Genomic DNA, 72,089 nt, shown 5'->3' on the forward strand with positions numbered 1-72,089 from the left:
TCCGAATCTGACCAGTGATGACATGTTTAGCCGCATGTCATCGCTCCGTCGCTGGCTGTCATGGTGGTGTCCGGAAAACAGTGTGGCCTTTATAGATAACTGGGAGACTTTCTGGGGAAAACCTGCCCTTATTAGCATCCCACCTGGGGTGGTGCGGCTCATATTTCTACCAATATAGCCAATTTATTCAACAACCAACCCCCTGACAACCCAGGGTCGAGGCCAGGAAGCAGGGTTGTTGTCTTACACACTTCTCTGCTGCTTCTGTAGGACTGCCGCCCTACCTTAAAAGTACAATAAATAAAAATATAAATGCACACAGTAATACTAAGTTTAACAATCCCATAGAAATAGTGTCAGTGCCTCGTCCTCCCATAGTCCAACGAGCACAAAATTTAAGAACTGTTAATCAACAAGAATACATTGATGGAAGTTTTGGACTTACCCAGTATAACACACAGAGCTGCCATATTCTACAAGACATTTAATGGTCTACAAGAAAATATGTGTAAAAACCTGAGGATCATCTGGCAGAAAGACCTAGGATGTGATTTGAGTGAGGAGGACTGGTTAAATGTTTTATCAAATACAGGGAAAAACATGTGAGAGGCAAAGGGGAAATTTATTCAGTACAAGATAATTCATAGATTTTATTTTACCCCTTCAAAATTACATAGAATGGGCTTAATAAGAAGTAATTTATGTTGGAAATGTCAGAGTGAAACAGGGACATTTTTGCATGTGATTTGGGAATGTAAGCTAGTGTACCCGTTCTGGGAGAAAGTACTGGAACATGTGAGTATATGGTTGGGTGTGGCGGTACCTGTATCACCGAGACTATGTTTGTTAGGGGACCAAACAGAAATGCCAGACATATTTAAATATGAATGTGGGGTTTTAAAAGTGGGGATGGTCACAGCTGCCCGAACAATTCTTAGAGTATGGAAGAGTATAATTGCCCCAGATGTTAAAAAATCGATGGAAATGATGTCAGAAGCTGCATCATATGAATGCATGTTGGCTAGAATTAATAATGAAGAGGAACATTTTAAGAGGGCCTGGGAACATATTTTTTTTGTAGGCAGGGCATAGGGAAAAACTGTAGACATGGTGCTGATGAATATATATCCTGGTGGTCTTGGAAAGAAAGGGAAATGTCGATGTATAGGAGGCCTTTGTATATGTGGTTGTATGCTGGATATACTGTCTGTTATTGGTGTCAATGTTAGTTTTCGAGTTTGATTGTTTATGTGCGGATGAATAAATAAAAACTTTAATAACTAGAACTGTTAATCAAAATAACCTCATAAAAATACAAACTAGGAATTATTTAGAACCACTACATTACATTACACACAGTTTTAGATATGGTTGCCCCACTGAGAAAGAAGGTTAAAAATCATAGGAGGCTAGCTCCTTAGTATAATTCAAATATACGAACAATGAAGCAAACATCAAGACGAATGGAGAGGAAGTGGTAGTCCTCCAAATCAGTTGAATCCCAAAGGGCCTTGAAAGATAGTCTATTGACATATAAAAAAGATCCTTGGTAAAGCCAGAAGAGCTTATTATTCATCATTAATAGAGCAAAACAAGAACAACTCATGTTTTCTCTTTAACACTGTAGCCAGGCTGACAAAGAGTTACAGCTCTGTTGAGCCTTGTATTCCTGCAGCTCTTAGTAGTGAAGACTTCATGAGTTTCTTCACCAATAAAATCACTAACATTAGAGAAAAAAATCAATAAAGATCTCCCCACAATAGCCAACATACCACCAGAAACCTCTTTTAATCCCAATCCATCCTACTGTCCCCTGGACAGCTTCCTGCCCATAGACCTTCCTGAGCTGACCTCCAGCATTAATAAATCTAACCCAACTACATGTCTCTTAGACCCCATCCCAACTCAGCTCCTCAAGGACGTCTTTCCCTTGATTGGCGTTTCCTTATTGGATCAGATCAACTTGTCTTTAACAACAGGTTATGCACCACAGGCATTTAAGACTGCTGTTTCAGACCTTTGCTTAAAAAACCTTCACTTGACCCAGACATCTTAGCAAACTATAAGCCGATATCCAGCCTCCCATTTTTGTCTAAAATACTTGAAAGAGTGGTTGTGTTATGGTTGTAATTTTGGGGACCGATCATCCGTTTTGTGTTTGGCTGCTTTTGCCTTGCGGGTGTGGGAGCGACGGCAGAGAAAGTGATAGATAAAACCGTAAAGTTAAATATACGAATGTTCTATTTTATGTGACTTGTTGTTGGCAACCTTTTGCTTACCTGTTGTGGAAATGCACTAAGTTATGTTCAAGATCTAAATTGTATTTTTTTTTAATTCATCTTTGTCAGTCTGTCGCAAATGTGTTGCACAGCAATTGATTGTTGATGCCTGGGTTCGGAAAAAAAAGATGTATGTTGAAAAAAAGTGAGAAGAGAGTGTGGAATACATGGAGCGAAAGCTAACGTGTCGTGCTCGTGTCTTTCTTTCTTTCTTCCCTTTCTTTCTTATTATTGTCCCCGGTACCGGGGCGTAACAGTTGTAAGTCAGTTAACTGATCACTTACACAGAAACAGTTTGTTTGAAGTGTTTCAGTCTGGTTTCAGAGCCCATCACAGCACAGAAACAGCACTGGTTAAAGTTACAAATGACCTTCTCATAGCATCTGACCGTGGGCTTGTCTCCATACTCGTTTTACTGGATCTCAGTGCTGCATTTGACACAGTAGATCACAGCATTTTATTACACAGATTACAACATGAGACTAGGATCACAGGGACAACACTAGGCTGGTTTAAATCATATTTATCAGATAGATTTCACTTTGTTCACGTTGATGATGTTTCCTCTTCACATTTAAGGGTTAACCTTGGTGTTCCACAGAGTTCAGTGCTTGGGCCGATCCTGTTCACCTTATACATGCTCCCTCTAGGAAATATTATTCAGAAACATGGCATAAACTTTCGCTGTTATGCTGATGACACTCAGCTGTATTTATCCTTAAAGCCTGAAGAAACAGAGCCGTTAGCCAGGCTCCAGGCATGTCTTAAGGACATAAAGGACTGGATAACCTTCAATTTCTTATTATTAAACTCAGACAAAACTGTCATTGTTCTAGGCCCTAAACATCTTAGAACTAGAATATCTGATAATATTCTCTCTCTGGACGGCATTACTTTGGCCCCCAGTACGACTGCGTGGAACCTCGGCATTATCTTCGATCAGGACGTGTCATTTATCCATCACATTAAACAGACCTCTAAGACCGCCTTCTTTCACCATCTTTTGTTGAGGTTTGATGAAAAGAGTCCATCTTTTCATCAAACCTCCATGAACCACCCAAAAATTGCTGCTCGAGTCAATGCATAAGTATTGTTTTATGATATTATCAAAATATCATAAATAAAATGGTATTGAGCCTAAAAATTAATTCTCACATAGGTTCAGTTGTGCTGGGGAATAAATAATATGGAAGCAGCTTAAAATGAAATGAAAACATAATTCAATCAGGTAAAGCTAAAGCGTAACAGGCTTATAGTTGTACCTGAGCCAAAAAAATGAAGGCCAGTGGCTGAGGGAATCTCTGGAGGAACTCACCTGAGCCAATCACCCCCATGACACAAGTGCCTTCCTAAAATGTATAAAAAGAGTGAGAGCGCTTGAGAACAAGGCACACTTTACACAGACAATAGCCTTGCTAATGTCCTCTGCATCCAAGATGTTACAGATGATTTTTTTTGCAACATTTTTTTCTTTGCCAACGGCGACACAGTCTGCTCAGATGTGAGGGCAGTGTTAGTGATGTAAGGATGGATGATATTATGGATACATGTGATTGACTGTAAAGAAAAACGGTGTCGCTCAACTAAGAAGTCATCTAGGAGACAAACAATCCAGTCTAGGACTCAAAATTCTCTCCCGACGTGCATGCAACTTCCTGCGAACTAAAGCGGCCTCCTCAATAAAATGACATGCCACTTTAAAAGGAATTACGCGTTCAATGTGCGTGACTGAATGAATGAATGAAAGCGGAAATTAAGCAGTTCGGCTCTGAAAAGGGGAGAAGACAGACAGAAACTCGACTAGGTTAGGTTGACAGACTTAAGTTATCATGGTAACTTACTCCGAGTTGAAGTTACCTCTTCTTCTGAAGTGGGCTTTAGTTGACCTTCTGTATAGTTTCCTAATTTCAGGCATTACTTATTCAAAGTTTTCACTAAACCTCCTTTCCGAAACGGGTCCCAGGAGTTGCAATGCCGTGACTTTATACACTCCAACGTAGTGGGTGGCGATATGCTTTTTTTAAAATCGGTTTTCGAACCGCCATTGGAAGCTGAAGAAGAAGAAGAAGAAGAGGAAGAGGAAGAGGAGGAAGAGGAAGAGGAAAAAGAAGAAGTAGAAGCAGAAGTAGAAGTAGAAGTAGCAGCAGCAGCACAGCCCCAGCACAGCCCCTCTATCTATCTATCTATCTATCTATCTATCTATCTATCTAAATATTAGGGTTTCTTTGGTAGTAGTAGTAGCAGTAGTAGAAGAAGGAGAAGGCGAAGAAGAAAAAGAAGAGGCGGCGGCAGCAGCAGTAGTAGCGGTAGCTGCTTTGTATACAGACTGCGAAACAGATCAAATATTGCGTATTTTCAAAGAATATTTGTCATTGAATCTGCGAGATGAAACACAACTCCAGCGTCCCGGCTTTCCTCACCAAGTTGTGGACGCTGGTCGAGGATGCAGACACCAATGAATTTATTTGCTGGAGTCAGGTAAATTAAAGCTAAAACTGTGTGGCATGCAGTTAGAAAGCAACCGCAAGTCAGTGCGTGAACGTGTATCGCCACATCACGCAACAGTTAACAGTTTGGGTTCAGCAGTGTGCATTTCATTCTACCTGTTCGTTTCCGCACAGAGATCGATCGGAAAACATTAGCTAAAGCTAAGCTTCAACTGTTAGCTTGTAATTTCCAATCATTCAGTACCTGTTAGGTAGCTAAGCCAGACCATGTTTGTTCGTCATCGATTCATTTTTATTTAGTTTATTGCACACAATTACTAGAATGATGTGTAAGCACAACTTCGTGACATGGTGATGGTTGCACACTAAAATAGAACCGGTAGCCTCCTGAGGAACTGTTTTGACTTTCGTGATTGTGTTTCCAGGAGGGTAACAGCTTCCTAGTGTTGGACGAGCAGCGATTTGCCAAGGAGATCCTCCCGAAGTTCTTCAAGCACAACAACATGGCCAGTTTCATCAGGCAGCTCAATATGTGTAAGACAGCATTCATCACCTCACCTTCATTTGTACCTATCATAGCACACGCCTTGTCCCATTAATCAGAGCTTTACAGTTGTTTTGAACTAGATGACTGTTAAGTCGTGATACATAACCCAATAAAAATATGCTGTCAGAGCTGGTTAAAATACCAGGGTGACAACCACATAGCTACAATTGCAGGTGATGGACTTGCAGCTGACCCACCTCTCTACCAATCCAGTAAGGTGGGTCAAAGCAAGATAGGACTACAACTAAAGATTATTTTTAGAAACCACAACAGTCCCTCAGCTAAACTGCTCATTATTTCTCAGTGAAGTGATTATTTGCTTTGTTTAGAAAATATCAGAAGATAAAGAAGAATGGCTGTTTTAATTTCTCACAGCTCAAGCTGATGTGGATAGATAGCTTATTTTATTCAAACAGCAGTCCAAAACAAAAGGATAGTCAGTATACTAATATATAGGACAGAAAGCAATGTCATACGTTGTCATTTTGGAAGCCAAAATGAGTAAATGTTTGTTATTTGTATTAGAAAAGCACTGCAACAATTAATTGACTATCCACTGTTTATTCTGTGTTAAACAGAACTGGACAGATGCAATGACAAATACTGTGGTAACTGTGGCACTGGCCAAAGTTACATTGTATTCAGCAGCAGGAGATGCACTCAGATGAGAGACAAATCTCTGGTTTGATCTTAGATCTTGGACTAATTATGATCATCTTTTGGTTTGATCCTCTGCTCCAGCTTCATGTCAAGGTGTCTTTGGGCACAATACTGAACGCAGAATTGCTCCTGATTGCTCTTCTGTCAGTTTTGGGTTGTTTATACGAATAGTTATTGCTCCTGATGAGTTCCAGGTATGAGCCATTTCTAAGCTCATTTTCTGAGCTAAGTGTATGTGACAACAAATTGTCCTAATAGATGTCAACTCTGTACTTTGAGTTATTAACAATATGGATAGGAACTTTGGCACAAATAGTTTTCTGACTACTACACCAGGGGAACAATGTTGTTTTTTTGGTGAAATTACTGTATGGAGATTTATGCAAAATAGTGATAGATTCTTGCAAGTAACATGTTGAAGAATGTAAATGTTAAGCATAAAATATGCCATTAGTCAATCAGGTATTTCACCAGACACTACTAAATTGTTCTGTATTGTGCACTTCAGTTAATATTGTCAATAATTCTGTGTTTGGGCAAGTTGCCTGATTGGTCAAGTGAAAAATAAATGCAATGTCTATGTCAAAATTGTGTTGATGTAGGTTGTCAGTCATCCGTGTCATGGTAGTCCGAGTGCTAGAAGCAAAGGCAACTGGATATCTTTTAGGTTGTTTACAACATTTCACCTCTCATCCAAAAGGCTTCTTCAGTTCTAAGACTGATGGAGAGACCCAGGTGTTTAAGCTCTAGTGGGATTTTCACCTTGGGGGTGGTCCTGAAGGTCACTGACACGTCCTGCCATCACGTGAGTTGTTATGGTCACATTGATCAAGGTATAACTCATTGGTTAGTCGTTGTCCCACTCCATCATGTGAGTCGTTACGGTCACATGAAGGATGGTGTGAATGGAGGTTAAACTGTCTGGCGAGGGAAGCTACCACCTCTGTTCAAAGATGGTTGTTCTGTTGGAAATAGATGGCCTCTTTCACGCCTCTCTCAATCCGTTGGTCTTCTTTGTCCAGAACGTGAACATTTGAGTCCTCAAAGGTATGTTCCTTATCCTTAAGATGCTATCTCCTATGCTGTGCCATGCGTCTATGGAGTGGTTGCTTGGTTTCCCTTATATAGAGGTCTTAGCACTCCTCACTGCACTTCACAGCGCATACGAAGATGCTAAGTTTGTGAGTAGGTGTTTGGTCTTTGGGATGGACTTGTCTTTGTCTGAGGGTGTTACTGGGTTTGAAGTTTGTTGGGATGTTGTCCTTTGAGAAACATTAACTTCATGTCAGTACTGGATCCAAGTTGAGTGATTTGCTTCTTTGGCAAAAATACCTTAATTCAGTCAGATTTACTGAAGTAACCAACAACGTGTCAATATCAGTAACAACAGTATATGGTCTCTTGGTATGTATCATCAGTTATATTGAAGTATTGCTTTGTCATAATCAGTAGTGCGCTAGTACCAAACATTTATGAATACTTGAACCAATCTAAAACACTGCAGGTCAAAACCAGATGGAGCATTGAACAGATTATACTCTGTAAAGCAGTGCAAAAAAAATCAGAAATTATTGTTGACACTGTGATAGAGAGGTTATTGTTGATCATTTTGGAGACTGTCCTTTGTTATTACAATATACTGAGATTTGCTTTGTATCCTTTTTTTGGAAAAAAATGTCAAAAAATTATACAAAGCAACTTCATCACCATCTCTTGTGAATTGTGTGCCTTGAAGGGAGCTGCATATTTCTAAGTCTTTGTTACATTACATAAATTTGGGGGGGGGATAGTGTTTGTTGCTGGTTTTTTAATGAGTTTACCTGTGTGTGTGCACCTCCGTGTGTGTGCATGTGTTCAGATGGATTCCGTAAAGTGATGCACATTGACGCAGCCATTGTGAAACAGGAGAGGGATGGTCCAGTGGAGTTTCAGCACCCCTACTTCAAACATGGACAGGATGACCTGCTGGAGAACATCAAGAGGAAGGTGGAGTAATCTCCTTTATTATCTAGCTCCCTTTTCAGTTGCTGGAATTAGTGATATGCTGCCAAAGTCAATGCAGCCAAAGAAAGAAAGCCAAAATGCCAAACCTTGAATATGTGACTCAAAACCTTTCAAAACATCCCCCTGTTACATTATCATAACATTGCGCCTTGAACTTATAACTTTTTGTTCATACATATGTTGCAGTGTGTGTTAAGTAATGTGTTAAGTAACAAAATATGTAATATTTATTTGACATACTCAATATGTCAATGAACTGCTCTCTCAGCCACTCATGCAGTGTGTATCTTCCACTGTGCAGAGCAGTGTGGGTCAGAATAGCTAGAAAGGTATGGTGGTCTGCATAATAATGCAGTAAGATTGACTGAAGCATTCTTTTTCTTGATTTTTTTTCCCCAGCTGATATGGGCAATCAATAATTACCCATTTCTCATTGCTGATAATTGATATTTCCACATATTTGTATTTTAAAAAGAAGAAAGGCTAAGATGTAGTTAGCAAAGACAGGTGACTAAAAATTCCATAGCTCTAACAAGATTTGTTGTGTTAAACTGTGTACACTTTTTTCTTCCATTCTGAGCCCCTGTGAAACATAAAACTTGGACACTCTTCCAGCGGTCTGATACAGTCATTTTATGAATCAGGTGTTGGGTGTTTCAACGATCAGTTGCTTTGACATGTAACACCCACCTAAACATTGCTGTAGATCAAGTACATTGTTGCAGTGCTGCCACCAGGACAGTTTACCCTGCTATACTACAAAAAAATTGGCATGACTTGAGGAACATAAGAAAGTGCTCAAGATGACAACCAGACTACCAAACTTTCCACAAGATGCTTTGGAACTAGTCTGATCCATGGAGACCCCACCTCATAACCCACACAACCCACAGGATCCACAATAACAATTCAATTCAGTTTATATAGCACCAGTTCACAACAAAAGTTATCTCATGACACTTTCCAATTAGAGAATGTCTAGACCAAACTATTCAATTAAACTGTAGTATAGAGAACCCAACATTCCCAATTGAACAAGTGCACAGTGACGAGGAATAACCTTGGAGCAGACCCTGGCTCAAGATAGGTGACCATCTGCCTTGACCGGTTGGGTTTAGAGAGAGACAGAGAGACAGAGAGGGAGAGGGGGTGGGGCGTGAGAGAAGGAGCACACAAGCAGAGTTGCATAGCTGCAGTAATAATACCAGAAGTATTGGAACTGTAGATAATAATAACAATGACATATACAGAAGGTACTATGTAAAGTAAAAAGTAAAGTAAAGTGACATATTTTGTCATTGGAGGGAACTCACTCCAACGAAATTTGTTCTCTGCATTTAACCCACCCAAGTGACGTGCACACACACACAGCAAACCCGGGGCAGTGGGCGACCGCGTGCAGCGCCCGGGGAGCAGTGGGGGTTAGGTACCTTGCTCAAGGGTACCTCAGCCATGGACACCGGGACCAGCGATCCACCGGTTACGGGTCCGACACCCTAACCGCTGATCCACGACTGCCCCTATGGTGATTATGATAGCAATATTAGTAACAATAATAATGGTAGCAGCTGCAGTAGAGTAGTAAGAGAATTAAAATGGATTATGAGTAAAGAAAGAATTATATTAAAGAATTTCCCCTCAGGGATAAATAAAGGAACTCTGATTCTGATTCTGATGACTAAACATTAGTAATCGCAGTATGTTTCAAGCAAGACTGCAGCAGGAGGTCCAACCACGATCCATGGGAACTTACGAGACGGGAAAGCACAAGGACTCCAGGGAAGAAGTTGAGTTAGTGATATGCATTAATGAGACATAAATGTGTGCAGAAGGAGAGGTACCTGTACCTCAGCATATCAGAGCCATGAAGAGGTACGCAGTGCTTAGGTAGATGGTATGTGTCAAAGTAACATCCACTCGAATGTTGTGAACTAACTCTATTACTTTTGGACTACATGTTTTCCTACCCACCACACACCTGGAAAGTTGTGGGTCTTTTCGTTGTTTTTGTTTATCGCTGAACTACTGCTTTCAGTGTGGCGATGCAACTCCGAGCTGCCCGCATTCTTTACACTGCAGATCAGCTGATGGACCTGAAGCCCGCCACTGCTCCAGGGAAAACACAGAGAGTAATCCCTGCTGAATGCTGGATCAAGACACAGGGGACAAAAAAACTGACAGGACTGTCCCAGAGTCAGAGGGAATACCAGGAGAGCAATTTGATTTGCTTTACGGAGACATGGTGGCACCATACCTGATGACAGTGCGGCAGTGACGTGCTTCCATATAGTCTGTGCGGACAGGGACTGCGCTGGTAGTGGTAAGCACAAAGCGGGAGGGCTTGCCATGCTCATTAACAACCGGTGGTGTAATCCAGTGCACATCACAGTGAAGGAGCGAATCTGCAGCCCAGATGTAAAACTGTGTGCCATTGGACTATATCCATATTACTTGCCCAGGGAATTTTCACATGTTGTCATGGTAACTGTTGGAGAGCTATACAGAGAATTCTAAGGCTAAGAATAAGGGAGGCTAAGGAGAAGTACCAGAGGAAGCTGGAGTGGAAACTTCAGCAAAACAACATGAGAAAGGTGTGGAGTGGAATGAAGACTATCACGGGTTAAAAGCCAAACAGCGGAGGAGGAGTTGATGGCAGTGTGGAACAGGGGTGAATGAGCTAAATCGGTTCTTTAACAGAGTCGACGCAGTGACCCCAGCTGATGCTTCAAACGACTCCTCAGCAGTATGGCAGCAGGTACCCACTCCACTCTCTCTCCCTCCCCCACATTCCATCTGGATGGCCTCACTCACACCTTGTCCCCAGATGCCCTGGTGCACCCCAGTCACTTCAATGATGACCTTCACGGCTGAGCAGGTGAGAAGACAGCTGCAGAGACTCCACGCAGGCAAAGCTGCAGCCCTAGATGGTGTGAACCCCAGCTAAGTGGAGTACTTCCTCATTGTCTTCAACCTGAGTCTGAGTCTTCAAAGAGTCCTTGTGTTGTGGAGGACATCATGCCTCGTTCGTGTCTCAAAGATACCATGTAACAGCGACTCGAAGGAATACAGGCCTGTGGCTCTGACGTCACATCATGAAGACCCTGGAAAGACTTACAGCTCCAGCCCATGGTCCAACCACTTCAGAATTCCATTCAGTTTACCTACCAGCCCCACCTTGGAGTGGATGATGCCATTATGTACCTTATGTAACAGCGTCTACACCCACCTGGACAAGCCGGCAAGTATCGTGAGAATCATGTTCTTTGACTTCTCAAGTGCGCTTGACACCATCAGGATGTGGATGCCCCACTGGTGTCCTGAATTGCAGACTATCTGACTGGCAGACCACATTACGTACGCCTAAAGTGCTGCATGTCAGACAGAGTGATCCCCAACACCGGGGCTTCATATGGGTCTGTCCACTCTCCCTTCCTCTTCACTAACACCGCAGACTTCAAGCATTGCACAGAGACTCGCCATCTTCAGACATTTTCTGATGACTCAGCAGTGGTTGGGTGTATTACTGGAGGGAATGAGAGAGAGTACAGGACTGTAGTGGACAACTTTGTCACTTGGAGTGGGAGAAACCACCTACAGCTCAATGTGACCAAGGAACTGGTAGTGAACCTGAGGAGGACTAACGCTCCAGTGACCCCTTCCCCACTGATGTAGTGGGGCCACTGTGGAGGTGGTGGAAGAGTACAAGTACTTAGGGGTGTACTTGGACCACAAACTGGATTGGTGCAAGAACGTGGAAACTGCATATAGAAGGGGACAGTGCCGCCTTTATTTTCTGAGGCGACAGATCTTTCAACATCTGCAGGACGATACTCCGGATGTAGTATGAGTTTGTTTACAGTGCCATATGCTGTTGCCTGCTGGGGCAGTTGCTTGAGGGTGAGGGACACTAATAGACTCAGCAGAATCATTAAGACAGCCAGCCATGTTGTAGGAGAGGAACTGGACTCTCTGACCATGGTGTCTGAGAGGAGGATGTTGTCAAAAATAAGTACTATACTGGACATTCCCTGTCACCCTCTCCACAATGTGCTGATCAGCTACAGGAGCTCGTTCAGTAAGAGACTCTTACTCCCATGGTGCACCGCCGAGCGTCACAGGAAAGCATTCCTGCCTGTCGCCATCAAACTATTAAACTCTGCACTGTAACGGACACATATACTTTTTCCCCGGAAATGTATGAATATACAGACACATATAAATCAATATCTGATATTTTACATTTTGTACTGTAGTTAAGTTTTTATCTTATTTTATATTTTTCATTTTCTTGGTCAAAATAAAAAGACTTTCCCTCTGGAATAAATAAAGGAATTCTGATTCTGAATTCTGATGTGATGAAATAAATTCATATTGAGATATTTATTTTAAGTCAACTTGGACAAAGGTAGTTCCTAATAGGCACTATGCATAAAAAACTTTTGACTCCACTATCTATTCCTTTTCTTATTTGCTGGCTAATGTCTTGTGAACTGGTCAATATTTTTTAGATTACAGTTTTGCTGTTCCTATTCTTAGTGTAAGATATTGTGAACATAAGATTCGGTTGTCTTTTCTGTCTTTCAGGTTTCTAACACTCGGCCAGAGGACAGTAAGATTCGACAGGAAGACCTGACCAAGATCTTGGCAAATGTTCAGAGTGTTCACAGCAAACAGGAGAACATTGATGCCAGACTAGCAACACTCAAGAGGTGATTATAAGGAATCCTGGGGTAATTGGCTGTTTTAGATCTTTTAACATCAGACATCCTTGCCCAGGCACCCAGCCGGAGGTAATCAGACTTCAGCACTAATCAGCCATCTCCTCATACATGGCCCTTTTACTTTCAAATGTCTCTTCCATCCGTTCGTCCCAGGGGACAGGCGCCCCAACAGAACGACTTGCCTTGCTTTTTCTGAAACCAAAACTGTATCTGGCCGAAGAAAGGTCACTGATAGATTTTCTGGGAGTTTGAGCTGTCTCCCTTGACCTTGAGCTTCCAGTCCCAAGCAGCTGCTTGGCTGCGGTGTTGTGTCTTGTCGCTGGCCCTGACAAAGGTGATAGTGTCTTGCTGGTTGATGTTATCTGCTGAGTAAGATCTTTGTGCTGATGACCTCTGGTGTCACCCTCAGAACCTGGCCATGAAGCTGCAGATAGTACCCTTCTCCCAGGGCTTTTGGGCAACAGCTTAAGATGTGCTCCAGTAACCCTCTGCTCTGGCACAGTGGGCAAGATGAAATTTCTTCCAGGCCACAGCAGAAGAGGTTGAATCATAGAACAACTGAATGAGGAATTTAATCCTCTGTGGCTGAGCCTTCCAGAACTCTGATCATGAGATCTTTTGGTCTACTGCCTGCTAGCACTGTGTAAATGCCCTCTGCTGCTGCAGCATCTGCCTGATGCCCCAACATCTTCCTGATAAATCCAAAGGGATTTACAATGAAGGTTGCCCTCTTCCTGGCTCTCTCCCTACCTCTTCTTCTATGCCACTCTGCTCAACAGAGGGTGGTGAGATTTCTCCTTTTAGATATGATGGAGCTTAGCAAAACCGGCCTTATCCTCCTCCCTTGCCTGCTTGTACTTTCGACCAAGCAATCTCAGCTCAGGCTGTAGCTGGCTTATTTTCACCTCCTGTCAATTTGGGCAACCTGCACCACTGGTTGTCCGTTGGTCCTTTTCGCCAAACCTCTCTGGCAGTGCTGAAGATCACATTGTTCACTGCTTCTGGTTAGTGAGACTAATGTGCAGTGTATAGTGGCCGTTCACATCTGTTGCTTTATTACTGGAGCACAAATTAATTATGACAGAAATATGTTCATCAGTGTTGAAATAAGAAGTGCATTGATTAAGTGTACAGTCCTTGAGATGGTAAATAGCTACTACATGCACCCAAACTTATTTCTTTTCTGTGGTTTTGAATGCAATATGTGGCCTTTCAGTTACTATTGTGCTTGTCTAGCTGGCTACAGCCGCCTACAGTAACTTAACTGTCTGTTAATGACATGCACTTTTTTGTGTCTTTCTCACACACCAGGTGGGACTCATTTCCAGCAACAAGCCAAACTAGACTATGCACATACATGTATGTCTACCCACAACCCCACCGCTTTAAAGGGGGATGTTTGGCAGTTAAAAAAAGTATTCATTTCACACTGTAAAATTATTCTATAAACAAAGCATTGCTCTACTCTCTTATTCGCACAATATGGCAATACTGCTGTAAATATTGTTGTTATCTCTGTCACTGTTTATATTTTTTTTATTCTGGTTGTTTTTATATTTATATAGTGTTGTTTTATATTTATATTTACATATTTTGTAGGTTATTGGGCTTATACCGGGACCGGGAAACTAATTTCGTTCCATCTCATGTTTCTACATGTGTGAATCCTTGAAAGGTCCTGCATTGAAGAGATTCAATGCAGGACCTTTTCAAGGATTTCAAGGATTCAAGGAGCTCTATTGTCATTACTTAGGAAGCCAGAACCCCCTCACCCAGATCAGCATGAAGAGTGGTAACAGATTTCAGTTCTGAAGTGGATCAACGGTCAGTCACCTCCTCCTTTATCAGGGGTTGGGCTAGGCCCCTTACTTCCAGTGAAGGGAAATCTTAATGCTTCGGTATACCAAGGCATTTTGTTCAATGTTATGCTTCCAACTTTGTGGCAACAGTTTGGGGAATGCCCTTTTCTATTCCAGCATGACTGTGCCTCAGTACATAAAGCAAGGTCCATAAAGACATGTTTGAATTTGGTGTGGACTGCTAAGCGAATACCTACAGCAGCAGAAATCTGATGATGAAGGGGAGGAGGACAAACCGTCATGGAGGGGCCATTCAGCTGTGTTTTGTCTTTGATTTGACCTCTAGAGTTGTCTTCCACGGCCCCATCAAGTTCTTTATCCTTGTCCGATCCAGGCGGTGCACAGATTGATAAGATGATATAAGATAAGAACTTTATTGATCCCGCAGGAAATTGTTGTGCCAGGGTTGCAATACAAAGAAGCATGCAAAACTGGCAAGTAATTTTTCACACAAAATATAAAAATAAGAAAATAATATATATTAAAAAAAATAACAGCGTATATATACATGAGGTATAGATAGACAACGGCAGATAAGGTGCAGAATGGCAACGGATAAGGTGCGGATACAATCTTAAAGTGTTAATTGTAGTGCAGGATAAATTGTTTTTGTCCTATGTAGAGAAAGGGGATGAGTTGAGATAGCCTCAGGGAGGAAGAACTTCCTGTGGCGTTCTGTGGATTTCAGTGTGGCATGCAGGGGGTGTGACTTGTTGTTGAGGATGTTGAGCAGTTTCCTCAGCATCCTCTGCCCAGACACCTCTGCCCAGACACCTCTGCCAGAGACTGCAGTTCCACTCCCAGGATGGAAAAATCTTCCTTGTCTTGCAGTCCTCAATGACTGCCCTATTGGCTAGTAGCTTGTGCTTGGCTTCTGTGGTAGCGCCACCAATTCCTTCTGGCCCCCTTCTGGTGAAGCCTGACAGGAGCTTGTGTGTTGTGCAGAGGGAGGTTATTGTCTGGTAGTTGGATGGAATTGCTCCCCTCTGAGGTTCTTCCTGCGTGATGAGGACTGTCCTCCCTTGACCTAGGCACTCTGGCTGAGTCCCATCAATCAGCAGCTGGATCATTTGTGCTGCAAGGTGCTAGGTTAATTTCTTTAGCCAGTAGGAGTGGATCATATCGGGGCCTGGCTTTGTTCAGCTCTTCATGCCTGACACTCTTTGATGGATGTCTGCCATTGTGATGGTTACTGGGTCTTGTTCTGAGAGATTTCTGTGGTCTGCTCTTAGATCCACTGGCCACTGAGTGTTGATGTCTCCTTATGTTTTTCCAGTACTGTTCAGTCTCAGCTCAGAGTGGATCTATTCTCATGTTAATGCCATGCCACTGGGAGTACATTTGGATGGTTAGGTAGAGAACATCCTGTTTATGCTCCTGACTTCTGCTTCTTGTGTGTATCTTTTCAGGAAGGAAGCCATAGCTGTGAATCTTTGTTTGGCAGTCTCAAGTGTCTTCAACACGCCTCTCTGTGGTTCTGAGAGCCATGTGACTTCTCTCCGTTTTGCCATGAACTTGGCCTTCACCCTGCTCTCTAATGGGGGATAGTGTTCCTTGCTCCTTGTTACCATGCTAACCTTGTAGCCAAGAATCTCGAGGATTACTGTTGCTGTGATGCACATCAACTCATTGGTTTTGGTTATCGTCTTGGTATGGGTACTCTGTAGTGCTGCAGTTACATCTTCTAGTAGACTTTCAGAAGATACTTTGTCACTTGGCCATGGTAATCGCCCAAAGGGTTGCCAGGTTTCAAGCTTTGTCATTATATGTTTTATTTTCAGAACAAAGTGGCTTCTTTAGGCAAAAGTCAATATTTAGTTTGACCTTCCTTGGCACAGAGCACATCTTGAACTCTTTGGGGAACTCCAAAGGGATCTTCTGGTATATTATACCAGGCTTCTTTCAGCACTCTGTCCAGGTGATCCCATACCACTTCTATAATATTCAGGTCTGGACACCGTGGCGGCCACTCCATGACTGTCAGTGTTTTATCAGCTGTGTTTCTCTCCAAATGTGATTTCACTGCATTGGATTGTTGCTGCTGCTCTTGCTGAAATAAGAAAAAAAAAAAAAAACATTACCAGACGGACGCTTTTTTGAAGGAAGGGCATGATGAATAAAAATCTGTCTGTACTTTTCAGCATTTATGATCCCATCAGTTCGGACAATATCACTAGAAATGGGAGACCCTCCACCTTGTTTCACTGAAGGCAGCAAGCGCTCATTCGTCCATATCTCTCCAACTTTTTCTCTCCCATATTATTATTATCCCTTATTATTATAATATTTGTGAGCTTTAGCCTTTACACTCTCTTCCCCTTCCTAACAAATGGTTTATTGGCTGCTACCCTTCCACAATAACAATTCCTGATCATGATACTTTGGACTGTAGAAGGGTCAACTCATATGTACATGCACACACACAAATGTTATTTACTTCACTTATCAGTGGTTTTAATGTTGTGGTTGATTGGTGTAAATTGCAGTGAAAAAGGAGTCCACAGTGAGTAATAAAGGGATAACAAATAAATGTCACTTGTTTTATTGTTTAGGGAGAATGAAGCTCTGTGGAGGGAGATCTCAGATCTGAGACAGAAACATGCTCACCAACAACAACTTATCAAAAAGGTGAGTACTTTACTGTTACTGTACTATTTACTGTACATATTGTCTTACAAATGCTACTCATCAAGCAAAAATATGCTTTCATTTGGACACAAAAGCTGTGCCACCACTTGCTCCTTTTGTTAAACCATCAGACATGTTTTGTTTTTCTGTTCGGATCCAGAGAGTGGGACTCAAAATTTGGAAATCCTTATCTCGTCATATCTGGGTCTCCTCTGCTCATGTTTTGAAATATGTAGATGTTAGAGAGATCAATTTCATCCATGACCCAACAAAAGGGATATTTTCATTATCCAGATCATTCTAATCCAGATTAGTTTTGAAATCCCAGGCCCAGAAGCTCCAACCCTGCCCCCAGTTCTTCTGTCAGTTGCTCAACCTTATGAACTACTTTTTTAAAATACAAAAATGTGAAATTTATTGGTTATCTTGTTGGACTCAGCATTTAGAAGCAGGTAATAACTGTTTTTTCAGAAAGAACTGTATGAGTGGAATAAAATGTGCTTTTAATGAATGAATGAATTAAATACTCATAAACAGCCACACAGGGATCTAAATAGCTTATTTACTGAAAAAGTAGAGGGCAACCTAGAGGTTTACAACCCAAAAATACTGCAACTATTGGTCATAGGGTAAGCTGGTCACTAGCATTAAGACTTAAAAAACAGCATTCATCTAACATAGTACAGAAATTTAAAAACCAACACTCACAAAACCAGGGGACATATCAGTCTTTCAAATTTTACAAATCCCTATACAAAAATACAGATGCTTGCATAAATGATGAGGAATTGGCACAATGGCACAAAAAAGACATCAAATTAAAGGAACTACCTGAACCTAAGGCAAGAGAATTGGATGAGCCAATCACAAAATATGTCAGATAATTTCCACACTGAAAAATAATGAAAGCCCTAGCCCAAACGGGTATATTAACAAATTTTATAAAGCTTTTACAGAAATGATAACACCCTTATTGCTACACGCTTACCATCATGCGTTGCATTTGGGAACCATGGCCCCCTTTTGGAGAGAGGCTACCACAGTGGTAATACATACGGAGGGTAAAGATCAAGGTACAAGATACAAGAGATACAAGATAGGTTTATTTGTCGCACGCACAATCATACAAGGTACAATGTGCAGTGAAATTCTTTTTGTTCCTGCTACCAAAAAATAGGTAAGTAAAATAGAATGAGTAAAATTAAATATTATAAAATAGAAATAGAAATAGATCCCACCAAATGTCAGTCATACAGGCCAGTCTTGTTATTAAATACAGTTTTGCGGATTTTAACAGCTATTCTGACAAGAATAAAATAACCGTGTCAATAAGATCATTACAGAAATTATCCATGCAGTTTAGATAGGGTTCTTTCAGGGACAATATTATGGACACTGTATCAGAGGATTGTTAGATTTAATGACACACCCTAAAGTTAAGGAAGATGAGTCAATGTTACTATCCCTAGATGCCATGAAAGCATTCGATTGAGTATCCTGGCAATACCTATTCAAACTCGAAAACTTTTCCAGTTTGGTCCAAACTTCATTAAATGGATACAAACATTATATTCACATCCACAATCTACTGTTAAGGTGAACAGGTTTCTGTCAGATTGCTTCTCCCTGGATCAAGACAAGGCTGCTCACTCTCTCCCGTATTATTTGATATTTTACTTTATTTTATTTTATTTTTTCTATTATTATAGTTTCTGTTCCTCTTGTTGTGTTCCAACTGTTATCATGCCCTTATTAGTACTACTTTGTATAGAAAGTTTGAGAAAACAGCAGATAACATGATGAATGTGATTCTGTATGGTTATGTTTGAAAATAAAATATAAATTAAGTAAAGAAAAACAAACAAACAAAACTTCACCCAGTTAGCCCCTGGTTTCCGGGTTTTGGCTTGAAGCAACATCTCTTCAGGAAAGACTTTGTCCGTCCTCAACAATATTATTTTCCTTCCCTCCTTGTGCAGTTTACTGGCAGCATGATGTTTGAGGCCTGATTAACAATACTATTAACCAGGTTTGACTGGGTTATGTGATTGTCCACTGCAGCATGATGTCAGGTTGTGGTTCTCCAAAATTTGAGCCTGTTGACTTTATTGGCACAGAGACCATTTTTCTCCCCTCAAAACCCATGCTGCCTGCACTACCACAGGCAAAATGGCAAAAAGTACACACAGAAAGAATGGAAATATTGGTGATTTCGCTACAATGCCTGATTTGATAAGGCCTCATCTTCATTATTGACATGATTTGCAAATCCAGTTGCCTGTTCTGTTCTGATCTTAGAAACTGTTCTTTTTTCAGCTGATACATTTCATCGTCACATTGGTACAGAACAACCGCATCTTGAATTTAAAGCGCAAAAGGTGAGTTCACGCTGTTACATCATTCAGATGGGATGATATTGAAATTCAGGAAGTGGTCTTGTAATTTGCATAGCCTATACAGTGTCTATAGAAAGTATTCAGCCCCTTGGATGTTTCCCCTTTTATTGCATTTATAAATGGAATCCTAGGCAATGTAATCGTATATTGAAATAATGTCATAGCTGAACACTAATATATCTTGGGTGCTAACATGCATGGATATACCTCACCTTAAGTGAAGAAGACACAAAATTTATAATTTGAAATACATGCAAGGCCAGTGTAAATCATGGGGGACTACCACAAAAACATTCTGAGCAACAAATCTAATCAGACACTTAAAAAAATCACCCAGCTGAATATGCCCAGTTTGAAGAAGCTAGCTAAGGAAAAGCAGCTAAAACTAATGTTGGCCAGAGCTCAATGCCAGACAACAGCTAGCAGCCTCTCCAGTCTTTCCTTCGTATGAGCAGTGAAAAGACCAAAGCACGGAAAATTATGGATTTCATGTCCTTGCATGATCAGCTGTTCTCCATAGTTGAGAAGAATGGCTTTGGAAAGCTGAGAAATTACCTCAGCCCTGGTAAATTTGTAAGCATACTATGAAATGATATCAGTAACTGACATTTGTTTTATGTAAATTTGCTGCGCCTGCTTTTGGTAAAGTAAGATTTTCAGTTAATTGTTACTCTTTCCAAGTGCAGAGCACTTGAGAGGAAATTGTTTAATAATTTATTTTTTTATGAAAGTAAAGATTTTGCATTGAAGAAAAGTTGATTATAGGTCTTAGAAAGAAAACTGGAATCTGCAAAAAATATCAGTATCGGCACACTTAGAAAATCTGAAATCAGAACCAGCCAACAAAATTGCAATTGGTGCATCTCTACATCAGACCAAAGAACCTTCTTCTAATTGATCTTGGAGTCTCCCATATGCGTTTGGGTCAAATCTAGTTTGAGATTGAGTCATTTTTTGTCAGCCGTGGCTTTCTTCCGTAAAGCTTTGACTGGTGAAGAACCTGGGCAAGAGTTGTATGCAGAGTCAGCTCATCTGCTGAAGCTCTGAACACCTTCAGTGTAGACATACTGTAGGTGTCTTTGTGGCCATCCTCACAAGTCTCCCTCTTGCACGGTAACTCAGTATGTGAGGGTGGCCTGCACCAGGCAGATTTACACACGTACCATATGTATATAGTATCATATAAGGTAATACACTACCATTCACAGGTTTGGACACCTTTGTATTCAGTGGTTTTTTGTTTGTTTGTTTTCAACATTGTATGTTAATAGGTAGCCCTCTGACATTTGGCTACCAAGAGCCCTTGTGTGTGTGTGTAGTCGGGGGGGATGCTCCCAGAGGGCCCTCGGGCTACCAGGGCCCCCAGCACTGCTATAAGAACTCAACTGAAAATGGGTGAGGGGTGGCAGTCCTCTGACTTCTGACTACCAGGGGGGCCCTGACTTCTGGCTATGAGAACCCATACTGATTATGCTTATATCTCCGCGAACGCTTTGCCCAGGGGCCCACACAACCCTTAATCCGTCTATGCATCTGGTGCAGCGCTTTCATAGCATTTGATGGCTTTGGCGGCTGAACCTCAGGTTACATTCAAGATTCTTGAGATTTTTCAGGTTGACTGACCTTTGTTTCTTAAAGTAATGATGAACTGTCTTTTCTCTTCACCGAATTGAGTGTTTCCTCCATAATATGGATTTGTACAGCATTTGTAGTAGCACTAATATGGCTATTTACTCTGAACCCATGTTTAATCTGCACAAGACAACTGTTGGTCTAAGAATGAAAGAAATGGCACAAATTAATTCTTGATAAGGCACACCAGTGAATTGAAAACCATGAGTGTGCAATTTCTGGGTTGTTGAACACTTCTTTGTTTACTGCACAGTTCCATACATGTTTTTTCATAGTTTGGATGTCTTCAGTAATAATATACAGTGTTCAGTTTAGACAGAACCAGACAGAGTGTCGGGACTTTCTCTTGACTCAGGCTCAGGTTGTACAGATGTCCCAGTACAGGAGACAGCTGGCTGGCACAGGTCTTCAGGATCCTAGGTGTGATGCCATCAGGACCTGCAGCCTTCCGCTGATGTAGTTTTTCCAGCTGCCTCCTAACCTGGCCTGTAGTCACTGTTGGGCTGATGATGATGTCTTCCGTGGAGGAAGAGGAGGTGGGGGAGAGAGAGAGAGAGGAGGGGCAGATAGAGGGGAGGGGTGCTGTACAGGAGAATGCTGGGGGTTGGGTCGAACCATTTGGGACAGTGTGGGTGTGTGGGAGGCTGGGGGTGTCGACGGGGTGGCAGGAGGTGAGCTAAACCTGTTAAAAAAAACTGGTTAAACTGGTTTGCTCTGTCCAGGCTCCCTGATGTCTGGCTGTTTTTCCCCGTCATCCCCGTGATGTGCTTCATACCCGTCCACACATCCCTCACACTGTTCCGCTGTTTAGCTTCCAATTTCCTCCTGTAGTTGTTTTGATTAGTTAGTTGATTTCCTGTGTCACTCTGTGGTGCATCGTGGGAGTAACATTCTCTGTCTGAACAAGCTCCTGTAGCTGATCAGCACATTGTGTGAGAGAGTGAGAGGGAATGTCCAGTATAGTACTAATTTTGGACAACATCAGTGTATGTGATGACACTGGACACCACAGACTCTACAACATACATACAACATCCTCAGCATTGTCCTGCAGATGTTGAAGGACCTCAGAAAATAGAAGTGGCTCTGGCCCTTTCTGTAAACAGTGTCCACGTTCTTGCACCAGTCCAGTTTGTATGCATTAAAGGGACATAAATGTGTGCAGAAGGAGAAGGAGGGGAACAGAGAGCTCAGTGCATCATGGGAGGTTCCCTGGCAGTCCGTGCATCTAGCAGCATACCTAGGGGCTAGCCTAGGCCAGCCCTAACTATAAGCTTTATCAAAAGGAAAATTTTAAGTCTACTCTTACATGCATAGAGGGTGTTCGCCTCCCGGACTGAAAATGGAAAATGGTTCCGTAGTAGAGGAGCTTGATAACTAAAGGCTCTGGTTCCTGATCTACTGTTTAAACTCTATTAACCACAACTCTGCATCTTGGGAACATAAAGCTCTGGTGGAATAATAGGACACTATCAACTCTTTAAGATATGAAGGTGTCTGGCCGTTCAGGGCTTTATATATGAGGAGAGGAATTTTCAACGTTATCTGGATTTTACAGGCAGCATAGAAAAGCCAGTATGGAAGAAATATGACCTCTAATGCTGGTTCTTGAGTAATGGTGCAGCAGCGTTCTGGATTAGCTGGCGAATCTTTACAGACTTATTGGAGCAACCTGATAAAAGGGAGTTACAGTAATCCAGCCTGGAAGTAATGCATGGATTTCATGGGCATGGACTAATTTAATTGTTCTGCATCTTTCTGAGAATGTGCCAAATAATAAATATATATATATACCATGTCCACCATTAGATTTGTTGTTTTAGGAAAGTTTTAATAATCATCTGTATTTATTTTTTGGTCTCTTTATTAAGACACAAAATGAAAATACTGGAAATATGTACACAAAATTTAAAAAACACAATTGTCAGCACAATATGGCTTCTACAGGCATTATTTCATGTCAGTCCCTGCACTGAGCACTTCGTGAACTGTTTTGGGGACACTGTTGTAAAATTTTGTAAAAGTTTTTTTTTTTCTCAGTATAAAGTAATCTTCTGGTATACCAGTTTTCTTTCAGCACTTTTCCTTCTGATTTAAGTTTTTTAGGCAATTGAACTCACAATTTTCAAACTTGGAGTTGTCACTTCATAATACTCATTTCCATTGATCTTCATTCCAGTCTTTGTGAGCTTCAGCATATCTTAACCTTTTCACTCTGTTACCCTTCCAAAAAAGTGGTTTCTTGGCCGCTACCCTCAAGTCAAGTCAAGTCAAGTCAAGTCAACTTTATTTGTATAGCCCATTTTTACAAGCAGTTTGTCTCAAAGGGCTTAACATAACATCAGCAACATCCTCTGCCCTTCGACCCTCACATCGACTAAGGAAAAACTCCCAGAAAAACCTTTAACAGGAAAAAATGGAAGAAACCTCAGGGTGAGCAACAGAGGAGGGATCCCTCACCCAGGACGGGCAGACGTGCAATGGATGTTGTACAGGCAGGAAAGCAATTTGCAACAACCTCACAAAGACCATTCCTGATTAAGCTTCTCTGGACTGTAGAAGGGTCAACTTGGCATTGGGATGAGACTGCCAAATGCTGAGCCAGGTCCTTCCTGGACTACTTCTGGTCTCTCAAAGAAGAAACTCTAAGAGACTTCATCAGATTTTGCAGGTTTTCTTGGCCTTACAGTCCTTTTATGTCCTTGACCTCTGCTGATTCTTCAGATTTCTTTCGAACTGCTTGAATACCACATCTTAAGGATCTAGGTTGTTTGCTGATTTCACTTTGAGAGTGACCATGCGGATGCCAAATTATGATTTTATGTCTGTCAAATTCTGTGATCTTTGGCATTTTGAATGGAATGATGTGACTGAAAGTTGGTTGGTTGGTTGGTATTAGCAAATTTGTCATGTTGCAATCTTAGGGAATATGTTAGTTTTTTCATTTTATATATTTGGTAGATTAAATCTACCCAATCTTCACTCGAGTGTGCTTGGGGCTTCAGCCACCTTTGAGTTATGGCTTTTTTAGCTCCAGGATAAAGAACTTGTAATTTTGGTCTGTGTTTAACATATCATGAGCCACTCCTCATTGGAAAGGGTATTGCCACTCTCCCTATCCCATCTCTCTTTCATATATATTGTCCCTTCTGCTTTTCTGTTCATGAGGTAATTATATATCCAGAAGATAATTTTAGTGTTGTCCCCAGATTTATAAGCTGTCACAGAGATTTTCATTATCCCCTCTTCTAAATTTGCCAAATTGATATCTTTAATTATAGTCCTGACATAATGCTGAATTTGCAGAAAACTGTAGAAATCTAGTTGTTAAGTTAAATTCTTCTTTCACAGTGACAGAAGTCTTCAGCACCCCTTTGTGTAACAATATAGTAAAATATGCTGTAATACCTTGCTCAGCCCATCTACTGAACCTTTTATTATTTTAATTAGGGAGAAATTGCTATCAAAAGCACACCACCTCAGTATTCCTGTATGTGACATAGCTTTTGAATCTCTCTCCAAATTTTCAAGGATAGAGTAATAAAGGGACTTGTCCAAACAAACTTAAGTTCAAAAATGGAATAAGATGCCATCTTTTTATATCTGCTTTTAATTTAAAATTTAGGTGGCCATAATTGATGTCAAATAAACTTGTAAATTTTTTTGTTAGATGTACACCCTAATATTTAATTTAAATGTATATTTTATTCTGATTTCCTTAGTGGGTTCATAATTGAGACATAGAACTTGTGTTTTGGAGACATTAAGCTCATAGCCAGATATATAGCCATATTCCTCCAAAAGAGACATTAGTTTAGGGAAAGATTGATTGCGTTGTTCCAAAAACTCCAAAATATTGTCCGTGAACAATGACAATTTTTCTTACCCCCCAGCAGTTAAAATTCCTTTTATATTTTCATCTTGATGAATCCACTGACTCAGAGGCTCGATAAATAAAGCAAGCAGGACAGGAGACATGGCGCATCTCTGTCTGCAGCCCCGTTGTATAGTAATAGGGCCAGTCAGGTCACCATTAACTTTAATTCTGGCAGTTGGTTTGGAATATAAAACTTGAATCACATTTATGAAATCTTCATGAAATCAAAATCTGTGTAGGGTTCTATTCAAGAAATTCCAGCTAACCGCATCAAAGGCTTTTTGAGCATCTAGACCAGGGGTGTCAAACTCATTTTCACCAAGAGCCACATTTGTCATCAAAGGGCCGGTTGTAAAGTTAAGACTGTAACAACTACTCAGTATATGTAATATCGGTATGTTGCAAATTAGAGAGCCGATATTTGATTTTTCATAATATTTAAGTAAGTTTCAAATATTATATAATATTGAATTTATGGATTGATCTATTGATAAAGTTAAGGCATTCACATTTCTCCTTCAGAGCAACAGAACAAACTTTTAGTAAACTTAACAGATTGCAAATAACAAATTAACAAATACTATCAAATATGAAATATGAGAATATGAAATAATATGAAAAAAATTAATGTATTAAATTAAATTAATGTAATTTACTTCCCATCTGTAGTCAGCCCCACCAGTCTTTCTTTAAAGCTAGTTACAGACTTCTTCACCGCCTCAAAAATGTCCTTCCCTGTTGTTGTCCAATACAGACAGATCGGCCTTTACGTCTCTCACAAAAATGGGCAGCTGCGCTGTATCTGTGTTGTCTGTGCTTTCGTCGATGGCTAATGAATAAGCCAGAAAACGGCCTATTTCATTAGTAATCTGTGATGTAAGATTGCCTGCTAGCTCTTTCACCCGATCTGAAATGGTGTTTCTTGACAGACTGACATTTTTAAACGTCTGTACCTGGTTCAGGCACATTTTCTCACACACCTCCGCATGGACTGTTTTATAAACGCACCCTCAGAGAAGCTCTTGGGAGCGTGATCGATTTCCTTTGCTACTATGAAGCTAGCTTTCACTGAGAAATACCTGCAGAAAGAGCACTCCTTCATCACTGACATTGTCTCGTGACATAGAAGGCATACCGGTTGACCTCCTTGAAGTACAAACATGTATTTATTTTCCCATCTTTCATGAAATGGCCGTCCTTCATTTTTTTGATTTGTTGAGTTTTCTCGTCCGAGCGTGTTGGGGAATTACAGGTGGGGAAACACCCCACTCTAGTGGCGGGATGCAGTCACTTTGCAAGAAACAACTGTGGTGCGTTGTGGGAGATGTATTAGTGGCACAGAGTCATAACATAATAAATAAAACCTTTTAACCTATATGCGATGATCTCCTTGTTTTATCTTGCGTTTGTCTCTGCTTGGTGAAACTCGTTTGGTCTAAAGTAATAAGATCAGGCAGGCATTTTTCAAGCCCTCTTGCTATGATAGATGTAAAGAGTCTGTAGTCTACATTCAGAACACTTATAGGTCTGAGATTATCACACTCTTGACAATCTTTACCTTCTTTGGGAATGAGGGATACTATTGCTTCCCTCCATGAAGTAGGCATTTCAAAATTTCTAAGTACACCATTGAAAACCCTCACCAATACAGGTGCCAACTTGTCTCTCAAAGTCTCGTATTTTGTGTGTCTTTTAAATTCTTTTAAATTTTGCTGCTATTTATATGTTTGCATTTGAGCCGAGAACCTTTACAAAATTTCGTTATGCTTGCATAGTGACAATAAAGACTCTTGATTTTTGATTCAGGGGGAAGCCGTCTGCTCCAGGAGAGCTGCCCTTCTTTAACCTTGTAATGGCTTGATTAATTTGTAGCAGCGTCACTTCTGATCTAAGAATATTGTTTTGGGCATTTGTAATTGTTGGCAGGTGAAGTGAGTGTAAAAAATCATCTATCTAAGAGTCCCTTGCTTCTTGTTTTTGAGAATATAATTTCTGGAAGAATGACATTAAACCCTGTTGGATTGTTTCCAGGGTTTCTAATTTATAACTTTATTTATAACTGTTATAACAGTTCATTCCATTTAGGTTTAAGCAAGCCAGCTTCCTTCTATTGCTCAAGTGTAAGAGGTCACACTAAGTACTTGCCTCCTTAGGCTACAGAAGCTGTTTTTTTTTTGTTTTGTTTTGTTTTTTGTTCTCTTTTTGAATAATGCATACATATTTCCTGTATTTTCCTGTTGTATTCTAACACATAGAACAAGAAATAATTGTATGTGGTCATTATAGCATTGCAACAAATCTAATGGTGGCCTTAGACTCACACACAATACTGTATGTATATAACTAAGCTGTTATAGGATCATTCTGTTGTTATTATTATTATTATTATTATAATCAGAATCAGAATCAGAATGGCTTTCTTGTCAAAAAGGATTACGCCATCGGTAACACAGAGGACTGAACTCCGATGCAGAGTCAAAAATGGGCAGCAGGCTGAGATCCAAAAAAACAATAATCTTTATTTTAACTAAGAAACTCAAAAACAGGCACACACTTACTGTGGCGAGGATCAACAAAAAGTACAAAAAGCTGTGGCTAAACTTGGCACAACGAGACAAGAGTTTCCTGGCATGAAAAGCATGAAGACAGTACAACGCCAGGGAAAACAGGGACTAAATAGACGAGATAACAAGACACGAGTGAAACACATCAAGAGAGGAGAATGCAATCAGGTTAAACAAAAGCAAAGCTACATGAAACAGAGACACACAGGGGAAGTGACACTTTCAAAATAAAACAGGACATGACAAAAACCTGGAACATAACACATGGAAAGACAAGACACACATGAAACATGACACATGGACTCAACAACCAAACGACAGAAACCCAGGACGTGACAATTGTCATTGCATGTTAAACATACAACAAAATTTGTTGTTTGTCATTAAAATGGAAAAAAAACTGTATGTCATTCACTGTAACAATCCATTCCCACATACATACACATAAAAGACTTTAAATAAATAAGCAGAATATAAGAACAGATGAAAGTGCTAAAACAGATTAAAGTGATTATGCTGTTATTGTGCAGATATGTAATTGCACTTGAGTTGTGATGGCAGCAGGAGAGTGTTTGTTTCGAAAATTGCTGACATTGAATTTCATTATAGTTGCCATTGTTCTGTAAATAATGAAACTGCTACTAATGACTTTTTTCATTTAATCTGTTATTGATTTGAATATTATGTCTTGATTATATAATTGATCACCAATTTACAGAAAGCTGAAGAACAGAAAAAAATACTCATTGTTAAAACCAGCAAGCATTTAAATAACTTATATGATTACCATAATTTCCAGACTATTGAACGCACCTGAATATAAGCCGCACCCACTAAATTTAAAAAGAAAAAAAAAAACAAACTTGTACATATATAGGCCGCGTGTGTCCACGTTGTCAGTCTCTCTTTCGTTGTCGCTCTCAATGGCTCTTTCGTCTTGAGGCAAAATCCATAAATTAGCCGCTTCATTGTTTAAGCTGCAGGGTTCAAAGCATGTGAAAAAAGTAGCGGCCTATAGTCTGGAAATTACAGTAAACTATTAAATTATCATATGTTTGTCTTGCACAACTACTTGGTAATTCAATTGTTTCACCACTCCTGTCATACAAACTATGAACTAAGGAATGTTGATGTGTCACTGTAATTTTGACAGGCCAGTTCTCATGAACAGCAGTGGAAAGAAGCCCAAATACATTCATCAGATCTATGATGAGAAAGTGTGTGTGGAACAGGTCAGTAAGTAGCAGTACTTAGTGACATAAACATGCGAAGTGTTACCTCTTGTGAGCGTTTCTAAATCAACAAATTTCTGATATACTTGGTTACTTTTCATATTGTATTAAAGCCTGCATTTTTTGTTTTTTTTTGTAAATACATTATGTTGAGTATATGATATGCTATATGGTAATTGTTCTCATTCTGACTGCGTATTCTGTTTAGTCATCAGTCAACACTGTCAGTGGTGTGAAGGGCTCAGAGATTTCAGATGAGGTTATCATCTGTGATTTGACTGAAAATGATGTTGAAGTGACAGCTGAGATCGCAGATGGGTCACCCAAAGCCTACGAGCAAAGGTAAGAAATTCACACTGTGCTCACACTGTGCTTTCTTTGATTGTGTGTTTGTTTTCATTGGATACCGACCGTTCTTGAACTCCAGATCTCACCAGCCGTCTTCTCCAAGCCAAATAAAGCATGTCCTCAAACACATACAGTGTTCATGATGAAGAGGAACTATTCACAGGTTAATCATTTGGCAGTCTCTTTGTGTGCGCGCTTACCTGCGAGAGAGGGACATGGACAGCATGCATGGCAAGGCAGTGCCGCTATGAAAGAATAAATACATTGCATAAAACAAAGACACTCAATACGTGGCAGTCGATGTTGATATTGTGGCGGACCGCCACAAATTCAAAGATTCAAAGATTTTTATTGTCATTTCACTGTATATGCTGGACATACAGGAGAATTGAAATACTGTTTCTCTCTCACATTATTACTAATGCGATGTAATTCAATTCAATTCAGTTCAGTTCAATTCAGTTTATTTATTATTAGCGCCAATTCACAAAAGTTATCTCGTGACACTTTCCAATTGGAGCAGGTCTAGACCAAACTCTTTAATAAACAGTGACGAGGAAAAACTGCCTTTTAGAAGGCAGAAACCTTGGAGCAGACCCCGGCTCAATATGGGCGTCCATCTTCCTTGACCGGTTGGGTTGAGGGAGAGAGAGAGAGCAGGAGACAGAGAGAGAGAAATCGAAATAAGTTTCAGAAGAAAGAGCTCAGTGCGCCATGGGAGGTCCCCCGGCAGTCTAAGTCTATAGCAGCATAACTAGGGGCCAGGCTAGGCCAGCCCTTACTATAAGCTTTATCAAACAGGAAAGTTTGTAGTCTACTCTTAAATGTAGAGAGGGTGTCCGCCTCCCAGACCGAAACTGGAAGATGGTTCCATAGTAGAGGAGCTTGATAACTAAAGGCTCTGGTTCCCAATGTGCTTTGGGGATTATAGGAATCACAAGTAGCCCTGCATTTGGGGATCGCAAAGCTCTGGTGGGATAATAGGGAACTATCAACTCTTTAAGATAGAATGGTGCCTGACTGTTCAGGGCTTAGTATGTGATGAGGAGAATTTTAAACTATCCTGAATTTTACAGGTAGCCGATGGAGAGAAGCCAGTACAGGAGAAATATGATCTGTAATGCTGGTTCTTGTGTGTAATCTTGCTGCAGTGTTCTGGATTAGCTAGAGAATCTTTATGGATTTATTGGGGCAGCCTGATAGAAGGGAGTTACAATAATCCAGTCTGGAGGTAATGAATGCATGGACTAATTTTTCTGTGTCTTTCTGACTCAGAATGTGCCTAATTGTTGCAATACTATATATCTTTGAAATATCCGAAATGTGTGAGTTAAAGGACATGTCCTGGTCAAAGATAACTCCTAAATTCCCTACAGTGGAACCTGAGGCCATGGCTAAGCCATCTAACCTTGCAATATCACTGGATAATTTGTTTCTAAGGTGTTCAGGGCCCAGAACAATAACTTCAGTTTTGTCTGAATTTAGAAGTAGGAAATTGCAAGTCCTCCAGCTTTTTATGTCTTTAAGACATGCCTGAAAGTTGACTAGTTGGTGTGTTTTTTCTGGTTTGATTGGCAAGTGGATGGTTGACATATAAGCCGGGAAAATTAAAAAAAAACAAAAAAAAAACATTCAAATATTATCCCTGAAAATAATTTTTTGACTCCTATCTTTCCAAATATATATGTGTTCTTTTAGATTTTTTTCATCAAATTGCTCTGTCAGTCCCTTAAATTGTCATATGGTGTGACATGAAAGCTATTTCATATTAAGTGAAAATGAGGTATTTACATTTTTTTCTAACTTACTTGATCAAATATTTTAATCATGACTGATTTGATATTTAACATTTCCTTGTGAAAATTTCGTATATTTCGGTTTATTTTTCGAAATCATCATGCAACGGAGGACATTGCTCCTCAGTCTTTTTAAGCTATTTTAGATAAATTCTCTTAAACCTTGCAACAACAGTAAGAAACAGAAACAGTAAGACTCTTGCTGATACTAATTTCCTTGTGTTCTACTGATTTTTTTTTTTTTTAATTACCACTAACAAAGACTTTTTTTTGTCACAGTTGTGAACGTCGCACCAAATGACATGAGTGTCACGCCATATAATAAACTGCACCATACCACAATATGTCAATAAATATGTGCAAAAAGTGTCTTATATGTATTTAACACATAAACAAAACAGTTGAGGAAACGAGTCACACATGAATTTCAAATATAGCATAATAACAGCATTCACATAACCTTAATGGTTCAATATAAACTCCTCTTAACATTGTATATTCAGTAATAGTTATTAAGGCATTCAAGGCATATCATTGTTAAGGTCACTGAAGGGCTTAATTTTTCCTTTTTGTTTCTTCTCTTCGTACCTGTTAAAGGAAAATATATAATGACTAATATATATACTAATATAATATATATAATGACTTTTTAAATATTTCATTTTAGATTCACTATCATAGTCATAGTAATAGTTTTCAAAATATTACTTTGCTGGTTGTGGTCTAGACTTTCATCCTCCTATAGCTGTATCTGTCCTATGTGAACAGGCATGATCTATTTACTTTTCCCTCCTTTCCCTGAGAACTTCCTCTCTCCTTACAGGGTCTGCATTCAGACTTTCCCTGTACTTGTGTGTCCTCTCCTTGCTGGACATATCTGCCTCACTCTGACAATAAGTGCAGGAAAATCTTTTAATATTATGGGAACCTGTAAAATATGGTTGCATGAAATATAAAATTGGAGTGGATTATTTATCATATAGAGTGAAAGTCATATGGTGTGACATATGACACAGTGTCACAGTGTATGACATTCTGATCAGTTAAGCTAATTTATTAGCAAACAAACAGCTAGCCAATAGTTACCATGTAATTAGCCACATGGCAGCAATGCTTTTTAATAATTAATAAATAAAATCTGTGAGAAATATTCATTTTTATGCAAATAATGTCACACCATAAAACACAAAACATTGACCACTACTGATCAGTGGTCAGTTTCAAAGCTTTTTTATTAAAAATCAGAAAAGCACAGCTCAAGGAGGTGTTATTGTAACTTCCTGGTTGGGTGTGGTCCTCTTCATCATTAAGATGTCCAAATTATTGCCCGTTCAAAATATAGATTATAGTGTCACACCATATGACAACCATTTTGTGGACAAAATGTATTTGGACAGAATTTGTTTTGACACTATGCATAGACATAAACACTTTATGTGGTTATTGATAACACATTATTATTTTAAATGCACTGTAGAACTATCAAATATTTATAATTTATATTGAAATATGCTCTTATTTATGAGGGCACTCATATGCCGGACAGTCACACCATATGACATTTTTGATGTTTGGATCAAAACTCTAAGTAGAAATTTTAGTATACTCACAATACCTTTGGTAGTATTGTACTATATCTTGTTAGCGGAACAGCATTTAAATATGTATTCTTAAAAAATATACATTTTTACCAGTATGTGACACACAGACAGTCAGAATTGGGTTATTCGTCAACCACCCAAGTACAATTGTGTGTCATCTGCATAACAATGAAAATGTATGGTGTGTTTCCTAATAATATCACCGATGGGGAGCATATAAAGGGTGAACAGTATTGGCCCAAGGACAGAACCTTGGGGAACTCCGTGACTAACTTTGGTGAGTGTTGACGATGTATCATTAACATGAACAAATTGAAATCGATCTGATAAATAAGACTGAGACCAGCTTAATGCAGTTCTTTTAATGCCAATTAGGTGTTCCAATCTGTGCAATAAGATGGAATGGTCAATGGTGGTGTCATTTTCAAATTACTGCAATATTGATTTTATTACTCTTGTTCTCCCTTCTTCCTGCTCGCTGGTTAATCAAATGAGGATGGCTCTTTTCAGTTAACACATAAACAGGTTGGGGTGGGTGAGGGAAAGCTGAAATTGTTTTGGGAAAACAGAAAATATGAAACATTATGTTCACCTAACATTGCGAAATTGGCAAGCTAGCTTTCCTGTTCAGCAGGCATTTAAATTGGGAGAAGGGGAATTCATTTAAATTGTTTGTACTGCATTATGACATTTAGCCTTTCGATAACATGTTCACTGTTGTCAAAGTTACACTTCATCTACAAGACTATTGGAACAGACCTCGTCATTATTGAATTCTGGTGTAGTATGGGGCTGTTTGTGACTTTACCCCCATGCCCAAAGCAAGGTCCATAAGGACATGATTGGAAGAATTTGGTGTAGAAGGACTTGACTGGCCCACACAGGGGCCTGACTTCATAACCCATAGAACACCTTTGGGATGAAGTGGAGCAGAGATTATTAGCCAGGCCTTTTTGTCAAGTATCAGTGCCTGACTTCACAAATACTGTAATGCTTGAATGGGCAAAAATTTTCACAGAAACAATCCCAAATGTTGTGGAAAGCCTTCCCAGAGGAGTGGAAGTTGGTCCACACAAAAAGCTGGTCAGGTGTCAAAAGTTATCTCATGACACACCTAATAGAGCAGATCTAGATCTAGTGATCAGCAGGAGATCAAACCATGATCCATGCAACCTGTGGGACAAGAAAGCGCAAAGACTCTAGGAAATAATCCAAGTTAGTAATATGCATGCATGCAAGTGATCAGGCTGATAATGTTCTCCTGGTATCTGCCAAACCCAGACTTGCCCATCAGACTACCAAACAGAGAAGCATGATTTGTCACTGAATTTCACAAACTGACTCTTTTCAAAGGTGGTATCCTATCACCATACCATGCTTTAATTTACTGAGTTCTTCAGAACAACATGTTTTCGCAAATGTTTGAAAATGCAAACTGCATGGCTAGGTGCTTGATTTTATACACCTGTGGCAATGTGTCTGACTGAAACACCTGAATTCAATAATAAAGACAATATTTTCTCCAGTACTTTTATCCATGTAGTGTAAATGCTGTACAAATGCTGTTATCATTTTCCACATAAATGTTAAAATCACCCACAAGAATTACTTTATTTGTTTTAAGGACAAGACTTGATGAGAAGTCTGAGCATTCAGATAAAAATTAGTACGGACCAGGAGTACATTGTAAAATTGGCTGTGCTCTTTTAAACATTTGGTATGAGAAACTTTTTAAAAATAAAGTACCGTGTCACCTTTTTCACTACTCAGAGTTTTCAGGCCTGTTCTCTGATCTTGATGAAGTGTCGAGTGTGTGCCCACATACTTATGTTACTGTATTGTTTTGCAGATGTACATCGAGAAATTAGTTTCAAATGCCTGTGTGCGTGTGTGTATGATTTTATTTATTTATTTATTTTTTGATTAAGAACAATATCAGGAAAAGTCCCTGACTAGTCATTGAAATTTTGTCTGTGAAAATGTGTGAGAATCCTGCATGTAGGGAAAGATTTGTTTGGTCTGCAGATTAATTATGTGTCTAAAATATAAGAACAATGTAAGAGAGTTTCTTTTACAACAAAAGTTTGAATACACTGATCAGCCATGACATTATTAGCACTGACATGTGAAGTGAATAACTTTGATTATCTTGTTACAGTGGCACCTGGCAATGGGTGGGATATATTAGGCAGCTAATCAGAATCAGAATTCCTTTATTTATCCCTGAAGGGAAATTCTTAAACATTTTGTCCTTGACGTTGATGACTTTGACATGGGACAATTGTGAGCTCTGCTAGGGTGTTCAAGACCTACTGAAAGTGCTCCAATGAAAGAAAACCAATGTCCACCACCAAAAGTGCCTACAATGGGCACATGAACATCAAAACTCAACCATGGAGCAATTGAAGAAGGTGGCCTGGTCTGATGAATCACACTTTCCATTGTGTGGATGGCCAGGTGTGTCACTTACCTGGGTAGACATGGCACCAGAATTCACTATGGGAGAAGACAAATCGGTGGAGGCAGTGTGATGCTTTGGGCTGTTTTGCTTGGAAACAATGGGTTCTGCCATTCATGTGGATGTTACTTTGACAGGTATTACCTACCTAAACATCACCCTTTCATGGAAATTGTATTCCCTGATGACAGTGGCCTCTTTCAGCAGAATAATGCACCCTGTCACACAGCACAGGTTTGAGGAGCACAACAAAAAGTTCAAGGTTTTGACTTTTCCGGAAGGTGTTGAAATCTTCCAGATCTCAATCAGACCAGATCTCAGATGCTCAGTGCGATGAGCTGGAAAAACTAGTCAGATCCACGGAGCCCCCACCTCATAATTTAAAGAATTTACAGTATTTGCTACTGACTGTTTGGTGCCAGATACCAGAGGATACCTTGAGGGGTCTAGTGGAGTCCATGCCTTGACAGGTCAGGACTGTTTGGTGGCAAAAGGGGGACCTACTCAATGTTAGGCGGGTGGTCATAATACTATGGCTGATCGGTGAAAGCTGTCATTAGGAACTGCCAGTAATAGATTGCAGCAGTATCTTTTTTAACATGCTGTTTGAAAATGTCCTTCCTCAGTGATGTAGAAATCGTGGAAGTAGAATTGGAAAGCTGTACAGTGCTGCCAGCTGAGACAGAGGTGAGCGCCACCTTCACAGGTGACATCAAACAGTCAGGAACTGGTGTAGCAGCAGATGACAGCCAGCGGAGCAGACCTTCAGACAGCAGTGGAATAACCAGCAGTGCCCTGCAGCTCAACAAACCCTCAGGCCTGGCTTTGGAGGACCCTGTCAAGATGATGGACTCTATACTCAATGAGACTGGAACAATATCACAGAATATTAACTTGCTGGGCAAGTAAGTTCAAACTGTAATGATGACTATTTTAATTAAACTTTCTTTTGATCACATTTAGGTTAAGTATTTGGTAAGAAAGAAAACAAAACCTTCAGTCAAACTACCTTTATTCTGCCTTCTTTCTTCTACCTAATACCAGCATGAATAAAATACAACCTATAATTACTGGATCTTGGTGTCGTGAAGGATATTCCAAAAATCTAGCCTACTGTATTTTGTTTTACTTAACTTGTGTCTTACATTTGGTTATACTGTGGCTGTTGTGAAATACATATGAACTGAAGGTCTCCAACTGACAATAGTAGTAGTACTGCCTTATACTATTAGTTATTGTAGAGCAAGGAAACTGTCAGTGCAATTTGTGATAAACCAGTATAATAATCTCCCATATGGTAGCCAGGTGTTCCATGGGGTCATCATTTTTCATGCTTAATGTAAATGTTCAAAATAACATGAACGAGTTGTGGAATGTGTGTCTGTTTTGTCAGGGTGGAGCTGATGGACTATCTTGACAGTATTGATTGCAGTCTAGAGGACTTCCAGGCCATGCTTTATGGAAAACAGTTTGGCATTGATTTTGATCCCCTACAGGTAAATAACTGATTTGTTTTTGCACACTACCTAAAACATTTGCCTGATTTCAGCACAATAAGTTGACATAATGTACATTTGATAATATGGCCTTTTCCACATTGCTGTAGCTTGGTGCCAGATTATGTTGTGGCTCTCTGGAACATGAGGGCTAAAATCAATATGTGCCTGTACCTCATAATCACATACAACAGTAAAGTTATCAGAGCAGTACACAGCAGATATGGGACAGTATGTCTGATAATGTCAGACAGATAATACAGCTGACCTTATTATGAAGGACAAGGACCAGGCAGTAATATTAAATATATTAAAGCATATGGGATAAAAGTGCAAAAGCCTAGAATATGGTCTATAATAACATACTATATATACAGTATGACACAAAAGTGAGTACACCCTTCACATTTTCGTATATATTTTTGCTATATCTTTTCATGGGAGAGCACTAAAGAAATGAAACTTTGCTACAATGTTAAGCAGTTTGTGTACAGCTTGTATAATATTGAAAAATTGATGTCCCTTCAAAATAACTCAACACGCAGCCATTAATGTCTAAACCGCTGGCAACAAAAGTGAGTACACCCCTAAGTGAAAATGTCCAAACTGGGCCCAATTAGCCATTTTCTCTCCCTGGTGTCATGTGACTCATTAGTGTTACAGGGTCTCAGTTGTAAATGGGGAACAGATGGGAAATAAATTTGGTCTTATCACTCACACTCCTCATACTGGTCGATGAAAGTTCAACATGGAACCTCATGGCAAGGAACTCTCTGAGGATCTTAACAAAAGAGTTGTTGCTCTACATAAAGATGGCCAAGGCTATAAGAAAATTGCCAACACCCTGAAATTGAGCTGCAGCACGGTGACTAACACCATACAACGGTTTAAGAGTAGAGGTTCCACTCAGAACAGGCCTCACCATGGTCGACCAAAGAAGTAAAGTGTACGCGCTGGAGTGTTATATCCAGAGGTTGTCAATGGAAAATAGACGTAGAAGTGCTGTCAGCATTGCTGCAGAGGTTGAAAGGGTGGGTAGTCGGTCTGTCAGTGCTCAGACTATACGCCGCACACTGCATCATCAGACCAATATGATGCAGTGTGTTCAGACTATACGCCGCACACTGCATCATATTGGTCTGCGTGGCTGTCGTCCCAGAAAGAAGCCTCTTCTAAAATTGATGCACAAGAAAGCCCACAAACACTTTGCAGAAGACAAGCAGACTAAGGACATGAATTACTGGAACCATGTACTGTGGTCAGATGAAGATCAACCTATTTGGTTCGGATGGTGTCAAGCATGTGTGGCAGCAACCAGGTGAGGAGTACAAAGACAAATATCTCTTGCCTACAGTCAAGCATGGTGGTGGGAGTGTCATGGTCTGGGGCTGCATGAGTGCTGCTGGCACTGGGGTGCTACAGTTCATCGAGAGAAACATGAACGCTAAGTACTGTGAAATACTCAAGCAGAGCATGATCTCCTCTCTTCAGAAACTGGGCCGCAGGGCAGTATTCCGGCATGATAACGACCCCAAGCATGCCTCCAATACGACCACTTGCTAAAGAAGCTGAGGGTAATGGTGTTGGACTGCCGGAGCATGTCTCCTGACCCAAACCTTATAGACACAAGCCCGCGGGCTGCATTCAGCCCGCCAAGCCATTTTATGTGGCCCGCAAAGGTTTTATTTATTATTATGTTATGACTCTGTGCCGCTACTACATCTCCCACAATGTGCCACAGTTGTTTCCTGCAAAGTGACTGCATCCCGCCACTAGAGTGGGGTGTTTCCCCACCTGTTATACCCCAACACGCTCAGATGAGAAAACTCAACAAATCAAAAAAATGAAGCACGGCTATTTCATGAAAGATGGGAAAATAAATACATGTTTGTACTTCAAGGAGGTAAACCGGTATGCCTTCTATGTCACGAGACAATGTCAGTGATGAAGGAGTACTATATACAGTACGTTGGCATTATGACACAAAACATGGCACTAAATATGCAAATTTTTGTCTCCAAGAAAAACAACGAGCTGTCCAAGAATTGAAAGGAAAACAAAAATCGCAGCAGGATATGTTTACACAAGCTACATCCAAGAGCGAAGCAGCAGTGAAAGCTAGCTTCATAGTAGCAAAGGAAATCGCTTGCGCTTCCAAGAGCTTCTCTGAGGGTGCGTTTATAAAGCAGTCCATGCTGAAGGTGTGTGAGAAAGTGTGCCTGAACCAGGTACAGACGTTTAAAAATGTCAGTCTGTCAAGAAACACCATTTCAGATCGGGTGAAAGAGCTAGCAGGGAATCTTACATCACAGATTACTAACGAAATAAGCAGTTTTCTAGCTTATTCATTAGCTGTCGACAGAAGCACAGACAACACAGATACAGATAAATAAATTCAATATTATATAATATTTGAAACTTAAATATTATGAAAAATCAAATATGGGCTCTCTCATTTGTAACATACCGATATTACATATACTGAGTAGTTGTTACACTCTTAACTTTACAACCGGCCCTTTGATGACAACCACGATCCAAATGTGGCTCTTGGTGAAAATGAGTTTGACACCCCTGCTATAGAGCATCTGTGGGGCATCCTCAAATGGAACGTGAAGCAGCGCAAGGTCTCTAACATCCGCCAGCTCTGTGATGTCGTCATGGAGGAGTGGATGAGGATTCCATTGGCATCCTGTGCAGCTCCGGTGACCTTCGTGCCCAAGAGGGTTAAGGCAGTGCTGGAAAATAATGGTGTTCACACAAAATATTGACACTTTGGCCCCAATTTGGACATTTTCACTTAGGAGTGTACTCACTTTTGTTGCCAGTGGTTTGGACATTAATGGTTGTGTGTTGAGTTGTACACAGACTACTTAATGTTGCAGCAAAGTTTCATTTCTTTAGTGCTCTCCCATGAAAGATATAATAAAATATTTACAAAAACGTGAAGGGTGTACTCACTTTTGTGACATACTATACAAACAAACAGGTGATTTTTGCCGTAAAAAGACAGTAACTTTGGAAGATACCTTCTTGATTTGTGTATCTTAGTTCGCTGAAGCCATTTACACTCCCTGGCCAAAAAAAAAAAAGTCGCCACCTGTATTTAACTAAGCAAATAGGTACGAGCTTCCTATTGGATAATTACTGCATGGGCGATTATCTTTCAGCTGGTAACAAGTTATTTAACCCCAACTGGTGCAATGAGTTACTTCTCATTTCTTAAACAACCATGTCGAAAGACACATCCCGTCCATTTGCTAGGGAGCATAAAGATTGGACTCTGGAGCAATGGAAGAAGGTCATGTGATCTGATGAGTTCAGATTTACCCTGTTCCAGAGTGATGGGCGCATCAGGGTAAGAAGAGAGGCACAAGTGATGCACCCATCATGCCTAGTGCCTACTGTACAAGCCTGTGGGGGCAGTGCTATGATCTGGGGTTGCTGCAGTTGTTCAGGTGTAGGTTCAGCAACAGTATGTGCTCAAAGAATGAGGTCAGCTTGACTAGCTGAATATACTGCTAGTCATTTTTTTCTTCCCTGATCGCACGGGCATGCTCCAAGATGACAATGCCAGGATTCATCGGCTCAAATTGTGAAAGAGTGGTTCAGGGAGCATGAGACATCATTTTCACACATGGATTGACCACCACAGAGTCCAGACCTTAACCCCATTGAGAATCTTTGGGATGTGCTGGAGAAAGCTTTGCGCAGCGGTCAGACTCTACCATCATCAATGCAAGATCTTGGTGAAAAGTTAATGCAACACTGGATGGAAATAAATCTTGTGACATTGTAGAAGCTTATCGAAACAATGCCGCAGCGAATGTGTGCCGTGATAAAAGCTAAAGACGGTCCGACGAAATATTAGAGTGTGTGACCTGTTTTTTTGGTGATGACTTTTTGGCCAAGCAGTGTATTAGACTCAGCAGAACTTCAGTACGTACGATGAGGACTGGAGATTCTTTTTAGTTAAAGAATCTCTTTATGGATAATATGGACTGATGGGATGATTAAAGTGGTAAGTAACTCATTTGTGGCTATTTATACTATCAGACAGATTTGAAAACATGTTAAACTGTCCTTTATTCTATATTTTAAAAAAAACTAGTTATGACCAGCTGTTATTTTTGTTGGATTTTAAGCTAAAGTTTTCTCGTTTTTTCACTTCTTCATGTGTTTTCAGGAGTGTGTGTCCTCCAAAGAAAACACTGCACACCTAAATACAGGCAGGACAGAGGAAAACAATACAGGTGAGTGGACAATGCTGTCGAAGAAATTCACTGAAATCCAACTCGGAGGTTTGCTGTGGTGATGTGAATTTAATTGTGTGTGTGACAGTAATAGTGGTGAACTGACAAAGAGAGGGTCCTATTCAGTGAGCTGACCAGGACAAATAGTGGAGAAGCACCTTATATACAGTTACAATGCGCAGTGAAGTCTCGTCAAGTCTAGACTGTCCTCTCCCCGGGCCACTTCCACCAGCTTGTCTGGGATACCAAGGCATTCCCATGCAAGATGAGAGATATAATCTCTTCATCATGTCCTGGGTCTGGCCCAACTCCTCAGGAAGACATCCTGGAGGCATTCGTACCAGGTGCCCAAACCGCCTCAACTGGCGCTTCTCAACGTGAAGGAACAGCAGCTCTACTCAGAGCCCCTCCTGGATGTCCAAGCTCCTCACCCTATCTCTAAGACTCAACCCAGCCACCCTGTCAAGTCAAGTCAAGTCAACTTTATTTGTATAGCCCATTTTTACAAGCAGTTTGTCTCAAAGGGCTTAACATAACATCAGCAACATCCTCTGCCCTTCGACCCTCACATCGACTAAGGAAAAACTCCCAGAAAAACCTTTAACAGGAAAAAATGGAAGAAACCTCAGGGTGAGCAACAGAGGAGGGATCCCTCACCCAGGACGGGCAGACGTGCAATGGATGTTGTACAGGCAGGAAAGCAATTTGCAACATGAGAAATGACATAGTAATGAAAATTATAATGAACTGCTGTAACATTCATGTATCCATGTGATGTTGAGAATCACTATCCTATCATTCGATTTGTTCGATTTCGGCCCGTAGGGAGAACCACCCCACCGATAGTCGGTACACAGAGGAATGACAGGCAGATGTCAACAATACACATTGGGTTGGTCATAGAGCCGGCTACAGTTCAACTTGAAGATCTGGATGGAGAGATACCTGCAGAAAGATACAGAGAGAGAGAGAGAGAAAGGGAGGGAGAGACACAAGACTACGAGGAGCACTGGACACACAGTTAGTGACATAAAATAATGAACTGCATGTTAATCTGACGAGGGGAGAGGATAGAAGAGGAGAAGGAGGGGAAACTGCTTGGTGGATCATGTTTGTGTCCCCCGGCAGCATAGGCCTATAGCAGCTTAGCTATGATAGAGATTTAAAGATTAACAGTTAGTCAGACCTATTCTACCTGTGGCTATATAGCATGAGGTGAGTGAAACTATGCCTACCAGCCCTACACACTTTATTTGGTGCTAACTATATGCTTTACTAAACAGAAAGGTTTTAAGTTTAGTCTTAAAAGTGGAGGTGGTGTCTGCCTGTCGAACCCAGATTGGTAACTGGTTCCACAGCAGGGGTGCCTGATAGCTAAAGGCTCGCCCTCCCGTTCTACTTTTATGAATTCTGGGAACTGTAAGTAAACCTGCACTCTGTGATCTGAGTGTTCTATTGGGAATATATGGGACTATTAGATCCTGCAGGTATGATGGGGCGAGTCCATTTAGGGCCTTATATGTAAGTAGGAGAATTTTAAAGTCTATTCTGAATTTTACCGGAAGCCAGTGAAGAGAAGCTAAGATGGGGGAGATATGATCCCTTTTACTGATTCCTGTTAAAACTCTAGCTGCTGCATTCTGGATCAGCTGCAGGCTATTAACAGAGTAATTTGGACATCCTGACAATAGTGAGTTGCAGTAGTCCAGCCTAGAAGTAACGAAAGCATGGACAAGTTTTTCAGCATCACTCTGAGAGAGGACACTCCTAATCTTAGCAATATTACGGAGGTGAAAGAAGGCGGTCTTAGAGGTCTGTTTAATGTGATGAATAAATGACACGTCCTGATCAAAGATAACGCCGAGGTTCCTCGCAGTTGTACTGGAGGCCAAAGTAATGCCGCCCAGAGAGAGAATATTATCAGCTATTCTATTTCTAAGGTGTTTGGGGCCTAGAACAATGATCTCAGTTTTGTCTGAGTTTAATAATAAAAAATTGGAGGTCATCCAGTCCTTTATGTCCTTAAGACATGCCTGGAGTCTGGCTAACGGCTCTGTTTCTTCAGGCTTTAAGGATAAGTACAGCTGAGTGTCATCAGCATAACAATGAAAGTTTATGCCATGTTTCTGAATAATATTTCCTAGAGGGAGCATGTATAAGGTGAACAGGATCGGCCCAAGCACTGAACCTTGTGGAACACCGAGGCTAACCCTTATATATGAAGAGGAAACATTATTAACTTGAGCAAAGTGAAATCTATCTGTTAAATATGATTTGAACCAGCGTAGCGCAGTCCCTGTGATCCTAGTCTCATGTTCTAATCTGTGTAATAAAATGCTGTGATCTACAGTGTCGAAAGCAGCACTGAGATCTAGCAAAACAAGTATGGAGACAAGCCCGCGGTCTGATGCCATGAGGAGGTCATTTGTGACTTTAACCAGTGCTGTTTCTGTGCTGTGATGGGCTCTGAAACCAGACTGAAACATCTCAAAGAGACTGTTCCTGTGTAAGTGATCAATCAACTGATTTGCAACCACTCTTTCGAGTATTTTAGATAAGAACGGGAGGTTGGATATCGGCCTATAGTTTGCTAAGATGTCTGGGTCAAGTGAAGGTTTTTTAAGTAAAGGTCTAATGACAGCGGTTTTAAACGCCTGTGGTACATAACCTGTTGTTAAGGATAAGTTTATCTGATCTAAGAAGGAAACGCCAATCAAGGGAAAGACGTCCTTGAGGAGCTTAGTTGGGATGGGGTCTAAGAGACATGTAGTTGGGTTAGATTTGCTAATGCTGGAGGTCAGCTCGGGGAGGTCTATGGGCAGGAACCTGTCCAGAGATGGAGTAGGATTAAAAGAGATTTCTAGAGATGGCACTATATCGGCTATTCTGGGAAGATCTTTATTGATTTTTTCTCTAATGTTATTGATTTTATTAGTGAAGAAACTCATGAAGTCTTCACTGCTAAGAGCTGCAGGAATACAAGGTTCAACAGAGCTGTGACTCTTGGTCAGCCTGGCTACAGTGTTAAAGAGAAAACGTGGGTTGTCAAGTCAAGTCAAGTCAACTTTATTTGTATAGCCCATTTTTACAAGCAGTTTGTCTCAAAGGGCTTAACATAACATCAGCAACATCCTCTGCCCTTCGACCCTCACATCGACTAAGGAAAAACTCCCAGAAAAACCTTTAACAGGGAAAAAATGGAAGAAACCTCAGGGTGAGCATCAGAGGAGGGATCCCTCACCCAGGACGGGCAGACGTGCAATGGATGTTGTACAGGCAGGAAAGCAATTTGCAACATGAGAAATGACATTAATAAAAAGATAAGCAAAACAAAATCTCAACTGTTTAGTTTCACTTTTTGCTACCACCTCAATATGATTTTAACATTTCACAAGTTATAGGAAATTTATAGTATTGAAAATTATAATGAACTGCTGTAACATTCATGTATTCTTTTTTTTTTTTTTATGTGATGTTGAGAATCACTATCCTATCAGTTCGATTTCGGCCCGTAGGGAGAACCACCCCGCCCATAGTCGGTACATAGAGGAATGACAGGCAGATGTCAACAATACACATTGGGTTGGTCATAGAGCCGGCTACAGTTCAACTTGAAGATCTGGATGGAGAGATACCTGCAGAAAGATACAGAGAGAGAGAGAGAGAAAGGGAGGGAGAGACACAAGACTACGAGGAGCACTGGACACACAGTTAGTGACATAAAATAATGAACTGCATGTTAATCTGATGAGGGGAGAGGATAGAAGAGGAAAAGGAGGAGGGGAAACTGCTTGGTGGATCATGTTTGTGTCCCCCGGCAGCATAGGCCTATAGCAGCTTAGCTATGATAGAGATTTAAAGATTAACAGTTAGTCAGACCTATGGCTATATATCATGAGGTGGGTGAAACTATGCCTACCAGCCCTACACACTTTATTTGGTGCTAACTATATGCTTTACTAAACAGAAAGGTTTTAAGTTTAGTCTTAAAAGTGGAGGTGGTGTCTGCCTGTCGAACCCAGATTGGCAACTGGTTCCACAGCAGGGGTGCCTGATAGCTAAAGGCTCGTCCTCCCGTTCTACTTTTATAAATTCTGGGAACTGTAAGTAAACCTGCACTCTGTGATCTGAGTGTTCTATTGTTTTTCTCTATTAATGTTGAATAATAGGCAGTTCTGGCTTCACGAAGGGCCTTTTTGTATGCCAATAGACTGTCTTTCCAGGCTCTCTGGGATTCAGCTGATTTGGAGGAGTACCACTTCCTCTTCATCCGTCTTGATGTTTGTTTAAGTGTTCGTAAATTTGAATTATACCAAGGAGCTAGCCTCCTATGATTTCTAACCTTCTTTCTCAGTGGGGCAACCATATCTAAAACTGTGTGCAACGTGGCTGCAGTGTTATTAACAAAAGAATCAATTGCTGCAGGAGTAACATTTAAATCAGTACGGTCACCCTGTGGAGGAAACTCATTTCCGCCACTTGTATCCGTGATCTTCTTTTGGTGACTGTAGGTGAGGATTGGAATTCAGATTGATCCAGTAAATCGAGAGCTTCGCCTCTTGGCTCAGCTCTATCTTCACCGTGACAGATCAGTACAATGGCTGCATCACGACACGCACTACCCCGATCCGCCAGTCAATCTCCCACTCTATTTTACCCTCACTCAGAATCAGCATTGGCTTTATTGCCATGTAAGTGAAGAGGTTTCACATTACTAGTCTTGTCTTGGTGATTGGTGCATGCATAGAACGTAAGAATGAGTAACATATAATAATAGAATAAAATAAAATAGAATAAGGTGAAACAATATAAAATAAGATAAAAAGTAGAAAATAAAAGGTTCTGGAGGTAGTACAAAAGTGAGGTAGTACAGAGTGGAAGTAGTGCAAGTAGGTGAGGTAAACAGTGCAAATGGTCAGCAGGTGGATCATGACATGAGCATAGATCAGTGACTGTAGTGAAGTAGCTAAAGTGCAGATATTTTAAACTGCTGGTGCTCAACAGACCAATAACAGAGGGAAAGAAGCTGTTCTTGTGGCACGAGATTTTGGTCATTAGCTAAAGATTGTCTAAGATGTTTTGGACCAACTAGTAGAACCTCAGTTTTGTCTGAGTTCAACAGAAGAAAGTTGTGGGTCATCCAGGACTTAATATCTGCAACACAGGATTGCAGTTGTGTTAGCTGATTGTTTTTATCTGGCTTCATTGATAAATACAATTGGGTGTTGTCAGCATAACAGTGAAAATTTATGTGCTTTCTGATCACATTGCCTAGTGGGAGCATATAGATTGTGAATAGGATCGGGCCAAGCACAGAACCTTGTGAAACACCATGGCTAACCTTAGTATGCATGGACGAATTGTGATTTACATGTACAAAGTGATGTCTGTCTGATAGATAGGAAATGCAGCAGTTCCATTTATACCAATTTGATTTTCAAGTCTGTAAAAGAATATGGTGGTCAGCAGTATCAAATGCAGCACTGAGATCCAGAAGGATAAGTACTAAAACACAACCCTGATCATAGGCTAGTAACATGTTGTTGGTGACTTTTACGATAGCGGTCTCTGTGTTGTGATGTTCCGTGAAACCTAACTGAAAGACTTCAAATAGGCTGCTATTAAAGAGATAATTGCACAGCTTACTGGCACCGACTTTCTTCAAAATTTTTGAAATAAAGACCAGGTTGGAGATAGGCCTGTAGTTTGAAACACAGTCCTGGTCAGAGGCCATTACCAGAAGAGGAAGAAGAATCGCTTTATTGGCAGTAAATATATTTTTACATACACACACTGAATTTGTCTTCTGTATTTAACCCATCCTTAGTTGAACACACATGCAACACCCAGCAAATTACATGCAGTGAAACGCACTGGAGCAGTGGGCTGCTATCAAGCGCCCGGGGAGCAAATTGGGGGTTAAAAAAAAAAAAAGAAATCAGGGGAGAGCGCGAATGCAGTCCCCCACTACCAGAAATTATGCAGTCGAGATTCCCACATTTGGGGGGGTCAGCACAACCGGAGTGCAATGACCGTGCCTCGCCCTGGGTGAGCCACCTTCTTGATCATGGTATCAGTACCAGTGCGGTCTCTGTGCTGTGATGTTCCCTAAAACCTGACTGAAAGACTTCAAATAAGCTGTTATTATGGAGATACTTGCACAGCTGACTGGTGATGGCTTTCTTCAAAATTTTTGAAATGAAGACCAGGTTGGAGACAGGCCTATAGTTTGCTAAAACCCCTGGATCAAGAGTGGACTTTTTTTTAACATTGGTTTGATTACAGCAACTTTAAACCTCTGTGGGACATAGCCTGATGTCAGGGACAAATTAATAATGTTTAGTAAGGAGGTGCCAAGTAAAGGGAACACTTCCTTAAGTAACCTAGTAGGAATAGGATCTAAGAGACGGGTTGTGGATTTAGATTAGGAAATGATGGAAGCCAATTGTTGAGGGCTGATAGGAAGAAATAAGTCCAGGTACGTATCTGTTTTAGCGATTATCTCAAATCTGGCTGCATTGATGGACAAATTTGTGATAGGTGATGCTAGGAGGTCTTGAATGTTATCTCTAATGGGAGTTAGAGTTGTTACTCTGGTCAACCTGGCTACAGTGCTGAATAAAAACCTGGGGTTGTTCTTATTTTCTTCTTTGAGTGATGAGTAATAACTGGCTGCCCTGTATGTTTTTAGACTATCTTGCCAGGCTTGTTAGAATTCATCCTTTTTTGTTGAACGCCATTTCTTCTCTATGTGTCGTGAACTTTGCTTTAACTCGCGTGTTTCCTGAGTGTACTATGGAGCAGAGCTTCTTCTAGTTATTCCTAGTTTCGCTAGCTTAATGTTTTGCAAAACAGAATCTCTAATGGTCAGAGCCAGTTCCTCAGCGGGTGTGCCAAGTGGGGAATACCTATTAGAAACGCTAAGTGTTTAGTGGCACCCGGTGGGCTTTGGTCTGGAGCTATGCCTTCTAAGAACAGTCACCCACCGGCCCTGGTTTTCCGGCTGCTCAGGAGTTCCCGGAGGAGAGCTAAAGTCTAAGCTATGTGGCTCCGTACAAATCGCTAAGCTTCGCCTCCAGCCTGACCAATAGACTACAGTTTCTACAGATACCATTATCACTAGAGGTTAAAGGTTCCCCGTACCGGTGTCCATGGCTGAGGTACCCTTGAGCAAGGTACCTAACCCCCACTGCTCCCCGGGCGCTGCACGCGGTCGCCCACTGCCCCGGGTTTGCTGTGTGTGTGTGCACGTCACTTGGGTGGGTTAAATGCAGAGCACGAATTTCATTGGAGTGAGTTCCCTCCAATGACAAAATATGTCACTTTCATCTTTCATCTAGAGGAGGCGGAAGAATAACTAAACATTTGACACACCGAGCAGGATAGAGCAGCAGAGGGAGAGGAGGAAGGAGAGGCCATAGCAAAGTGCAACTTACAGAGCTCCTGGGGTCATTCGGACACTCAAACCCCTCCACCACAGTGAGGTGGGGGTTCATGGAGCAGAGCAGTGATCATACTGTATGTAAATGTGTACTTACCAAAGAAAAGGAAGTTTCGGATGTTCGTGATCAGAGGGATGTTGGCACTGAAACAGTGGCAGGAAGGGGATAGAAGGCTGGCAGTGACCAATTTGACCAGGGAAGACATGGCAAGCAGTGAACAAACAAGATACAGTTAACAACAGAGTATGAAGGTAAAAGAAAGAAAGGGGTCAGGTTCATTCAGCTGAACTAGTCAGTGTGTCTAATGTCATTCTTTTCATCAGTACTCACACCAGACCATTTTTGTTTTTGTTTTTAATTAGCAGTTGCACATCATTGTGGAGTGGTGAAACAAGTAGTTGAGTCATTTCTCAAGGAAAATATTTTAACCTGTTAATAATCTTAACAGAAGATTTTCTGAAACAAAAGTATAAAAACTGGTAATAGGAAAAAAAAACAATCAAAAATCAAATACTGCACACATTTGCTACACACATAATCCCTTTTGTTTCCCCCACACCTGAAATTATTCATGTTACTAATAGTTTCTTTTACATCAAACAGTCACACAATATTGCAATATAAAAAGAAAAGGTCACAGACATCCCTTCTAATGTTAAGTATAGAAATGACAGCACAACTCAATGTGACTAAACCTTGAGGATTCTAATAAATTGAAGTGAAGCCATACTCTGTCAAGTATGTGGAACTCTAGATGGATAAACAATATTTTCATGACATTGGTGGATGGTGCTGTTTAACAGCTCCATGCAGCAAGTGTATAGTGTTCACAATTAAGGTGATTACATTTAGGAAGATGGTGATTAATGTGGTCATGTTCTGTGTTGGATTGGACACAGTTCTGGCAATTTTTTTTTAACTGAACTCCCCCTATATCATGTGTTCAGATAAGCAGCTGATCCAGTACACCTCTTGTCCTATGCTGGCCTTCCTCGATGGCTACACCCTTTCTCCAGAAGTGGATCTGGGCACTGGCTCTTCAAACACCCACGTCCAGCCCTCTTCCAGCTCCTGTGCTTCTGTGGGGACTGATCCACTCTCAGAACTTCTAGACACCAGCCTGGAATCGAAGAAGCAAGCTCACAGTTCCCTGATCCGTCTGGAGCCTCTGACAGAGGCAGAGGCCAGCGAAGAGACACTATTCTACTTGTGTGAACTAAGTCCCGCTGAGCCTGAAGCTGACTCCACTCAGATGGATAGAGTGTGAGCAGGGACTGAAGTGTAGTGACAATGATACCACTCATACTGATGTTGTTTCGAAACAGACTATATCCATCTACTCTCCAGATCATACTGATTTTGTGTGTTAATATTTCCTCACCTTTCTGGCCTAAGATGTGTGTTTGTCGAGAAGGCTTAACTGAAATAAAGAAAGCACTGGGCTGGTGAAAGAATAGCTGTGCTTTGTATCACATGCACATTTTTTACATCTAAGACTTTTGCGTTGAATGTCACATTTAAGTTACAGAAAGAAGCCACATTTTCAACCATTCACTTTCTATTCTGCTTGTCCACGCTTGGTTGCCGGGGGGGCTGGAGCCAAGAGGCGGGATATGCCTGAGACTGGTCGCTGCTGACACCCAGAGACAGACAATAGCACACACTTACACCTAAGGGCAAAGTAGAGTAACTAGTTAACCTAATGTGCATGTTTTTGAGACTATGAGAGGAAGCTGGAGTACCCAGAGAAAACCCATACAGGCTCAGGGTGAACAGGCAGACTGCACAGAAGAGCCCAGACCTGAACTCAAAACCAGAATCCCGTGAGGCAAAAGTGCTAACCACTGCACCATCATGCCACCTGACATGTATTTATGAAATTGACTTTTTAATGGTTATTAACAGTTTAACAATGACAGGTGTGTTATTAACATTTAATCACCACTTCTTGTCAGAATCATAACTTCACAAAAGCAGAAAGCCCAGACATTTTACTTTTATTATACATAAGGTATCTTTGTTTTTTGCCATTAAGGACATCCATTAGCCTCTCAAAAATAATAGAAAGAGGACACTCTCCATGTTTTCACATTTTTTCTTGTGATAATCAGTTTGAACTTTTTTTCAATAATGAACTGCATTTATGTCACGCTTTTCTTGTCTTATCAACCATTCAGAGCACTTCATATCACAAACTAGGATTCACCCATTCTGTTTCTGACACAGACCCGCACACATTCATATTCTGGTGGAAGAAGCTGTCCAACAAAGGCCTGCTTGCTCATCAGGAGCAATACCCACAATACACGATACCCCGTTTTAGCTTGGGAGGATATGCATTGCTGTTATCCTGTCTAGATCTTACTGAGAACTCGAGGACACACTGGTAGCACCTTGTCAGTCACAAGGCAGCTACCCCCTAAAGAACACTCTGCTCTATTTTACTCTAAATGGGATTGGGAGACGCAATGGATTGTACAGTGTGTACGTGAACCATTTGCTTTAGGTTTAGAAGTATGTGTTCAGCTTTACTCTCCTGAGCATTGTAATAGCAGGTACTGACAGCAAGAAAGGAAGCTGTTAGCCCCTTTTTAGTAGACTTGTCTATGCCAATGGTTATTTTGTGGGCCATAGCCAGTTTGTTTTTTGATCTAATCATTTCAGCCAGGTACATTTGGTCCACCAGATTCGCAACTTTGGTCTTTTTTGGCGCTGTCAGTCTTTTGTCGATTTTCTCCATCGTCTTGACAAAATCTTCATCTTCCACTGTCCGTGGAGAGAGGGCAGTCTGGCCTATCCATTGAGCTATGGCCTCCTCTTTGCTTCATTGTTTCTGGGAATCTGGTTTATACTTTGGGTGAAAATACAATGCACCTGAGATGGATGGTTTCTCCTCTTTCCTGGCTGGTTGCTTCACCGCTTCTGGAATCTATGGTAAGAATAACTACTATAAGGTTTTTATCACATAAAATATCAGGAAACACAAGTGTTCCAGTAGACATATAACTAGTTAATGACAATGACAAACAAAACAATCAATATTTTAGGATTATTTATGTGACAAAGTAAATAAACATGGTGTGTGTAATACCATGCAAGTTATGCATGGTATTGCACATAGTATTAGTGGAGACATATTACCTATTATTTTCATTACACATGCATTTCTTTTTAATGTCAGATAATATCAAGTTTGATTATGTTCGAAGGCCCACATATGCATGTGGCCAAATAGACTATCAAGTAAGGAAACATCACTACTGTTCTGCTTTGAAACAGAGGTAGATATCTATATATCTTATATCTTATATATATTATGTCATATACAGAGTGGGCCACAAATACATTGAATACTTGTATCTGTACCTTGGATTATAAAAATTATATAGAGTACTAAATATACTGTATTTCTTGCATATGAAATACAGGAAAAGTCATCTGGACAGGACTCTCTCCTAAGCTCAATGAGTGTGCTGAGCTTTGGAATGAACTCACAGAGCTGACACCGTTTCATAACCTCTTCAAAATGTTTAATTCATGTCTCTAGTTTGAAACGTTTTTGGCTACATTTATGTGAAAAACTGGTTAGCCAAATTCAATTTCAATTCAATTCAGTTTATTAATATAGCGCCAATTCACAACAAAAGTTATCTCATGACACTTTCCAATTAGAGCAGGTCTAGACCAAACTCTTTAATTAAATTGTAAAATAGAGAGAGCCCAACATTCCCCCTTGAGCAAGCACTTGGCGACAGTGGCGAGGAAAAACTGCCTTTTAGAAGGCAGAAACCTCGGAGCAGACCCCGGCTCAAGATGGGCGGCCATCTGCCTTGACCGGTTGGGTTGAGAGAGAGAGAGAGAGAGAGAGCAGGAGAGCGACAGAGAGAGCAAGGGAGAGAGGCAGAGGGGGTGGGGTGTGAGAGAAGGAGCACACAAGCAGAGATGCATAGCAGCAGTAATAATACCAGAAGTATTGGAAATGTAGATAATGATAATGACAATGAAGTATACAGAAGGTATTATGGTGATTTTGATAACAATGGTAGTAACAATAATGGTAGTAGCTGTACTGAGTCTTAACAGATTTAAATCAGATTATGACTAAACACTAGTAATTGCAGTAAGTTTTGAGCAGGATGACAGCAGGACCGCAGCAGGAGGTCCAGTAATGATCGCTAGGAATCTGCGGGACAAGAAAGCACAGGGACTCCAGGGAAGAAGTTGAGTTAGTAATATGCATTAATGGGACATGAATGTGTGCAGAAGGAGAGGGAGAGGAAGAAAGAGCTCAGTGCGTCATGGGAGGGCCCCCGGCAGTCTAAGCCTATAGCAGCATAACTAGGGGCCGGCCTAGGCCAGCCCTAACTATAAGCTTTATCAAAGAGGAAAGTTTTTAGTCTACTCTTAAATATAGAGAGGGTGTCCGCCTCCCGGACCGAAACCGGAAGATGGTTCCATAGTAGAGGAGCTTGATAACTAAAGGCTCTGGTTCCCAATCTACTTTTGAGGACTCTAGGAACCACAAGTAGCCCTGCATTTTGGGAACTCAAAGTTCTGGTGGGATAATAGGGTACTATTAACTCTTTAAGATAGGGTGGTGCCTGACCGTTCAGGGCTTTATAACTAAGGAGGAGAATTTTAAAATCTATCCTGAATTTTACAGGTAGCCAATGTAGAGAAGCCAGAACAGGAGAAATATGGTCTCTCATGCTGGTTCTTGTCAGTAGTCGTGCTGCAGCGTTCTGGATTAGCTGGAGAGTCTTTATGGATTTACTGGGGAAGCCTGATAGAAGGGAGTTACAGTAATCCAGTCTAGATGTAATGAATGCATGGACTAATTTTTCTGCATCTTTCTGACTCAGGATGTGCCTAATCTTTGCGATATTTCGGAGGTGAAAGAATGCAGTCTTTGAAATATTTGCTATGTGCGAGTTAAAGGACATGTCCTGGTCAGGGGTAACTCCTAGATTTGTTACAGTGGAGCTTGAGGCCACGGCTAAGTCATCTATCATCTATTTCTAAGGTGTTCGGGGCCCAGAACAATAACTTCGGTTTTGTCTGAATTTAGAAGTAGGAAGTTGCTGGTCATCCAGGTTTTTATGTCTTTAAGACATGCCTGAAGCTTGACTAGCTGATTTGTTTCATCTGGTTTCATTGATAAGTACAATTGTGTGTCATCCGCATAACAATGAAAATGTATGGAGTGCTTCCTAATAATATCACCAATGGGGAGCATATACAGGCTGAATAATATTGGCCCAAGGACAGAACCTTGGGGAACTCCATGACTAACTTTTGAGAGTGTGGACGATGTATCATTAACATGAACAAATTGAAATCGCTCTGATAAATAAGACTGTCATCTTAGGTTAGGTTAGTCTCATCTAATCTACCCTTACCTAAGAAAAGTATTAAATTCGCGGTCAGAGGCGTGCCCACATAATGGCCTACATAAGTATCTATGTATATGTGTGTGTATATCTGTATATGTCACGCCCTGGGTTTCTGTCTTTTGGTTTTTTAGTGTTTCATTCGAAAGCCTTATTCTTACTCTCTCACACCCTACCTGGAAAACAATACAACCAATTTTTATTGTTGTTGTGTACCGCGCTCCTGGCCCATACTCTGAATTTTTACTGGAATTTCCAGTTTCCTATCGAGTCTGGTCCTTAAAACTAATAAAGTTATTATTATGGGTGATTTCAACATCCACGGGGACGATAGTAATGATAGCCTTCGCGCAGCATTTATCTCTCTCTTAGATTCAATCAGCTTCTGTCAGTGTGTACATGAACCCACTCATTGCTTCAATCACACTCTTGACCTTGTTCTGACGTATGGTATAGATGTAGAACATTTAACTGTCTCTGAACAAAATCCTCTTCTGTCTGACCACTGTTTAATAACTTTTGAGTTTATACTATTTGACTTCATACCACCAAGAAAAAACTCCTACACTAGATACCTGTCTGATAGTGCTGTGGCTAAATTTAAAGAAACAGTTCTATTGTCATTAACTTCAGTATCATGTCCCCATACGAGTGAACAATACAATAATCCCTCTCAAATCGACAATTTCGTGGACAGTGCTGCAAGTTTACTAAGGACGACTTTGGACTCTGTTGCTCCGCTAAAAAAGAAACTCATAAAGCAAAAGAAACTTGCACCCTGGTATAATACAGAGGTTCGCAAATTAAAGCAAAATGTGCAAAAACTTGAGAGGAAATGGCGTTCCTCCAAACTTATTGAATCTCGCTCTATCTGGCAAGACAGTCTTAGATTATATAGGAAGGCCCTACGGACTGCCAGAGCAGCCTATTACTCAAAATTAATTGAGGATAACAAGCATAATCTCAAGTTTCTCTTCAGCACTGTAGCCAGGCTGACAGAGAGCCATAGTGCTATCAAGCCTTGTATCCCTGTGACCCTTAGCAGCAATGACTTTATAACCTTTTTTAACGACAAGATCTTAAACATTAGAGACAAAATTCAGCACCTACTGACCTCAGCTGGTACTGATGTAACATCAAACACTAGTGTCTTAGAACCAACAGTAGAAACAGATAATCATCTTGACTGCTTTTCACCTATCGATCCCCATCAGCTATACTCACTCGTATATTCATCCAAGCCAACAACATGCCTCTTAGACCCTATCCCTACCAACCTTCTCAAAGAAGCTTTACCCTTACTTAGCACCTGTCTATTAGACATGATCAATCTGTCCCTGATAACAGGCTATGTACCCCAGTCCTTTAAAGTAGCTGTAGTCAAACCTCTCCTTAAAAAAACACACACTTGATCCAGAGGTTTTAAGCAACTATAGACCAATATCTAACCTTCCATTTCTTTCCAAGATCCTTGAAAGGAAAGTCGCCAATCAGTTATATGACTTTCTACAAAATAATAACTTATTTGAAACTTTTCAATCTGGCTTTAGAGCTCATCATAGCACAGAAACAGCATTGGTCAAAGTCATAAATGACCTCCTCCTGGCATCAGACAAGGGATTTATCTCTGTCCTTGTACTGTTAGACCTTAGTGCTGCATTTGACACCATTGACCACTCTATATTAATTCAGTCTTATTTATCAGATCGATTTCAATTTGTTCATGTTAATGATACATCGTCCACACTCGCAAAGGTTAGTCATGGAGTTCCCTAAGGTTCTGTCCTTGGGCCAATATTATTCAGCCTGTATATGCTCCCCATTGGTGATATTATTAGGAAACACTCCATACATTTTCATTGTTATGCGGATGACACACAATTGTACTTATCAATGAAACCAGATGAAACAAATCAGCTAGTCAAGCTTCAGGCATGTCTTAAATACATAAAAACCTGGATGACCAGCAACTTCCTACTTCTAAATTCAGACAAAACTGAAGTTATTGTTCTGGGCCCCGAACACCTTAGAAACAATTTATGCAGTGATATTGCATTGATAGATGGCTTAGCCGTGGCCTCAAGCTCCACTGTAAGAAATTTAGGAGTTATCTTTGACCAAGACATGTCCTTTAACTCACACATAGCAAATATTTCAAAGACTGCATTCTTTCACCTCCGCAATATCGCAAAAATTAGGCACATCCTGAGTCAGAAAGATGCAGAAAAATTAGTCCATGCATTCATTACCTCTAGACTGGATTACTGTAACTCCCTTCTATCAGGCTTCCCCAATAAATCCATAAAGACTCTCCAGCTAATCCAGAACGCTGCAGCACGACTACTGACAAGAACCAGCATGAGAGACCATATTTCTCCTGTTCTGGCTTCTCTACATTGGCTACCTGTAAAATTCAGGATAGATTTTAAAATTCTTCTCCTCAATTATAAAGCCCTGAACGGTCAGGCACCATCCTATCTTAAAGAGTTAATAGTACCCTATTATCCCACCAGAACTTTGTGTTCCCAAAATGCAGGGCTACTTGTGGTTCCTAGAGTCCTCAAAAGTAGATTGGGAACCAGAGCCTTTAGTTATCAAGCTCCTCTACTATGGAACCATCTTCCGGCGCCTCAGGAGGGGGGAAGCAGTGCCCTGCTAATACTGTTTACAGTGGAAGTGGGGAGCTGCTGACTTCGACTAGGGATATTGTCGGAAGGTGGAAGGAATACTTCGAGGACCTCCTCAATCCTGCTGACGTGTCTTCCGTTATGGAAGCAGAGGCTGAGGACCTTGAGGCGGGTCCATACATTGCCCAAGCTGAAGTCACTGAGGTAGTTGGGAAGCTCCTCGGTGGCAGAGCTCCGGGTGTGGATGAGATTCGTCCTGGGTACCTTAAGGCTCTGGATGTTGTGGGGCTGTCTTGGTTGACACGACTCTGCAGCATCGCATGGCAGTCAGGGACAGTGTCCTTGGACTGGCAGACCGGGGTGGTGGTCCCTCTTTTTAAGAAGGGGGACCGGAGGGTGTGCTCCAATTACAGAGGGATCACACTCCTCAGCCTTCCCGGGAAAGTCTATGCCAGGGTACTGGAGAGGAGAATCCGGCCGATAGTCGAACCTCGGATCCAAGAGGAACAATGCGGTTTTCGTCCTGGTCGTGGAACACTGGACCAGCTCTATACCCTCCGCAGGGTGCTTGAGGGTTCATGGGAGTTTGCCCAACCGGTCCACATGTGTTTTGTGGACTTGGAGAAGGCATTCGACCGTGTTCCCCGTGGCATCCTGTGGGAGGTGCTCTGGGAGTATGGGGCACGGGGTCCTTGGCTAAGGGCTGTGCGGTCTCTGTACTCTCGGAGCAGGAGCTTGGTCCGCATTGCCGGCAGTAAGTCGGACCTGTTCCCAGTGCATGTTGGCCTCCGACAGGGCTGCCCTTTGTCACCGGTCCTGTTCATTATTTTTATGGACAGGATTTCTAGGCGCAGCCAGGGGCCGGAGGGTGTCTGGTTTGGGAACCACAGGATTTCATCTCTGCTTTTTGCGGATGATGTTGTCCTGATGGCTTCTTCAGGCCAGGACCTTCAGCGTGCGCTGGGGAGGTTCGCAGCCGAGTGCGAAGCAGTTGGGATGAGAATCAGCACCTCTAAATCCGAGGCCATGGTTCTCGACTGGAAAAAGGTGGTCTGTCCCCTTCAGGTTGGAGGAGAGTTCCTGCCTCAAGTGGAGGAGTTTAAGTATCTCGGGGTCTTGTTCACGAGTGAGGGAAGATGGGAGTGTGAGATTGACAGGCGGATTGGTGCAGCGACAGCAGTAATGCTCGGATAAAGGGCAATACTGCCCTTTATCCGGGCAGTAATGCCGGTCCCGGATAAAGCGGAAGAAGATGGATGGACATTCCGATACTTCTGGTATTATTACTGCTGCTATGCATCTCTGCTTGTGTGCTCCTTCTCTCACACCCCACCCCCTCTGCCTCTCTCCCTTGCTCTCTCCCTTGCGCTCTCTCTCTCTCTCTCTCTCTCTCTCTCTCTCTCTCCCTCTCCCTCTCCCTCTCTCTCAACCCAACCGGTCAAGGCAGATGGCCGCCCATCTTGAGCCGGGGTCTGCTCCGAGGTTTCTGCCTTCTAAAAGGCAGTTTTTCCTCGCCACTGTCGCCAAGTGCTTGCTCAAGGGGGAATGTTGGGCTCTCTCTATTTACAATTTAATTAAAGAGTTTTGTCTAGACCTGCTCAAATTGGAAAGTGTCATGAGATAACTTTTGTTGTGAATTGGCGCTATATAAATAAACTGAATTGAATTGAACTGAATGTGTCATGTTTCACGTGTGTCTTGTGTTTCCATGTGTTATGTTAAAGGTTTTTGTCATGTCCTGTTTTATTTTGAAAGCGTCACTTCCCCTGTGTGTCCCTTTTTCATGTAGCTTTGCTTTTGTTTGTCTTGATTGCCTTCTCCTCCCCTTATGTGCTTCACCTGTGTCTCGTTATCTTGTCTATTTAGTCCTCGTCTTCCCTGTCACTGTGGTGGGTGTGTTTTATTGTCTTCATGTCAGGATCTGCGTTTGACTCGTCATGCCATGGGTTTTCTTGCCACAGTTTTTTGTTGATTGCAAGCCACAGTAAGCGTGACTGTTTTGTTTTTGATCGTAATAATTAAAGACTTTAAGTTTGGACATCTGCCTCCCTGCCTTTCTGAGTCTGTGCATCGGGGTGCTGCTCTTTCTGCGTCAGCGACGCCGTATTACCTTTGTGACAGAACGCACCCAACACAATATGAACCCTGCAGAGTCTCCTTTTTCGGGCACCAGACTGGCAATCTGGCTTCCCAGTCTAGGGCACTATTGGAAAGTGCACCTGAGCCGTTTGAGGTCCAGGGGTGGCCTGTAGTCGGCGACCGGCTCCCCACAACCAGTGCCTAGCTGTGTCTGCTGCCGTTCCCAACTCCGTGGACTAGGCTGCCTGCCGCCGCAGAGACCAGAGTTCCAGTCCCGGCTCCGTAGAAACCAGAGTTCCAGTCCAGACCCCGAGGGTTCGGCCGTCTTGGCCGCCCGTCACCGCTTCTGTCCAGACCCCGAGGGTTCGGCCATCTTGGGTCTCCACGCCTCAACTGTCGGGCCGCAGCCTACTGTTCCAGGGCTGGATCCGCCTGCACTCAACGCCTCAGCTGTTGGGCCGCAGCTCACTCATGTTGGGTCCAGGCCCAGCATTTGGGCAGACTGCCTGAGGCATCTTGCCCCAACAGGGTGTTGAATTGTCAGTTATGCAACAAATATATTCCATTTTTATAAACAAAGATATTACACTTAAAATATGTCCAGTAATTTTGTTCCACCCTATAAAAGTCTAAAAGACTGAAGCAGTGATAGCATTTGGGCTACAAATGCTATCACTGCTTCATCACCGCTTAGCCACAGAGTTCTATATGTTTATTTTTACACGCTCCACAGAATAGTATCTACACAAATTGTGACATGGTCTATGTCACACCATGGTGAGGTATTGTCTTCCTTTGGGTTTTATGTCTCATCATTTCCTGTTTTATTTTGAAGAGTAACTCTCCTCTCATTTCAGGTCACTTGCTCTTCCTCGTGTCTCCAGTCTGATTGTCTCCCCAATTACCCGATTGTATCCACCTGTTTCCCATTACTCTCGTGTGTTTGAAGTAACGCCAGCTCTCCTTGCCACAGCCATAGCCTTAAGAATCTGCCTTGTAAAGCTCTTTGTAGCGTCCTCTTTGTGAGTGATTTTTTTTTCTTTTTTTTTTTTTGTTAATGTTTCATAGCCATGTGTTCTCCCCTAGGGTAGAACGCACGTTAGGATATTTTCATAGCCTCATTGTTTTTTCACTCTGCCAAGAGGTTTGTTTCAGACTTTGTTTACCTTAATGTTAGGGTAGCCTTAAGATGCTGCTTCAGATTAGTGGTGTTCTTCTGTCATCTTCCACCCACACATCTTCTCATCAGTTACAATGAGACACTCTGTTTTCTTTTCAGTTTCACTGAAATTAAAATGGGTCCATAAGTCCACCCTCTTTTTCCTTCCCAACATGACGATGTACATCTCAGGCAACATAGGTCCATACTATGCTCCCATACACTTTGAGGTCGCAGGCTGGCTTGAAGCCAGGTGCTTCACGTGCAGGAAGTAGAGCTATAGTGCATGCATAGTCATTTGGAGCATAACTTTTAGACAAAGAGTACTTTTTGTTGAAGGTTAACATTTTCAAGGAGACAGCTTTTAGACAAAAATGAAGAGGAGATTTTATTTTAGTTTTTATTCCATGCAACACATTTTCATCTCGTCCTTTTTTGTCAACAATAATGCATGTTAATAAAGTCTTCGTCAGCATTTTTGACCAAAGATATCGTCTCATCATCGTCTCAGAAAAAAGGGCATTGACAAATATATTTCGTCTCATCTCGTCTGACGAAATTAACACTAAATAATACAAATGTAAGCAAAATCTCTCTGGGTTGCTGCTATCATTGAGCTATCTTGTGTTTACTTGTGGTTGTTGCTCAAAGTAGTGGATAGGATTGGTCTCATGACCAGCAAAAGACAGATATCAGATAACTAAAATTTATTAACCTGTCTCGCAGGTTCCCATGGATTGTTTGGACTTCCAACTGTGGTCCTGTTGTAACTACTGTTATTACCACCTGTCATATTTGTACAGTTAAGGTTGTGGTATAATTTTTAAGTAAGATGATGATAATCAGAATAAGTATCAGCTTTAAGTATGTGTGACCATACAAGAAATTTGACTCTGGATTTTTCTCTCTCCTGTGCACCATACAAAATACAAAATAACAAATAATAATAATAATAAAAAATGAAGAATAAAGTATTTACAAGAAGAAAAAAAAGATATAAATATATGTACATGTAGTTCAAACAGTGTGATGGTTCATACAATGGCAGGTGGATTACTTTTTCTGCAGACCTGATTATAAGCTAAAGTTGTAATATGCAATGCCATATGATAACATGAAGCAGTCATGTTATGTTCTGATTATGATTGAAAGAAAAGCAAGATACAGCTGTATTTAACAGGTACAACTGTTTAAGGGCCTGTAAGCTATGGAAGGTAAAAGCTGTGTAGCTGTGAAACTGTTTATGGTAGTGAAACACTGTCTATGGTAGCAAAACACTGTTTATGTAACCTCATTATAATTACTGTGAACCTGAAAAGAACATCTTATTGTAACTGTTGTGCCCTTCAATAGGAAAATGGTAGTGTAAGAGTGAGGAAAAACATGCAGCTTTCGTTCACTCGCTGTATTGAGTTATGACATACATACAACCTGTTTACCATGAACACATTCATCAAACTCAACATTATAACAAAGATACTGCTAGACATGTGCACTTTTTTCTTGGTCCAGAATATTTAAATCATTTTTAACCAATTTATTACACGACCGACAAAGTTGGTAATACAATATGGCCACATGGCCATGTGTTCTCTGGTGTACACACTGTCTCGGTCTACAGAAAATTCTTTCAACGATAAAACATCGCAAAGTAGTATCCCTTCCTGCTAACGTCGCGGTGGCACGGACCAAACTATTACTAGCATATTTTATGAAGTTTAGAGTGCTTAGTGTACAGTTCTTACCTTCAATAGGGAAATGGTAGTGTAAGAGTGAGGAAAAACATGCAGCTCTTTCGTTCACTCGCTGCACTGAGTGAGAAACGGAGTGCGTACCCCTCCTACCCGAGCCCTAAGGCATCACCAATAGATCACTGAGCACTCAATCCACTCATACGAGACTCCGTATCAGCCATCCCTGTTCGTTATTAATAACGAACAATGCTTAATAATGAAATTGAACACGATAAACAAACAACACCAGCAACACGAAAAAAAGGATGAAATGAACCCTGTTCCCTTCAGAACCCACGACTTCACCCGGGAATGAACAACGATCCCAGATGAATTACCTTTGGCTGTCTGCCTGTCTGATCACACAACAACCCGTCACATAATCTTGCATAAAACAATTACTTTTTTAAAAAAATAAAAAGTTGTAAAAAAAAACAAAAACAAAACAAAAACACAAAGAGGCCTGGAAATAATGGTGTCTAGTGCCAGCAGAAACTTAGGCTAAAACTGGAAGCCAGCCCAGGGAACAGAAATATTGGTGTGCTTGAGAAGCAATTAAAATATAAATAAATAGAAAGAAAAGACAAACACGTTCAAGATAAGGCCTGTGGAAAGTTCCCACCAACATCATGGCAGTCCTCAACTAGGTGGGAATATGTCTCTTGAGGGATCCTGACCCATTCTTTCATGTAAAATTGTTCCCGTTAATCCAGATTGCGTGATTTTCAAGCGTGGAGAATAACTTTGAGTGTTTGCCACAGATTCTCAATTGGACTGAGATCTGGGCTCTAAGACGGCTACTCCAGAACCTTGATTTTGGGGTCTTTCAAAATATTTTGAACCAACTTGAATGTATGTTTTGGATCACTGTCTTGCTCGAAGACCCAGCAGCGACCTACAGCTAGACTCAAAGCCATCCTCAACAATAAGAAGAGGGCTTTCAGAGCGGGCAAAAGGGAGGAGGTGAGAGCTATTCAGCGAACCCTGAGATTAAAGATCAAGGAGGCAAAGGAGAAGTACCGGAGGAAGCTGGAGTGGAAACTCCAGCAGAACAACATGAGAGAGGTGTGGAGTGGCATGAGGACCATCACAGGTTACGGGCCAAAGAGCGGAGGAGTTGATGGCGGTGTGGAACGGGCGAATGAGCTGAATCAGTTCTTTAACAGATTTGACACAGGGACCCCAATTCACGCTTCAAACACTCCTCCCCCACCCATCAAGTCAACGATGACCTTCACAGCTGAGCAGGTGAGAAGACAGCTGCACAGACTCCATGCAGGCAAAATTGCAGGCCCAGATGGTGTGAGTCCCAGGGTCCTGAAAGCCTGTGCCCCCCAGCTAAGCGGAGTACTTCATCATGTCTTCAACCTGAGTCTGAGTCAACAAACCCGGGGCAGTGGGCGAACGCGTGCAGCGCCCGGGGAGCAGTGGGGGTTAGGTACCTTGCTCAAGGGTACATCAGCCATGGACACCGGTACAGGGAATCGAACCAGCAACCCATCGGTTACGGGTCCGATACCCTAACCGCTGATCCACGACTGCCCCACGGACGAGGTCCCACCGTTGTGTGGTGATACGCGAGACTCTAAAGAATTGGAGTGGATTCTTTTTATTGGGTTGTGTTTTCTGCTCTTTTCATTTCTGTCTTTCTTTCTCACACTCTTCTTTCTGAACGGTGAGGCGAAAGTCCGAGCACATGATCATGAACCGTAACAAAAGGGTACGTGGTGCCCAAAGGCTTCCGCCCATTGTTCTCTTCTATGGACACGTAAGCCACATCACGTGGGTTATCACCACCTTGGCTTTGAATAACACACCCGGCGTATTCTTCTGTTGCCATCTTGGTTTTGTTGAGTCATCGCTCCGGTGTTCATTTGCTGCTTTGTGTGCTGAGCCACTGTTTGTGTGGTTGTTCACCATTTTGTGTGCTGATTTTCACTCACGTAGTAATTCGCCATTTTGGTTGTGGTTTCTCCACTCATGTGGCCATTCGCCATTTTGCTTGTAGTCTTCCCACTCACGTGATCAGCCACCATCTTATTTGTAGTCTCGGGTCTTTGGCTATTGATCCCTGGTGACAGGGTGGTGCCCCGATTTTTATGTGTATAGAGCATACACTGATTTTGCTTTAATGATTATCCCCCATAATCATTGATTCTTCTGCCAATAACCAAATTGCTCCTACTAGTGCACAACACTATCAATTCAATTCAATTCAGTTCAATTCATTTATATAGCACCCTATACAATCAAGATCGCCTCCAGATGCTCCACAGAGACCCAGAGCCTGAACCTCCGAGCAAGCAGAGCAGGACCCGGCCCGTGAGGGAGAACCACCTCTCCGATAGTCGGTGCACAGAAGAATGACAGGTGTCAATAGTAGATATTGGATTGGTCATAGAGCTGGATGCAGTTCAACATGAAGAACTGGATGGAGAGATACCTGCAGAAAGATACAGAGAGAGAGAGAGAGAAAGGGAGGGAGAGACACAAAACAAGGGGAACTGGGCACACAGTGACATAAAATAATGAATTGATGGGATGGGAGAGGAAGAAGAGGAAAAGGAGGAGGGGGAACTGCTCGGTGGATCATGTTTGTGTCCCCCGGCAGCATAGGCCTATAGCAGCTTAGATATGATAGAGATTAAAGATTAACAGTTAGTCAGACCTATTCTACCTGTGGCTATATATCAAGAAGTGACTGTAACTACGCCTACCAGCTCTACACACTTTGTTTTACTAAACAGAAAGGTTTTAAGTCTGGTCTTAAAAGTGGAGGTGGTGTCTGCCTGTCAAACCCAGATTGGCAACTGGTTCCACAGTAAGGGTGCCTGATAGCTGAAGGTTCGTCCTCCCATTCTACTTTTATGAATTCTGGGAACTGTAAGTAAACCTGCACTCTGTGATTTGAGTATTCTATTGGGAATATATGGGACTATTAGATCCTGCAGGTATGATGGGGCTAATCCATTTAGGGCCTTATATGTAATGTGGATTAATAAATATTTACCGTGCCTTATTCTGTTATATGCTTTGGAATAATTCATAATGTTATAATCATGTAAAACTGGTTGTTTGTCTCAGTACTGCACACTCTGGGGAAGATGCATAGCAGGAGAAGGACACCGTATCTCAAGTCACTCTGACCGACAGGCGAAGACACTGATACACCACCCCTCCCCTCTGGCTTGAGTGGAAAGGTGCTGAGACTAATAACCGGTGTTATCTTAAAGTATATATGATGATGTACTTCCTTTAGTGCTTTAGATCCCACTTGGCGTTTGGCTGAAACAGACTTCTGTGGTGGGATCTCCAAAGATCTTTGTTTCTAAATAACAGTAACAGTAAGTAAGTAGGAGAATTTTAAAGTCTATTCTGAATTTTACCGGAAGCCAGTGAAGCGAAGCTAAGATGGGGGAGATATGATCCCTTTTACTGATTCCTGTTAAAACTCTAGCTGCTGCATGGATCAGCTGCAGGCTATTAATAGAGTAATTTGGACATCCTGACAATAATGAGTTGCAGTAGTCCAGCCGAGAAGTAACAAGAGCATGGACAAGTTTTTCAGCATCACTCTGAGAGAGGACGCTCCTAACCTTAGCAATATTACAGAGGTGAAAGAAGGCGGTCTTAGAGATCTGTTTAATGTGATGGATAAATGACACATCCTGATCGAAGATAATGCCAAAGTTCCTCACAGTCGTACTGGAGGCCAAAGTAATGCCGCCCAGAGAAGGAATATTATCAGCTATTCTAGTTCTAAGATGTTTGGGGCCTAGAACAATGATCTCAGTTTTGTCTGAGTTTAGTAATAAAAAATTGGAGGTCATCCAGTCCTTTACGTCCTTAAGACATGCCTGGAGTCTGGCTAATGGCTCTGTTTCTTCACGCTTTAAGGATAAATACAGCTGAGTGTCATCAGCATAACAATGAAAATTTATGCCACGTTTCTGAATAATATTTCCTAGAGGGAGAATGCATAAAGTGAACAGGATTGGCCCAAGCACTGAACCCTGTGGAACACCGAGGCTAACTCTTATATGTGAAGAGGAAACATCATTAACGTCAACAAAGTGAAATTTATCTGTTAAATACGATTTGAACCATTGTAGTGCAGTCCCTGTGATCCTAATCTCATGTTCTAATCTGTGTAATAAAATGTTGTGATCTACCTTGTCCAAAGCAGCACTGAGATCCAGTAGAACGAGTATGGAGACAAGCCCGCGGTCCGATGCCATGAGGAGGTCATTTGTGACTTTAACCAGTACTGTTTCTGGGCTGTGATGGGCTCTGAAACCAGACTGAAACATTTCAAACAGACTGTTCCTGTGTAGGTGATGAGTTAACTGATTTGCAACCATTCTTTCAAGTTTTTAGATAAAAATGGGAGGTTGGATATCGGCTTATAGTTTGCTAAGCTGTCTGGGTCAAGTGAAGGTTTTTTAAGCAAAGGTCTGATAACAGTGGCTTTAAACGCCTGTGGTACATAACCGGTTGTTAAAGACAAGTTGATCTGATATAAGAAGGAAACGCCAATCAAGGAAAAAAACATCCTTGAGGAGCTTAGTTGGGATGGGGTCTAAGAGACATATAGTTGGGTTCGATTTGTTATAGCTGTCAGCTTGGGGAGGTCCAGAGATGGCGTAGGATTAAAAGAGGTTTCTAGAGATGGCACTATATCGGCTATTCTGGGGAGATCTTTATTGATTTTTTTCTCTAATGTTATTGATTTTATTGGTGAAGAAACTCATGAAGTCTTCACTAATAAGATTTGCAGGAATATATTTCAATTCAATTCAATTCAGTTTATTTATATAGCGCCAATTCACAACCAAAGTTATCTCATGACACTTTCCAATTTGAGCAGGTCTAGACAAAACTCTTTAATTAAATTGTAATAAAAAATTGTATATAGAGCCCAACATCCCCCCTTGAGCAAGCACTTGGCGACAGTGGCGAGGAAAAACTGCCTTTTAGAAGGCAGAAACCTTGGAGCAGACCCCGGCTCAAGATGGGCGGCCATCTGCCTTGACCGGTTGGGTTGAGAGAGAGGGAGAGAGAGAGAGAGAGAGAGAGAGAGAGCAGGAGAGCAAGAGAGAGAGAGAGAGAGCAAGGGAGAGAGGCAGAGGGGGTGGGGTGTGAGAGAAGGAGCACACAAGCAGAGATGCATAGCAGCAGTAATAATACCTGAAGTATCGGAAATGTAGATAATGATAATGACAATGAAGTATACAGAAGGTATTATGGTGATTTTGATAACAATAGTAGTAACAATAATGGTAGTAACTGTACAGAGTTGTAACAAAATTAAATCAGATTATGACTAAACAGTAGTAATCACAGTAAGTTTCGAGCAGGACGACAGCAGGAGGTCCAACCACGATCGATAGGAACCTGCGGGACAAGAAAGCACAAGGACTCCAGGGAAGAGGTTGAGTTAGTGATATGCATTAATGGGACATGAATGTGTGTAGAAGGAGAGGGAGAGGAAGAAAGAGCTCAGTGTGTCATGGGAGGACCCCCGGCAGTCTAAGCCTATAGCAGCATAACTGGGGGCCAGGCTAGGCCAGCCCTAACTATAAGCTTTATCAAAGAGGAAAGTTTTTAGTCTACTCTTAAATGTAGAGAGGGTGTCCGCCTCCCGGACCGAAACCGGAAGATGGTTCCATAGTAGAGGAGCTTGATAACTAAAGGCTCTGGTTCCCAATCTACTTTTGAGGACTCTAGGAACCACAAGTAGCCCTGCATTTTGGGGATGCAAAGTTCTGGTGGGATAATAGGGTACCATTAACTCTTTACGATAGGATGGTGCCTGACCGTTCAGGGCTTTATATGTGAGGAGGAGAATTTTAAAATCTATCCTGAATTTTACAGGTAGCCAATGTAGAGAAGCCAGTACAAGAGAAACATGATCTCTCATGCTGGTTCTTGTCAGTAGTCGTGCTGCAGCGTTCTGGATTAGCTGGAAAGTCTTTATAGATTTATTGGGACAGTCTGATAGAAGGGAGTTACAGTAATCCAGTCTGGAGGTAAAGAACGCATGGACTAATTTTTCTGACTCAGGATGTGCCTGCGATATTGCAGACGTGAAAGAATGCAGTCTTTGAAATATCTGTTATGTGTGAGTTAAAGGACATGTCCTGGTCAAAGATAACTAAATTCCGTACAGTGAAGCTTGAGGCCACGGCCAGTAGCGGTTTCTCATATGGGTGAAGTGGGCGGCCGCCCGGGGCGGCACTTTGCCAGGGGCGGCATGTGAGGACCTCTGCCCCGCCCACTGAAAAAGAAAAAAGATAAAAAATACATAAATTATTAATTAATAATTGGTGCCGCCTGCCATTGTAATTACGCCCCCCTGAGAGCACCACTGCAGTTACTGCAACTCTGCAAGAGGGGGGTGGGGGGTGGAGGTAGGGTCACTCACCGAGGTCAAACCACTGGAATAAGGAGGAGGGGGAACGGGGATCCTCCTAATTGCTCCACAGTTATGGAATCAAAAAGCACTCAAAGTAAATTTCATTCATAACACTAGATAGTTCTATTTCAAATTCCATACACTCTTATTTTTCGTCTGTGGGTTGTGCGAAGGCCATTAATATAGCCTTACTATTCAAAAATGAGACTATTTGTACACCACCAATGTATTGGTTTAGTCTTGACCCCTGCTGTCCGTCACGTCAGAGGGTATTGGCATTAGCGTAACCTGTTGATTCCCGAGATGACTCCCATTCAGGTAATAAACATAATGGACAGAAAAAGGCCAAAGCTATCAGTGCTTATTTCAGAAAGAAAAGGAAAGAAGAAGAGGAGAAACAGTCCAATGACAAAGGTAGGTTTGGACTGGTGCAAGAACGTGGACATGGTCTACAGAAAGGGCCAGAGTCGCCTCTACTTTCTGAGGCGGCTGAGGTCCTTCAACATCTGCAGGACGATGCTGAGGATGTTCTATGAGTCGGTGGTGTCCAGTGCCATCACATATGCCGTTGCCTGCTGGGGCAGCTGCCTGAGGGTGAGGGACACCAACAGACTCAATAGAATCATCAAGAAGGCCAGCCATGTTGTGGGAGAGGAACTGGACTCTCTGACAGTGGTGTCTGAGAGGAGGATGTTGTCCAAAATAAGAACTATACTGGACTTTCCCTCTCACCCTCTCCACAATGTGCTGATCAGCTACAGGAGCTCGTTCAGCAACAGACTCATACTCCCACGATGCACCACAGAGCGACACAGGAAATCATTCCTGCCTGTCGCCATCAAACTGTTAAACTCAGCACTGTGACGGACACACTCACTGTATACAATGTACATATTGGCTTTTTACACATGCACATACCTGTATTTTACATTTTCTTAAAAATTTGAATACAGTTTTTTGTAAATACCTGTACTTTGAGATTTTAGTTTTGTTTATCCTATCTTTATTAAGTTTATCCTATTTTTTATACTCTGCACTTTTCTCCTTTCTTGGTCGGGAATACTGCATGTGCAATGTCTGTAAAAACAAGAATTTCCCTCCAGGGATTAATAAAGGAATTCTGATTCTGATTCTGATTCTGATTCTGATGTATGTAGCTAAAGTTCCCTCTGTGGCGTACGACTGTAATTACGTTATGAAAAGGGGCTAATGTTAATTGTTTAGCGGTCATTAGCTTGTTTGCTGTTTTGTGTGGTAGTTATAGTTTACCTTAAAGTTATCTGAGTTAACATACATACATACCAATAACTGTGTCTACAATTAAGCCATCAGCACCTTTGCTGTCATTGCTTTTTGGCCATTTTGTTATCGCTGGGTACTTTATTTGGCCGTCGGAACTTTCCGTGCAGTAAGCTAGCATGCTGAGGTCTGTTGGTCAAGAAGTCTCTGATCCAGTAGCAGAGGGAGGTGTTGATACCCAGATCTCCAAGTTTGGTGATTAACTTGGAGGGTCTGACGGTGTTGAATGCTGAGCTGAAGTCCACAAACAGCATCCGTGCATATGTGTTGTTATTGTCCAGGTGTGTGAGCACAGAGTGCAGTGCTGTGGAAATTGCATCCTCTGTACTCCTATTGCTGCGGTAGGCAAACTGATGTGGGTCCAGTGTGGGTGGGAGGTAGCTCTTCAGGTGTGAGAACTAGCCGCTCGAAGCACTTCATGATAATGGGTGTGAGTGTAACTGGGTGGTAGTCATTCAGGCATGTTGGGCTGGAGTGTTTTGGGACTGGTACAATGGAGGTGGTTTTGAGGCATGTTGGCACAGCTGCTTGGGCAAGGGACAGGTTGAAGATGTCCGTAAAGACCCCGGCGAGCTGCTCCGCGCATGCTTTTAGCACACGACCAGCGAAATGTTGGGTCAGCAGCCTTGGGCCAGCAGCCTTATGTGCGTTGGTCCTACTCAGTGCGGCGCAGACGTCTGTGGAGGTGAGGGTGAGGGGCTGGTGGTCTGCTGAGAGTCTGGTGTTGGTGGTCGTTTCAGTGTTGTCCCTGTCAAAACGAGCATAAAAGTCATTTAACTCATTCAGAAAGGAAACATCTGTGGCTGTCATGGATGAGTTACCTGGTAATGTCCTTCTCCGGAGGTCAATCACCATCTCCTTTGTTTTACTGGTGTTTAAGCACAGGTGGTTGCGCTCACAGCAGTCCACAAAGTCCACAATGACTGACCTGTACTCCGTCTCATTCCCCTCAGACACACAGCCAACAATGGCTGAGTCGTCAGAGAACTTCTGGAGGTGACATCTGCTGGTGTTGTAGGTGAAGTCCGAGGTGTAGAGAGTGAAGAGGAAAGGTGAGAGTACTGTTCCCTGGGGGGCCCCCGTGCTGCATACTACCACCTCAGACACACAGTTACGCAGTCTCACATACTGTGGCCTGTTGGTGAGGTAGTCGATGATCCAAGCAGCCAAATGTCCGTCCACACCTGCTCTCTCCAGCTTCCCTCTCAGCAGCACCGGTTGAATTATGTTGAATGCCCTTGAGAAGTCAAAAAACATGATTCTCACAGCGCTCCCAGCACTCTCCAGGTGAGTCAGCGCCCGGTGCAGCAGGTAGATGACAGCATCATCCACCCCGATGTTTGGCCTGTAGGCAAACTGCAGTGTGTCCATCGCTGTACTCACCACAGAGCGAAGGTGACTGAGGATGAGCCTCTCCATGGTCTTCATCAGGTGGAGTCAAGGCGACAGGCCTGTAGTGCTTTGGCTCCTTTTAGCAACTTTTTTAGCACTGTCCACAAAATGGTCAATTTGAGAGGGATTGCTGTAGTGTTCACTAGTATGGGGACATGATACTGAAATAAATGACAATAGATATATATAATGTATAAAATAATATATATTAAAATAATATATATTAAATATATATATAATATAGAAAATAAGGGGAGAATCTCAGAGCAAGAACTACAGAAGTACTCGTATCTTTCTCCAAATTGCGTCTAACCGGAAACAGGAAGTTGATCCGCATTAGACAACTGGGAGTGCACGATCACAGTACCAAAGGTTCTGCTTTTTTTCTCATACTTACTCACCCTTTTTTCCTTTTTTTTTTTTTTTTTTTTACAAGAGGACTACATATATTAAACGCGAAATACAGTTTCCCCTAATTATTAGTGTACCCTGCACTGTGCACTGTTGAAGTGACAACAAAAAAGGTTGGCTTATTGTGTAGAATACCAAATGTGGCTGGACACATTATTTAGGTGTACCACATAGACAAGTGGATGACTTAGATGAGGTAATGACTGAAGTTTACTCTGAGAGGTGAATGGGGGAGATGTCCAAACATACTATAAGTGTGGAGGTTGCTATAAGAGAAACTGTATTTGGTGTGGGTGGCACGGTGGTGCAGTGGTTAGCACTGTCGCCTCATGGCAAGAGGGTTCTGAGTTGGAATCCCAGTCTGGGTCCTTCTGTGTGCAGTTTGCATGTTCTCCCTGTGCCTGCGTGGGTTTTCTCTGGGTACTCCAGCTTCCTCCTACAATACCAAAAACATGCACATTAGGTTATTTGGCTACTCTACATTGCCCCTAGGTGTGAGTTTGAGAGTGTGTGGTTGTCTGCCTTTGTGTGTTAGCCCTACGATTGACTGGCGTCCAGTCCAAGGTGTACCCCGCCTCTCACCCATAGTTAGCTGGGATAGGCTCCAGCCCCCACGACCCTGATGGATGGATGGATGTATTTGCTGGAGTATTATTGCCAATCCTCACTGTGATGTTCACAATCTTATCAGTGAAGAAAGTTAAGAAATGCAGCAGATGAACCTAAACACAGAAAACAAGATTAAAGAAAGAGCAGCAACAATCTACATCTATACCTATATAGATACATTAACAGTCAAAAGTTTGGATACACCATTTTCTTTTTAATTTTTCTTGTTTTCAACATTGTATATTAATACTGAAGACATTGGAATTATGGCAGAATAATTATGGAATTATGTAGTCAACAAAAACATCTTAAATGAATATGTTTCATGTTTTCAGTTATTCAATGTAGCCCCCTTTTGCTTTGATGGCAGCTTTACACACTCTCAATGAGCCTCAAACCTGGATTGGTTTTCCAACAATCTTGAAGGAGTTCCCAGATGTTTTGAGTTCTTTTTGGCTTGAGGGGAAATTCTTTTTGCACTTTGACATTGCACTTTCAATTTTCCTGACCAAAAAAGAAAGTGAAAAATATAAAAATAAGATAAAAACTAAAGTAAGCATAAATCTAAATCTAAAATAACAGGTATTTACATGTGTCTGTACATATATACATTTCCAGGGAAAAATATGTGTGTCTGTCACAGTGCAGAGTTTAATATTTGATGGCGACAGTCAGGAATGATTTCCTGTGTCGCTCTGTGGTGCATCGTGGGAGTAAGAGTCTCTGACTGAACAA

General features: G+C 41.5%; 1 protein-coding gene and 1 pseudogene across 1 annotated transcript; one reads left to right on the plus strand and one right to left on the minus strand.

Moving 5' to 3' along the window:
- The first annotated feature begins 4,400 nt into the window (after positions 1–4,400).
- hsf2 (heat shock transcription factor 2) lies at positions 4,401–49,696 on the plus strand. Its single transcript, XM_046372686.1, has 12 exons — positions 4,401–4,757; positions 5,152–5,260; positions 7,792–7,919; positions 12,522–12,646; positions 17,070–17,145; positions 19,462–19,523; positions 28,768–28,846; positions 29,055–29,188; positions 35,676–35,954; positions 36,443–36,545; positions 40,732–40,798; positions 49,188–49,696. The coding sequence occupies exons 1-12, from the start codon at positions 4,665–4,667 to the stop codon at positions 49,505–49,507; spliced, it is 1,575 nt and encodes a 524-aa protein (XP_046228642.1). The 5' UTR covers positions 4,401–4,664; the 3' UTR covers positions 49,508–49,696.
- On the minus strand, positions 46,738–46,889 carry LOC124051123 (annotated as a pseudogene).
- Positions 49,697–72,089: the final 22,393 nt, after the last annotated feature.

This window comes from Scatophagus argus, chromosome 19, assembly GCF_020382885.2.
Source record: "Scatophagus argus isolate fScaArg1 chromosome 19, fScaArg1.pri, whole genome shotgun sequence".
NCBI lineage: Eukaryota > Metazoa > Chordata > Actinopteri > Scatophagidae > Scatophagus > Scatophagus argus.

Excerpts from the sequence above, each read along its gene's own strand:
- hsf2 (XM_046372686.1), top strand. The coding sequence starts at position 4,665 with ATGAAACACAACTCCAGCGTCCCGGCTTTCCTCACCAAGTTGTGGACG. Across the intron at positions 4,758-5,151 it reads AATTTATTTGCTGGAGTCAG|GAGGGTAACAGCTTCCTAGT; the intron begins GTAAATTAAAGC and ends TTGTGTTTCCAG. Across the intron at positions 12,647-17,069 it reads AGACTAGCAACACTCAAGAG|GGAGAATGAAGCTCTGTGGA; the intron begins GTGATTATAAGG and ends TTTATTGTTTAG.